At 46.2% G+C, this 72,089-nt stretch overlaps 1 long non-coding RNA gene, 2 other non-coding genes and 1 pseudogene across 3 annotated transcripts; all 4 read left to right on the forward strand.

The window, feature by feature from the left end:
* Window positions 1-22,271: 22,271 nt before the first annotated feature.
* Window positions 22,272-24,505, forward strand: LOC109756724 (uncharacterized). Its single transcript, XR_002231335.4, has 4 exons — window positions 22,272-22,896; window positions 23,001-23,057; window positions 23,635-23,711; window positions 24,159-24,505. It is a non-coding gene; the product is annotated as an uncharacterized lncRNA (long non-coding RNA).
* Window positions 24,506-24,777: 272 nt separating this feature from the next.
* Window positions 24,778-24,874, forward strand: LOC120962201 (small nucleolar RNA R64/Z200 family). The gene has a single exon (XR_005753044.1). It is a non-coding gene; the product is annotated as a small nucleolar RNA R64/Z200 family (small nucleolar RNA).
* Window positions 24,875-24,958: 84 nt separating this feature from the next.
* On the forward strand, window positions 24,959-25,043 carry LOC120962193 (small nucleolar RNA Z199). Its single transcript, XR_005753038.1, has one exon. It is a non-coding gene; the product is annotated as a small nucleolar RNA Z199 (small nucleolar RNA).
* A 174-nt stretch (window positions 25,044-25,217) lies between these two features.
* LOC120962196 (small nucleolar RNA Z199) lies at window positions 25,218-25,296 on the forward strand (annotated as a pseudogene).
* Window positions 25,297-72,089: the final 46,793 nt, after the last annotated feature.

Below are 72,089 nucleotides of genomic sequence, written 5' to 3' on the forward strand. Positions count from 1 at the left end.
CATCGCAATGAGGTTAGCTTAAAGGGGTTAATCAGGACAAAGGACACGAGGAGTTTATACTGGTTTGGCCCCTTGCGGTGAAGGTAAAGGCCTAATCCAGTTTGAGGGGGTATTGCTAGTGTTTCGATGACCAGGGAGCGAATACGCTTAACCTGGCTCTCGATCTATTGTTTCTTGTCCCTAAACCGCCGCCGGGTCGTCCCTTTATATACTCAGGTTGACGCCCGGCGGTTCACAGAATCCCGGTTGGCTCATAAACGTGCCCGGCTCGGTATCCACTCTTTCCTATCTTACAATACAAGTCATACACCTATGGCGGTTTATATCTATGGGCCCTAACCCGCCTTTGGGCTTTGGGCCTTGTTATTAAATCTCCTTCGTAAGTCGCCATCTTCTATGTCTTCATGGGCTTCAATACTGGTAAATCATCATGAGCCCAACCCAGCTCCTCCTGGGCGGTTTATACTCAATAGTTATATCCCCAACATTAGGCCCCAGGTTGATTTGAACTTGTTCATGTCAATCTTCAACACTTATAAAAATTCCTTCTTCATTACCTTCACGAAGACTTGTAACTCATCGTGACGTCATCTTCTGAGATCATGATAACTCGCCATGACGTCACCTGTCATTAATTTTATACAAATCCAAAATCATATATGTATCTTCATTTTTAATGAACCTCCAAAAATCGAGGCGTTGACCCTGTTATATATCCAATTTGGAGCTCCTCGATTACCGTACATGCCACGTATCCATTCGCCTTATAAATAGGGCCAGAGGTCCTTTTCACTTTCCCCCCTCAGCCTCTTCGTCTTCATCGTCTTCCTTGCAATGTGTTGCTCTCGAGCCCAGCCGCCGCCATCGATCCTCTCCTCCGCATCACCATTGGCTGCTGCATCAACCTGATTAGTCCAGATCTCACTCGCGCGCCTCCACCGCTCCAGCAGCCTCGGTAAGTTCTTCCTCCTTCCCCCTCCGTAGATCTCATTAGGGTTCGTACGAGCTCATGGAGGTTCAGCACTGTTCTTCACTTGTTCTTTGCTGTAGCATGAATTTTTGATTCAAACTTTATATTTTCCTGTGCGGTAATAGCCATAGTCCTTCTTTCCTCATCAGAGCATCTCTTTTTAGGTAGAAAATCCAATCTGGACCTTTATAAACTGTTCAAGTACCAATATTTAGGTCTGAATATATTTTCATTTTCTGACACGCGGTAGATCCAAAATCATGATATCAATCTGTGAAAACTAGTTTTCATCACTTATTCATTTTCCAACTTCAGATCTATACTTTCAATATCTATGTGGGCGGTTTAACTCACAAAATAATAACCCGCCAGGTACCATTAGTCCCCTCTTAAACCGCCAGTTGCTCATCTCTACAACTTGATAACGTCAATCTCCGGTTTAACACTTTTGCATGCTTCAACACTTTCTACCTTTTAACCTTTAGCGGACTAACCATGAATCTTAAACCGGCACAAACCTTCTTCCAGGTTATCGAATAAATGGCCAAGTCCTTTTATACCTGCAACTGGGCTCAATCCCGGGTTACAGAAGAAGAGCTGAACGGGTGTGTTGCTACCGGCGCTTTATCCAAAAAAGAAGACATCCACTGGAGAGCCCCTGGTCCTGAGAATCCTCCTGAACCCAAGGAAGGGGAAGTGATCGTTTTTGTTGACCATCTGAGTCGAGGATTCAGCCCTCCCAGATCAAAAAAATTCCGTGATGTGCTTCATTTCCTCCAACTTCACCCTCAAGATATTGGACCTAACTCCGTATGCAATATTTGCAATTTTCAAGTGTTCTGTGAAGCTTACCTGCAGGAGGAGCCCACGGTTGAACTGTTCAGAGATTTCTACTATTTAAACCGCCGTACAGAATTTGTGGATGGGCCCAATACTGAACTTGGCGGGGTTTCAATCCAAAAGAGAAAAGATGTCAGCTTCCCTCACGCTAACCATCATAGCCACCCCAAAGACTAGAATCAAACTTGGTTCTATTGCCAAGATACATCTCCAGCTGGTGAAAATCCTCTGCCGGGTTACCGTGCTCACCGGCTTACCAGCACACATCCACTCCCCAAAGACTCAATGCAAAGGAACGGGCCAAGTATGCACCACAGCTTTCAAAGCTCAGAGCCTTTGGGGCAAATGGTTTAATAGGCGTTGATTTTGTCCGTTGTTGGATGTCTTGGAGTATTTTGCCCTTAAGCCGCCGCCCCGGTTTAATGTGTTAATACACAGGGGATGTGAAAGACCCTCAACGCCACACTGATATTCAGTTGTCTGACGCTAAAATTACTGAAGCCGTCAAGAAAATGTTGAATGAACTGGTTTCCGAGTGTAGCAAAACAGGGCTTAGTCCTTTCTGCGCTTCAAATAAAACGCCAGCTGTAAGAATTGCCCAACTCCTGCTTAATCCATATTCTTAATACTCCCTTATGATCTTTTCAATTTTTTACAGGGTGATGATCCATTCTGGAAGAGGAAACCAAAGGATAAACTGACCAAAACACCTCGTGTCAAGACCAAGGCTAACAAGAAACCCACCAAAAAGAAAACCACTGAGTCCACCGAGTTAAACATTGACGATGACGATGATAATCATGAGTCAGAGGTAGAACTTGATTCACTTCGCTCCTTTTTCATACATATCATTGACAATGACTTTTATCAAGATGACGCAGAGGCTATCCATGCTGGTAACGCAGAGGTAATTATTCTTTTCTCCGGCTCAGAACCTCTGCCAACTTTGAAAACCCGTCAAGCAAACCGGAAAGTAAGATTTTCTCACCCTCTAGCTCACTTGGATCCAAACTTTCTTTTGAAGAAACAACAACACGAAGCTCGCCGCACACCCGACATAGCGACCATGTGGTAACTTCTTTCGGTTTACCGAACACGCCGGTTCGTAAACGCCGCCTAGAGGTCTCTTATACTTCTGACACATGTTATCCAAGGCGGGTTATTTCCGACAACCTCCTAATCCGTCTGATTCAAATTACCAGGGAACTTCTCATTCTTCCTCTGGCAAGTCAACAGGAACGCAAATTCCAACCCTCAAAACGGTTCCTGGGTGAGCATATTTAACTGATCCTTCATATCTTATGCTTGATCATTATACTAACCTGTTATCTGTGTCTTACTTTCAGAGCCAAGGCCAGACCCAGCAAAAAGGCCAAACTGAATACTCCGTTTGACGATCCCAATCCATCTGAACCAGAAAAGACTCCGGAACAGTCTAATCCAAATATTGAAGCTATACTTGATGATCCACCACCGCAAGATCACGAAATCTTAGTTGAACATATGGAAGTTGATCTGATGATTCATGCTGATAAACCGCCAAGCCCAATTAAAGATGCTGATGAACAAACTGACGACGTTGTGGTTACTGGCATTGGTTACACAACCCCAGGCAACCCCACTGCTCTGTCAAAACACAGTGCCAAATAAGAAATCTCTGCTGTTGATAAAGGCAAGTGGAAGGTAGACTTGGAAAGCTACGCCCACCTCAGCGCCCAAGATATTCATTCTGGGTTTTTAAACCGTTTGTACACAAGCCGTGACAATGAAGTCGGTTTACTGAATATGATGAAGGAGCGATATGAGGTAAATGTTGTTAACTCTGCATAAATATTCTTCCCTTAGCCGCCAAGTTTATTGGACATAAAAGAATAGAATGTTCTGTAAACTTCCAAGAACCATATAGATCAACTCCAGTAGCCCCCAAGGGCCGGTTTATACTTTCAAGATGAACCGGGACTTTAGAATAACAACTCTTCAATTTTGCCTGTGTAGCCCCCAAGGGCCGGTTTATACTTTCAAGATGAACCGGGACTTTAGAATAACAACTCTTCAATTTTGCCTGTGTAGCCCCCAAGGGCTAACTTAACAAATATGTTAAGTTGGAACTAATTATGTTGTAAAGCTCAAAATTCTTGTTTAGGACCGTTGTAAACCGGTTGACCACCGAGCTGATAGTGGAAGAAAAATCCATATTTTTGACTGGACCAAATATGCATTAGCCCCCAAGTGCCAAGGATAATACTTGTACTGAGCTTGGGACTTGTAATTTTTTTGATAAGAAGCAGTAGACATTAGCCCCCAAGTGCCAAGTATATTACTTGTTATGTGCTTGGGACTTTGAATATGCATTGTCATCTCATAAATTGCTTGTCTCTTGCAGGCTGAGCTTATCAAGAAGGAATCCCAAATCGTTGACCTTCAAGAAAATATCAAATCGCAACAAACAGAGACTTCCAAGGCCAAGGATGAACTGGCCAGTGCCTTAGCATCAATGGAAAAACTGAAGGAAAGCTTCAAGAACGAGCGGGCAGGTTGGGATGCGGAAAAGTCAACTCTGCTGAAGAGGGCTGAAGATGCTGAAGCGGCCCTTAACCCGGTAGCGGAGGAGCTGACTGGCATGAAACAACAAATAAATGCCATGACTGCTGCCGTTTTTGGTAAATAGCTTCTTCATAAGCTTGAAACATGTATTATCTAATAAACTGCCGGTTTACAGACGTTTTGATGATGCAGGACCTCGCGTTGCTCATCTTGGCTCAGATATGCGGCAAAAACTGAAAGCCGCCTATACACTTATAGAGCAGTTATATACCGTCGTACAACAGGTTATCTGCACAACTTCCCATAACAAACCGCCCCCAACCTTGATCAAGGAGACATTGGAAAGGCCGGCAATGATGCCTGCACGGTTTGAAGAACTAAAGAAATCAGCTGCCAGGGCGGGTGCTCTGACTGGACTAACTCGGGCCAAAGCATGGATATCTGATCTTGATCCCGTCGATTTGGCAAACGGCTACCCGAGCATAAAGGAGGACGGGTCAGACTTTAATACTGATGACCTCGGAGCCCTGACGAGGGAAATGCGCCCATTGGCTAGCAAATTGGCTGAAGAGACCGATCTTTCACATTATCAGTCGATTTATGATGCCAACAACAAGAGAGTTAAAGCGCCAACTTATGATGCTCCAAATCTTATTCCTCCAATCCGTAAGCATACCTATGCCCCTGATGTTGATCCCTCCACACTTATAAGTGATGAAGCTGTATTCAAAGCCTTAACTGGGATCGATTGGACAACCATTGACTTCCAGCCACTGGGTAGAGAAGAGGAAGATGAACCGGCGCTAGATGATCCTCAACCTTCAAGTCAACAAGGCCAAGATTCATAAACCGGAGGCTGGCTGAACATCTGCTTTCTACAAGACTTGCTAAAACAATTATTCTTTTGGGCACCAAAAGCCTTGTAATAGGCTAGCTTAAACTCTTGATCTGCTATGCCATCGCGCATATTTACTTTGCGTGACACTGCTGAACCGCCATGTTAAGATATGCCACGTATGCTTATGATATTAGCAATTTGAATATGTTCCTGTATACAATAGATTAAAAAGTGTCCTGGCGGTTTACCTCTGGATGGGTTATAGTGCCCAATATAAAGCCATGGGAAACTAACATAGTTTATAACCAAGGTTGGACTTAATGATAACCATATATAATTTAAAATATATCATACCTGTGATATTTGATCACACTGTTGGTTTGCCAAGCAAGTGTAGTAAGGGTGATAACCGAAAATTTGAACACTGGTAATTATCATATATTGCCGGCTTATGAATAAAGCCAGGCCGGGTTAATAAACACTGGATATTATCTTATCTCATACTGGCGACTTATAGTCAAAAGCCAGGCCGGGTTAATAAACACCGGGTAGTTTCATGTATAAACCAGAAGGCATCACAACCCTCATCGGCTTTTTAACCATGTATTACTATGTCACGGGAGAAAAAACCTCAAAAAATGTTCAAATCAAACAACAAAAAATCAAGGCTTTCATAGGCGGCCAGGCCTAAAACTGAAGTGCTTTCACGGGCCACACAGCCACAGAGTTAAACCTTTATACAAACCTTATAAGCGGACCTCACACAACCAATCGTCGTTTAACTTTGACAAGTTCAGGGTCTGTATAAGATTGACTTGTCAAAAGTACGGCGGGTCGTTCCAGGATTACCTGGGCAGAGTGGCAGACTTAAAAAGGCAGGATAACCCGGGGTTTTACGTGAATACACCTGGCTTCGAAGCCTGGCTTTTAAGCCTATTACAAGGGTCATAAAAACTCTTGTTATTTAGAACAAAGAGCCCCCAAGCAATATTTTTGAGTTGTGCTCAAGGGGCACCTATGTTTGAGTTGTGCTTTTGCAACAGACTCTCTTTGGTCCCTTTAACCTGGGTAGGAAGCCCCCAAGTTTATATATATATATACATATATATATATATATATATATATATATATATATATATATATATGGCCTATAAGCCGGATCAAAGGGTAATCCTAACTTCGCTTTATAAAGCAGAAGCCCCCGAGTGACCAAAAAACTCGTTATTTAAAGAGAAAACGACAGAGGCGCTACTTTAACAGGGATGCCGGCATTATTATATTGATAATAGTATATACATTGTCAAAATATGTACATCAGAAGAGCCAGTGGCTCAAGTGTAGTAAGGCCGAAGATGAGCAATATTCCACGGCCGGTGGGTCTCCTCCTCCGACTTACGTGAGTCTTTGTGCTCTCGAACATCGATAAGGTAGTAGGACCCATTGTTGAGATTCTTACTGACCACAAAAGGTCCTTCCTAAGGTGGGGATAACTTGTGCATATCAGTTTGATCCTGGATAAGCCGGAGCACCAGATCACCTTCTTGAAAAGTTCTGGTTTTAACCCGGGGGCTGTGGTAACGGCGCAGATCTTGATGGTAAATAGCCGAACGAGCCGTCGTGATGTCACGCTCTTCATCCAACAGGTCATGTGCTTCCTGACGTGCTTTTTCATTGTCAACTTCAACGCAAGCTGCTACACGAGGTGAGTCATGACGGATATCACTAGGGAGAACCGCCTCTGCTCCGTAAACCATGAAGAAAGGCGTGTAACCCGTAGATCTGTTGGGGGTGGTATTAATGCTCCATAACACGGAAGGTAACTCCTTTACCAACAACCCGGCGTCCTCTGTAAGGGAACCATAAGCCGGGGCTTGATGCCTCTCAGGATCTCTTGATTGGCTCTCTCAGCTTGACCATTAGATTGGGGGTGGGCCACTGACGATACATCAAGCCGGATATGCTCACGTTGACAAAATTCTTTCATAGCACCCTTGGAGAGATTAGTGCCATTGTCTGTTATGATGCTGTGTGGAAAGCCAAAACGGAAGATCACCTTCTTCATGAATTGAACCGCCGTTGCTACATCAGACTTACTGACCATCTCTGCCTCTACCCACTTAGTGAACTTATCAACCGCCACCAAAAGGTGGGTCTTCTTATCCTTGGACCTCTTAAAAGGTCCAACCATATCAAGCCCCCAAACTGCAAACGGCCAAGTAATTGGAATCATCCTCAATTCTTGAGCCGGCACATGGGCTCGTCGTGAAAATTTCTAACATCCGTCGCATTTACTGACCAGATTCTCAGCATCAGCATGAGCCGTCAGCCAATAAAATCCATCACGAAAAGCCTTGGCCACGAGAGACTTTGAACCGGCATGATGACCACAGTCTCCTTCATGAATCTCCCGCAGGATCTCACGACCCTCTTCTTGAGAAACACAACATTGAAAAGCCCCTGTAACACTGCAGTGATGCAACTCTCCATTGACAATTGTCATTGACTTAGACCGCCGGGTTATCTTCCTGGCTAAGGTTTCATCCTCAGGTAACTCTCCCCGGGTCATATAAGCCAAATAAGGGACTGTCCAATCAGGAATAGCATGAATAGCCGCCACCAACTGAGCTTCTGGGTCAGGAATAGCCAAATCCTCCTCTGTAGGTAACTTGACCGACGGGTTATGCAAAACGTCAAGAAAGACATTAGGCGGCACCGGTTTACAATGAGAACCCAACCGGCTTAAGGCATCAGCCGCTTCATTTTTTCTCCGATCAACATGCTCAACTTGATAACCATTGAAGTGACCAGCAATAACGTCCACCTCTCGTCGATAAGCCGCCATGAGTGGATCCTTAGAATCCCAAGTACCAGAGACTTGTTGAGCCACCAAATTTGAGTCACCAAAGCACCTTACCCGGCTTAAGTTCATCTCCTTAGCCATCCGAAGACCGTGGAGCAAGGCCTCATATTCAGCTGCATCGTTAGTGCAAGGGAACATCAAACGGAGAACATAACAAAATTTATCACTTCGAGGGGAAGCGAGCACAACTCCAGCCCCTGAGCCCTCCAATTGCCTGGACCCATCAAAGTGAATAGTCCAATACGTGTTATCTGGCTTTTCCTCAGGCATCTGCAGCTCTGTCCGGTCATTGATGAAATCCACCAGTGCCTGAGACTTGATGGCCGTGCGAGGCATATATTTCAAACCATGAGGACCAAGCTCAATGGCCCACTTGGCTATCCGACCTGTGGCTTCTCTGTTCTGGATAATATCCCCTAAAGGAGCAGAACTAACCACAGTGATGGGATGACCCAAAAAATATTGCTTAAGCTTCCGACTGGCCATGAACACCCCATATACAAGCTTCTGCCAGTGCGGATATCTCTGCTTAGACTCAATAAGCACCTCGCTGATGTAGTAAACCGGCCTTTGAACCGGATATTCCTTGCCTACCTCCTTCCGTTCCACCACAATGGCCACGCTGACAGCCCGGGCATTGGCAGCCACATACAACAACAATGGCTCTTTATCAACAGGAGCAGCCAGAACAGGTGGCTCAGCTAGTTGCTTCTTCAAGTCCTCAAACGCTGCATTAGCGGCATCACTCCAAACAAAATTATCTGTCTTTTTCATCATCTGATACAGGGGGATAGCCTTCTCTCCCAACTGGCTTATGAACCGGCTTAACGCCGTAATACGACCCGCCAGTCGTTGAACATCGTTGACACACGCCGGTTTAGCCAGAGAAGTAATGGCTTTGATCTTCTCCGGATTAGCTTCGATGCCTCTGTTAGACACCAGAAAGCCCAAGAGCTTGCCTGCCGGCACACCAAAAACACACTTGGCCGGGTTAAGCATCATCTTATAAACCCAGAGATTATCAAAGGTTTCCTTCAAATCTTCTATCAACGTCTACCACAATATTATCCACATAAGCATGAACATTGCGCCCAATCTGATTATGAAGACAATTCTGCACACATTGCTGGTAAGTCGCCTGGGCACTCTTGAGTCCAAAGGGCATAGACACATAGCAGAAGGCTCCAAAGGGAGTTATGAAAGTTGTCTTCTCCTGGTCCTTAACTGCCATCTTGATCTGATGATAACCAGAATAAGCATCCAAAAAACTCAAATGCTCACAACCCGCCATAGCATCAATAATCTGATCAATACGAGGGAGAGCAAAAGGATCAGCCGGACAAGCCTTGTTTAAATTTGTGTAGTCCACACACATACGCCAAGTCCCGTTCTTCTTAAGTACCAGCACCGGGTTAGCTAACCACTTAGGATCAAAAAACTCAACAATAAACCCAGCCGCCAAAAGCCGGGCTACCTCCTCACCAATGGCCTTACGCCTTTCTTCATTGAAATGACAAAGAAACTTCTTGACCGGTTTAAACTTGGGATCAATATTGAGAGTGTGCTCAGCGAGTTCCCTCGGTACACCTGGCATGTCAGAAGGTTTCCATGCAAAGATGTCCCAGTTCTCACGGATGAACTAGATGAGCGCGCTTTCCTATTTCGGATCCAGATTAGCACTGATACTGAACTGTTTGGATGAATCGCCAGGAACACAATCAACCAGCTTGGTATCATCTGCCGATTTAAACTTCAGGACTGGATCATGCTCTATAGTTGGCTTTTTCAAAGATGTCATATCCACCGGATCAACATTGTCCTTATAAAAATTTAACTCCTCCGTTGCACAAACTGTCTCAGCATAAGCTGCATCACCTTCTTCGCATTCCAAAGCTATCTTTCAGCTCCCATGCACTGTGATGGTCCCCTTGTAGCCCGGCATCTTGAGCTGCAAATAAACATAACAAGGTCGTGCCATGAACTTGGCATAAGCCGGCCGTCCAAACAGAGCGTGATACGGGCTGTGAATCTTGACTACTTCAAAGGTCAATGTCTCTGACCTAGAGTCATGATCATTTCCAAAAGCAACTTCCAAAGCTATCTTACCAACTGGGTACGCCAACTTACCAGGCACCACGCCATGGAAAATAGTGTTCGACGGTTTACGATTTTTATCTGTCAACCCCATGCGACGGAAAGTTTCATAATAAAGGATATTGATGCTGCTCCCTCCGTCCATGAGTACTTTGGTGAACTTATACCCTCCGACCTATGGCGCGACCACCAACGCCAGGTGACCTAGATTATCAACCCGGGGGGTGATCTTCCCGACTCCACACAATGGGCTGCTCAGACTAGCGCAAGTAACGGGGAACTGCCGGTTCAATGGCGTTCACCACCCTTTTATGAAGCTTCTGATCACGTTTGCATAAACTTGTGGTGAAGACGTGGTACTGCCCACTATTGAACTGCTTTGGGTTACTCTGATACCCAGATTGCTGCTGCTGATTCCCCTGACCTGACTGTTGATGGTAGCCACCCTGATTGCCTTGATTGCCTTGATTACCTTGGAATCCAGAGCTAGAGGCGCCATCGCCATAACCCGGTCCATGAGAGCCGGATCCTGAGCCACCACCCGGCCCATGATCGTCTTGAAAAAGATTGGAATTTTTGTACTCCTTCATAATGAAGCAATCCTTCTAGAGGTGGACAGATGGTCTTTCCTGCGTCCCATGTCTTGGACAGGGCTGATTTAGCAGCTGCTCAAGATTGAAGCCTGACCCTCTAGTCCGTGGGGGCGGTTTACCCTTACGACGCTGACCATTATTCTTCCTATTGGTGTTAGCCACAAAGTCCAAACTATTATCAGCTTTGTGCTTATCGTTGTTTCCATGGCTCGCCGGGTTATGCTGCTGCCCCCTGGTGCTGCTGCTCTTCTTTCCCTTTCCCGGCTTTTCATCATCAGACTCGGGGTCCTTGGTACCATCAGAGTCAGCATACTTAACAAGAGCCGCCATGAGTGTCCCCATGTCATTGCAGTGACGTTTGAGCCGCCCTAATTTCTGCTTCAGGGGCGTGAAACGACAATTGTTCTCCAACATTAAGACTGCTGAATCGGCATTGATGCGATTGTAACATCCCAAATTTTCAATTTGGTGTGTTATACATAGATCATCTTGCATATCATGTTTTATTGCATTTTGACAAATCCTCGATAAATCCTAAGCAACTCAAGGACCCTCGGAGAGAGTTGGGGATTTTCTCGAATTTTCATATTTGATTTTCATCAAATAATAAGACGAGGATTTTGGTTTTAATTATTTTCTCTCCGGAAAAATATTTCATTTTAAAATAAATGAGAGGAGAAAATATGACTTCTCCAAAACAATTGAAATACTGGAGGAAAAATGTTAAAATCATTATTTGGAATTTATTTGGATTTTATTTGCAATTTTTATTGCATTAAAAATATTACATGTTTTCAAAATATTTATTTTGATTTAAAAAAATGTTCACCCTATTCTAGATTTTCTATCTAGACGGGGAAAATTTATTTCATATTTTTCTAATTTTTATATATTTTTCTACGAATTGTTTTCCGTGGAACTTTAAAAAAAATATGCGACGCCCGCTGGGCCGAAGCTCAGCCGAGCGCCGGCCCAACCCCCGCGCCCGTCTCCTTCCTGGAGACCGAGCGGACCACGCCGCCGCCGCCGAGTCCGGCCGCCGCACGCCTCCCCTCGCCGCCCCTCCCCCAAGCCACCTCTCCCCCCTCCTATATATATACCCCCCCTCTCTTTTCTCTCACCACCACCGCCGCCGGAGCCCTCACCGCCGAGCGCCGCCGCCGCCCGCAACGCGCCTCGCCGTCGCCGGGAGCAGCCGCCCTCGCCTCGGCCGCCCCTCGCCGAGTCCCGCACCCCGCCGCCAAGCCCCGCGCCCGCCGGAGCCTCGCCGGAGCTCGTCCCCGAGGTACTGCCGCCGCCCGTTGACTTTGCCGGTTTTCGTTTTAAAAAATAAACCCTTCGTTTAAAAAAAAACCCTAGATCGGTTTTACTATTTTGTGAGCGTTTACCGAACCATTCGTTTTAACGAACGCGTTCGTCGGTTTTTCTCTGTTAACGAACGTCCGTTATTTAACCGTTCATCCGTTTTTTCTTTTCGTCGGATTTTTCTCGTTATTTTCTCAGATTCGATTTCTGATCAAATCTCCGATTCTGTTTAACTTCTCGCTCGTTTATCGGAATCAGGCGATTCAAGCGCCTAGAGTTTCGTCTCGAAATTCTCTTTCCATTTAACCTACTCAAACAAGTTTTTGCAACAGTAAAATTTTGACCTAGATCCAGATTAGCAAACGAAGTTTCTTTCTTTCGCCGTTTGACTTTCGTTGCTTCTTTCGAGTTGATTCTTTTTGCAAACCGGAGTTCTTAAGCTGAACTTTCTGGTTGGATCTTTCATTCGAGTTTTACCTGTGCATTAGATGAGTACTGATTGTATGCCTGTTTGTTTGCGATAGAGTACCCGGAGTGTGCCGCTTGTTACTTCGACTCGCTAGGTTTTGCGGATCATCAGCAAGGCAAGTAACACTTTGATCATACCCCGTTCATACCCAGTTTTACTGCATTAGATCTGTTTTCCTCAAACACATTGCATGATTAGGATCTAATTAATTTGTGGGTATTGGGAAGTAGTTGAGGTAGTACCTATTACCTGTTTTTCTTATCAAACCCTTGGGAGTTACTTCTACGTTGCTTTTATTATTGCCATGCTATGCTCGTAGACGTGGATTGGGTTTGAGTGATATTCACGACAGATGTGAGATGTTTATTAATGGTTCAACTTAAGGTGGCAACTAAAACTCACATCTGGGTGGATTGAGGCACCTGGAGAACCCAGTGTTGTCTGTATGTATAAGGTCCGCCACCCAGGCTCAAAGGGATCATAAGATTATTCATGCTAGAAACTTCCGTGTGCAGCCACAAGCTATTATGGGCTCTAGCATAGTTGAGTAGGTTACAAGATCTCTTGAAGAGGTGGGCTAGCAGATGTAGGGGAAAGTAGGTGTACCGGTCCATCCAGAGTAAAGAGGGATTGTTTCTGAAAGGCTGTGTCTCGGTCATCCGTTTCTCAAACATCATGTAGTGCGAGAATCAAGCGGAGGCGATCGAGTCTTGTGGGGAAAAGTGCGCAAACCTCTGCAGAGTGTACAAACTAATCATGGTTAGCCGTGTCCCCGGTTATGGACAACTTGAGTATCTAGTACTTGGATTATCATTTGAATCTCATCACCATGTTACTTATAATTAATTTTGTTGGGTTAATGATGATACTTAATTGGGATTGAGTGGAGGTACCTTCTTAATGTTTCACAACCACCATGATAGTTAAATAAAATTTATTCCTTTGCAGTAGGATAAAATTGGATTTTCGCAAAACTGTAACCATAGAGCTTTCCACCAGCCATATATGCATGTAGTATAGCATTATTATTGTTCATTGCTCTCTATGTGTTACTTTGCCAGCATATTCTATGTGCTGACCCATTTTCGGGCTGCAACGTTTCATGTTGCAGACTTTTCAGACGACGAGTAAGGTGCCTTAGGTCGTGGTCTTATACTCAGTGATGCCGCTGGAGTGATGGACTCACTTATCTTCCAAGTCTTCCGTTGTTATCGTATTAGATGGCCTTAAGCCATGTTTATCATACTTAATCTCTTTGGAGATATTCGACGTAATTAGTGTGTGATTGCTACTCTGTTATAAATCCTCCATTTGTACTGTGCGTGTCAGCATTACTGATCCAGGGATGACACTGGTGCACAGCATCACAGACCATTTGAGGTCTGGTCGCTACAGCGATCCGACGAGTGCAGGATTGTTGAAACCCGGCGCACCCAATGGGTTGTCGACTCACCTTCTTCTTGGACACAGGAGGCCAAATCCACGATTGACATGGGCTGCTTGCACGTATCTTTAAAATTCTAGATAAACCGGGCTTTTAACTCGGCCCATGACCCAATGGAGTTGGCTGGCAACCCCTTCAACCAAGTACGAGTTGTCCCTTCCAACATCATGGTGAAGTACTTAGCACATGCAGCATCGTCAACATCCAACAGATCCATCGCCATCTCATAACTCTCAACCCATGTTTCAGGAGGTAAATCGGCAGTGTAGTTGGGCACCTTACGGGGACCCTTGAAATCCTTGGGCAAACACACGTTATGCAAAGCCGGCACCAAACATGGCACACCCAGAGTCCTGAAGGTCACACCTGTCTCCACCGAAGTTGTCGCATGAACCGGGGAATGCGGACGAGCCGTATACTGAGCCGCCAGCTCAGCCTCTCGACGCGCTCTTCCTTGATCCACGACGTTCTGGGCATTAACCCCACCACCTGCCGGATTATGTCCATGGGGCGGGTTACGGTTCCGTCCACTGCTTGACACGGCCGTTCCTCAATATGCCTTCTATTACTCCGGCTTGGGCGAGGGGTTGAATGAATCCTCTCACGACTGTAAGAATAAGCCTGCTGCTGAACCAATGTCGTCTGAAGAAGCTCTCTAGCCCTTCGCGTCTCAACTGCTGTTGGAGACTCGCCTTCAACTGGGAGAGCCGCCAATCGTGATGCGACAGCGATCATGTTATCCAAGGGGTTAGAATAATGACCCGGTGGCGTCAGCAAGTGCTGCGGTGGGATATTGTCTTGACGAGGCGGGTCCGTCGTGCTCGGCTGAACCGGCGCTCCCGTTCCAGGCGTTTCAACCCGGTTTACCACTGGCTGGTTACTGGTCCCTACTCCGGGTGTGTTAAAGAGATTTCTCGCTTGTAAACCGGAGGCAGGCGAGTCTGATGCCTTCTCCTCATGACTTCATTTGAAGCGTTCTGATCTAGCATGAGCCAGAAAGATTCTGATTTAATCCGCTACGCGTGAACATCCAAAGCGGCCCGCTCCGCGGCCATCCTAGTGTTTTCTGCGTTCAGCTCTTCCTTGGCCTATGCTATCTCATCCCGCAACTTTGCAACCACCACGTTATGCTGATCCTGATCTGCCAGATTAACCACCGTTGTTAACAACGTTGTCAGCTTATCCAACAAGTCGGTTAAGACCTAAGCCGGCGGGCGCACAGGGCCTCCTGCCCCGGCAGCTGTTGCCGCTGCTGATCCGGAAATCATCTCTGCAGCAGTTGACGAGTGCTGAACTGGCTGTGTTCCGGCCATGAAAATCGCGACCCTGTTCGGCGGCTTATAGGGGTCCAGAATACTGTCGCCATCGGAACAGCCCCCAAGCCGGCCGTCTTGCAGTTGATACAATGACTCGGTCTCACTGGTAGATGACTCGCCATCAGAATAGACAACCGTCTCGTCCCCAGATGCCGATCTATCCTCAGATTCCGCTCCATGGATGAATCCCACGAAGGCACGATTCATGGCGGGCTGAACTCGGGCGGGTCTTGCACGCTGAGCCGTCTCGACGATGTCGGTGCAGATTTTCGGCTCAGGGCCTGGCTCGCCGATCTTGCCGATGAAGACGTGAATTCCGCCAAAGGGGACCCGGTACCCGTACTCAATTGAGCCGGCCTCGGGGCCCTAGCTTGCATCGTCGATGTAGAGCTTGCCGCGACGACTTTTGGTCATCCGGCCCACGGCGTATCCCTTGATCCCTTCGAAGTTGCCCTCTAAGAACTGGAAACCATCATGCGATAGCCCCACGGTGGGTGCCAACTGTCTTGGGTTTGTCACGACAGATGTCTTAGTGTGAGGACTTAGTCGTGGAGCCATCGCAATGAGGTTAGCTTAAAGGGGTTAATCAGGACAAAGGACATGAGGAGTTTATACTGGTTCGGCCCCTTGCGGTGAAGGTAAAGGCCTAATCCAGTTTGAGGTGGTATTGCTAGGGTTTCAATGACTAGGGAGCGAATACGCTTAACCTGGCTCTCGATCTGTTGTTTCTTGTCCCTAAACCGCCGCCAGGTCGTCCCTTTGTATACTCAGGTTGATGCCCGGCGGTTCACAGAATCCCGGCCGGCTCATAAACGTGTCCGGTTCGGTATCCACTCTTTCCTATCTTACAATACAAGTCATACACCTATGGCGGTTTATATCTATGGGCCCTAACCCGCCTTTGGGCTTTGGGACTTCTTATTAAATCTCCTTCGTAAGTCTCCATCTTCTATGTCTTCATGGCCTTCAATACTGGTAAATCATCATGAGCATAACCCGGCCCCTCCTGGGTGGTTTATACTCAATAGTTATATCCCCAACAACTCACGTGATGATCGGACATGGTTTAGCTGATATGGATCACGTGATCATTTAGATGACTAGAGGGTTGTCTATCTAAGTGGGAGTTCTTAAGTAATATGATTAATGGAACTTAAATTTATCATGAACTTAGTCCTGATAGTATTTGCATATCTATGTTGTAGATCAATTGCTCGCGTATAGCTTCCCTGTTTTATTTATGACATGTTCCTAGAGAAAACTAAGTTGAAAGTTGATAGTAGCAATGATGCGGACTAGGTCCGTGATCTGAGGATTATCCTCATTGCTACACAGAATAATTATGTCCTTGATGCACCACTAAGTGACCGAACTATTGCAGGAGCAAATGCAGACATTATGAATGTTTGATAAGCTCGGTATGATGACTACTTGATAGTTTAGTGCACCATGCTTTACGGATTAGAACCGGGACTTCAAAAACGTTTTGAAACGACACGGAGCATATAAGATGTTCCAAGAGCTGAAATTGGTATTTCGGACTCATGCCCGAGTCACGAGGTATGAGTCCTCTGACAAGTACTTTGCCTACAAGATGGAGGAGAATAGCTCAACCAGTAAGCATGTGCTCGGATTGTGTGAGTACTACAATCACTTGAATCAAGTGGGAGTTAATCTTCCAGATAAGATAGTGATTGACAAAGTTCTCTAGTCACTAACACCAAGTTACTGGAACTTCGCGTCGGTGTACAAAAGTAGGGGCTCTCCTTTTCACCCCTTTACTTGTGCACGGGTAGTCAGAGCCGCGTGCCATGGCCACACTCAGCAGGGCAGAGGAGGGAAGCCGGAGAGAAGCCGAAGCACAAGACGACCAAGGCAACGGCAAGACCAGAGACATGAGAAGCAAGAGCGCGAGGTGGACTCCCCCGGCAAGACCCTTGCCGGGGCGACCTCCCCGGCCCCGGCAAGAGCCTTGCCGGAGCAGCTTGCCTGACGCCAATGGAGTGAGCCACCCTTGAGCCCAAGGGTTCCAACACCTCCAACAACTACATTGGAACCAGGGCTCGGGAGGCACCTCCGTGGTGGCATGCAGATCTTCGTCAAGATCATGAATACCCGAGATCAGATGACAACCAGAAGACGGCGACCCTCGGCGGGATCCTAGCCGAGGGAATCGACAAGACCCCCGGCAAGCGCCTTGCCGGGGACGACTGCGCGCCACGGCAAGATCCTTGCCGGCCCCCCCGGCAAGGCCCTTGCCGAGGGCGCTAGCAGGGCCACTACCAGGGCACAAGCCAAGGCTCCACCGCCGCTCGCATGCAGCTGCCAGCCCAACCAGCTAGGCAGGCGCCTGCGTGGCAACATGCAGCTTCCAGGCCACTTGGCAAGCACCTGCATGGTGGCATGCAGATCCTCGTGAAGACCCTACCACCGCGCCACCTCAGCTGCCTACCTGCCTACATGGCACCGCATGCATCGCTGGCCTGGGCGTGTGTCGAAGCAAGACGGAGCGGCGATGGACGGGACGGGCCTTGCTCCCGTCCCCGATAAAGCTAAGGGACACCTAAGCGACGCATTAAATGTGTCTTATCCTATAATCACTACAAGAAATATGTCAACTTGTGACCTTCTCTTAGTGAACGTGGGTGAATTGGTCGTAAATCTACGACCATTTAGAATCAATTGGTCAAAAGCTATTTTGGAGGGTCCAAACCCTAAACCATAACGACCATTTTGGTCAAAAAGGTCGTGATTGCCTTATACGAGATGGTCATAAATTTGTGAACATGATTTACAATGTTATTTCTGGTTGATTATGACCTATTTAGATAGTCGTAAATGTCTACGATGATTTGATTTGACATGACTTGGCAGACACCTCAGCAATCTCACCTACATGGCATGTTTAGGTGTCATCCCTCTTACATGTCACTATTAACCACTTAATTTTGTTTCCTGTTGACAGGTGGAACCCGTCGATCTTAGACGTGGGACCAACACCACCCACATGCTCCCATTGACATGTGGGGCCCGCCCCACCGAGTGGGACCCGCACCACCCACGGGTTTTCAATGACATGTAGGACCCACCCTACCGATCTAACGCGTGGGGCCTGCAGCACCTACGGACCGACCAAACTGACGCGTGGGACCAACATCACTCAAAGGCTACCAATGACATGTTGGGCCCGCCATAAACCCCTGGCAAGTGGGACCAATAACACCACAGCCTTCATGTGACATGTGGGACCCGCCATATACTTACATATGGGACCAAGGGGTCTACGTGTTGGCAACCAATCATAAGCAGGCGGCAGAAATAAAAAGAGGCGGCGCGAGGGTACGAGCCCGCGACCTCAAGGGGCGCTAAGCAGGGGCAAACCAACAGGCTAGCACTTAGGTTGTGTGTATTCTCACACGCAATTAATTTATAGTCATTCGTCTGTTGGGCCCGGACCTAGGTGGGAGACTGGGCCATCCTCACGACGCCCCGGGGCTTCTTTCTGCTCGCGGACATGGGCCGGCCCAGCACGCGACCATGAGCAGAAAAAGTTAATCAAGCTTTTGAAAAAAGAAAAGTTGAAAACAAATATGGGCAAAAGGGGATTCGATCCCGCGCCGCACCACAGAAAGTAATAGAGCCATACCACCACGCCACCATCTAGGTTTTGATATTCTACTACAATCAGATGTTTTATAGATAAGAAAGTTTCCTGGGCATGAAAATATAAAATGTACACGGAGTAAAAGAAGTTCATCGATTCAAAAATATTCATCATTTCCAAGTTTATAAAAAAATTTGTAACTACGTGACAAATGTGACACAATGCTAAGGTTTTAAATTTTCATGATTTTTACAACTTCTCATGTATATGAAAAATATGAAAACAATTGTACAAAAATATATAATGTTTACGAAATGGTTTATCATGTATTTTAAAAATGTTAATCCAAGCATTAGAAAAATATGTTAAATTTTTTTTAAATAAATGTTGAACAAGTTTTTGAAAAATGTTAAACTTGCACTAATGCTAAATATGTATAGAAAATAGTGTTCTTCCACTTTGAAAATATTTTCTAGGTTATTAAGAAAACAAATATTTTCTACGTTCTTCAAAAAACAAATATTAAACTTGTATTAGAGAAATGTTCTTGACGCATACGAAAAATATAGAATGAAAACCAAAAGAAACAAAGAAAAAAAATGAAAACCAAAAGAAACTAGTGCAAAAATAATGGACACAAAGAATAATAAAATACTGTTGAAAACAAAGAAAGAAACAAAAATAACCAAAGTAAAAAAATGAAAATGAAAACTTCCTTCTTCAATATTGTTTGAAATTCGAAGATATGCTTCAAAACGGCGGGCATGGCCGTTCCTAGCTAATGGTTGAATCTTGGAAAACTTTTGGTGTTTCCCTGATTAAATAGATACTTTTGTACCTAGAAATGATTTTTTGAAAAAATAAAGAGCAAACTATGAGGCAGCCGCAGCTCAAATTTGACCCGCTTCCAACTGAAACGGCGGAAATTTGTCTTTTTCACCAGAGGTGGGTCAAAACTTTTTACACCCAACCATTTGGTCAATTGAGCATTAAATATGGCCTAGTATTTTATAAAAATGATTTGGTCCAATTTTGCAACAATTCTTTGGTAGGTTCTTCACAAAAAACCTCATTTGGGGCACTCGAAAAATGGAAAATGATTTTTCCGTCCAAAGAAAATGAAAATTTCCTTAGGCAACATTGTTTTTCATTCCAATATTCACCCATGTGCACAATATGAGATCATTTCAACAAACTATGCCATGAATGTGGCCATAAGATTGATCATTTGTCTTGAAAGACATTGATCTCCACACATGATACCTCATTTCTGATAACACTTTTTTAAAATAATTGCCGTATTACAAGTTTATTATTTTTCCTGGTAACTTGGTCACATATAATGACACGATGCGAAGGTTTTCCAATTTTTTGATTTTTTTTTAAATTTTTTATGCCTGTTTCAAAATGCGGTCAAAACGGCGGGAATGACCATTCCTAGCTAATGGTTGAATCTTAGATTTTTTTTTGGTGTTTCTCTGATTAAATAGATACTTTTGTACCTAGAAATGATTTTTGGAAAAAATAAAGAGCAAACTATGAGGCAGCCACAGTTCAAATTTGACCCGCTTCCACCTAAAACGGCGGAAATTTGTCTTTTTCACCAGAGGTGGATCAAAACTTTTTACACCCAACCATTTGGTCAGTGTGCATTAAATATGGCCTAGTATTTTACAAAAATGATTTGGTCCAATTTTGCAACAATTCTTTGGTAGGTTCTTCACAAAAAACCTCATTTGGGGCACTCAAAAAATGGAAAATGATTTCTTCGTCCAAAGAAAATGAAAATTTCCTTAGGCAACATTGTTTGCCATTCCAATATGCACCCATGTGCACAATATGAGATCATTTCAACAAACTATGCCATGAATGTGGCCATAAGATTGATCATTTGGCTTGGAAGCCACTGATCTCCACACATGATAGCTCGTTTCTGAGAACACTTTTTTAAAATAATTGTCGTATTACAAGTTTATTATTTTTCCTAGTAACTTGGTCACATATAATGACACAATGCGAAGGTTTTCCAATTTTTTGATTTTTTTTTGAATTTTTTATGCCCGTTTCAAAATGTTGTCAAAATGGCGGGAATGACCGTTCCTATCTAGTGGTTGAATCTTGGAATTTTTTGGTGTTTCTCTGATTAAATAGATACTTTTGTACCTAGAAATGATTTTTGGAAAAAATAAAGAGAAAATTATGAGGCAGCCGCAGTTCAAATTTGACCCGCTTCCAACTAAAACAGCAGAAATTTGTCTTTTTCACCAGAGGTGGATCAAAACTTTTGACACCTAACCATTTGGTCAATTGTATATTAAATATGGCCTAGTATTTTATAAAAATGATTTGGTCCAATTTTGCAACAATTATTTGGTAGGTTCTTCACGAAAAACCTCATTTGGGGCACTCGAAAAATGGAAAATGATTTTTTCGTCCAAAGAAAATGAAAATTTCCTTAGGAAACATTGTTTGCCATTCCAATATGCACCCATGTGCACAATATGAGATCATTTCAACAAACTATGCCATGAATGTGGCCATAAGATTGATCATTTGGCTTGAAAGCCATTGATCTCCACACATGATAGCTCGTTTCTGAGAACACTTTTTTAAAATAATTGCCGTATTACAAGTTTATTATTTTTCCTAGTGACTTGGTCACATATAATGACACAATGCGAAGGTTTTCCAATTTTTTGATTTTTTTTGAATTTTTTGTGCCCGTTTCGAATCTTGGAACTTTTTTGGTGTTTCTCTGATTAAATAGATACTTTTGTACCTAGAAATGATTTTTGGAAAAAATAAAGAGCAAACTATGAGGCAGTCGCAGTTCAAATTTGACCCGCTTCCAACTGAAACGGCGGAAATTTGTCTTTTTCACCAGAGGTGGATCAAAACTTTTGACACCCAACCATTTGGTCAATTGTATATTAAATCTGGACTAGTATTTTAGAAAATTGATGGATTCCAATTTTGCAACAAATATTTCGTAGGTTCTTCACAAAAAGAACAATTTTTGCCACTCAGAAAATGATTAAAAATAGCTAGAAAGATCAGAAATGCATACAAATTGGTCCTTATCCATAAAATGTGGTCTAACTCTAGTGAAAATTTGTGTGATGCCCTTTTGCAATATTTTTTTGATAGCTACTTCACAAAATCAATGAATTTTTAGTACTTGGAAACTACTTAAATCACTGGTTTTTCCAAACCAATCAAAACTCTTCCCACGGATCGATGACATGGCGCTTGTCCATCCATCCATCCATCTCTCCATCACAAATCCATCCATCCATCCATCCATCTATCTACAGAAAAAAAATAAAAAAACTAAAAAGGAGATACCCCACCTGCAGCCCAAACCCTAGCTCAGATCCCCCATCTCCTCGCCGCCGCCGCCCCCTCTTGATCCAGTCCTCCGCCTCATCCCCCACCTCTCCCCGATCCCATCCCTCCCCTCATCTCCCACATCGCCGCCGCCACCCATCCAAACCTCGCCGGTCGGTGGCCTCTCCCTCTCCTCCCACCTTAGGCAGAGCCACCACCCATCCATCCCTCTCTCCTCCCACCTCAGACAACCCCTCTTTCGCTCGTCTCTCCCTCTCCCATGCACCACTCCTCTCTGCCACAACCACCTACGGATCCCGCTTGATTCTGGCATCCTCCAGCGTCGCCAAGCCTACCCACAGCTTCCTCTCGCTGCACTCTTTCTTCACCATCGCGTCGATTTGCTTTACCCCGCCACATGTGGTCGCCCGCATCACTTCCTCCTGCTAGGGTTTTGGTGGTGGGGTGGACCTTTTCATTGCGCACGGCTGAGATGAACATCCTCGGCGGTGGTGGCGGCGCGCGTGAGATCCTCCTACAAGGCCGCCGCCGGATCAGCTCCTCTCCGCCGGTGGATCCTCGCCTCTCCGACAAGGCCGCCACTGGATCCCCTCCTCTCCGACAGCAACGCCTTTGGATCCGCTCGTCCTCGACAACGATGGCACCGAGGAGCACTAGGAGCTTCGGATCAGGTAACTTATTATCTCCCTCTCTCCCTCCCGCAAGGCATGGAAGCAGTACCTACTTCGGATCAGGTTACTGATTGCTTTCTCTTGCTGGGTTTTCCTTCACCTAGGTTTCGCTGGTGAACAGATGATCACGGCGTCAGTGGCTCAACATCTCCCTAGCAAAGGTGATGATTGATTTCCAAAGACAACATGTTGCTTTGTAGTGTATCTTGTCTTGCCATTCTCAAGGTAGGATCGTGAATTGGAAGCCTGCAATTCCAAGCTCGAACTCCTCTGGCAACTGGGTCACTACCAATAGATTACTACTAATTCTGTACGTGCTGTGTGGCTTGCCCCTTTTTGGAGCGGTTAATTTTTAGTCAGTCTAGTCTGCCTGTATTGGATTTGGTTGCCTGGTTGTGTAAAAAAAGTTAGTGTGGGTCATTGAAGGAGTGAGTGATCTTAGTTCTGGTTGTGTCAAAATTTTATTATGTATCATGCTTATTGTTTACTGCATTGAGGCATGTGGGCACCAGAATCTGGGCATGTATGTATAATTTTTAGTCTCTTGAATGAATAATAATTCTTTAGGTGTAATGTGTCTAGTGTTACTACATACATTGTTGTACTAGTTGTAGCAGGATAATGAATAATATTTCTTCATTATTTATGCCAACCTGCATCTTGTTATCAAGTGCTTGATAGATAGCTGTCTCATATGCATTTTCCATTCCTAATGGTGCTTTTTCATTTCCTTGCCAGGCCAAATAAAAGATGTTGTTCTCGGTGGAGTTGCGCTTGAGGATGAGCAGAGAGAGAAATTTAATCAAATCCAATAGGTAGGTTCTTTGTTCTTATCAGATGTTGGCGGATTATATTTGTTGTGCATATGCCAAGTGTGTCTACCTGATTGTAAACATAACTGCAATACTGTATATATGTTGACAGTCTGGTAAAAACAAACTTGTTGTGCCTGGGTTTGTGGATCTTAAAAAAACACCTATGCTTTCCTTGCTCATACAAAACGCCCAACAGTTGTTCTTGTAAATACAAGTGTGCATACCATCGGCACCTTCACCAAAAAGAAAAGGCTCTAGCCACTTCTTATGACAACAAAAATAGAAGTTCCCCTAAATTTAAACATATTCCTCTTTACTGAAAACTCATTGTTCTTTTCTAAACTATTGCAAAAATCGAGAAGTGGTACTGATTATATAAATTTTATATTGTCATGGTAGCTTCACTCGTGTCTGCCACTGATTGGTTTCTGATTAACCCATGTGCAGAGGGCGTGTACAAGAATCTGAAGAAGAACGACAGTGGGGGGCAGGAGCCGGAGGAGACCGGCGTGACGCCGGCTATGTACGGCGGCGACCACAAGCTCTCCGATGAGTCGGCTCCATCTTCTAGCCCTAGCACCCTATTTTCTGCTCCTATATCATGCTCTGTTGGTTTAGAACACTAGCAGCAGTAGCCTACCATGTATACGTACTAAACAGCAGGATTTCAATCACCTTGTGTACACTAGCAACTTGCTTACACAGTTGTCACTTTTGCTTGTGGTAGCCATTATGTGGCTGAATCATGTCTGTGTCTACTAATCATCAGTTAATAGCATTTGGCTTCTTTGTGATGGTCTGGGACTATTTTATGGTGATGTGGATATACTTTCTGATTTAAAGTTACTAATCTGTGGTCTGGAGTCATATTATGGTCTAATATTCTTTGTTTTGACTCTTTCTCTGGTGCGAGGAAAGCTGTGAGTAGACATCAACAATGCCTACTTGCTTGGCTGCTACATTGATGCATGCGCCGGTCAAGCAAGCACACATGCATATACATACATGTTGGGATAGTAGCAGATATTCCCTCTGTTCCTGCTATATGCCTACTTGCTTGGTTTGCAAAATGCTGTGATGAATCATGAAATCTACAACGTATGTCAGACTTCAGAGATGCCATTTGGCTTTGATGAGAAGATATTTCATATTCTGAGCAATAATGTTTGCATTTCATACCGATAGTTGCCAAACTATAAATTGTTATAGCCTTTTTTCTTGTTGTCCATGCATGCTTATATGTTTGAGGGTCAAGTGATGAGGAATAAACCATCAACAATATGATGGAGCTATGCTGCTCTGATTCTTAGTATTTAAGTCTCTGATGATACCTCAACACCCTGATATGTTTGTGGCTTTCTATGATGTCCACATACTGAAGGAAGTCCTGCTATCTTCACAACAAATATAATTTTTCTTGAACGAGTTTATAAATTGAACTATCTCCACAACAAAGATACTTACCATTTGTAGTTCCAATCTAAAGTGTTGCCTAATTTCATTTGTGGTTCAAGTGATGATGAGAAACTGCAACAACATGACAGGAGTTACCTTCCTGTGATTCATAGTTTAAAATCTGATGATTTCTTATCTTCAAATAACCGTTGTCTTGTGAAATGCAATTCTGCTCATATTCTTGTTTTCTTATGAATTGCTTGATGCAATTTCTAAGTCTGGTGTTCTTGAATAAATTGCAGCAATATGACAGGACCATGTTTTGTACTAGTTTTCTGTTTGATTTCTCTATCCAAAATTTTCCTTTGCCTTCTGTTTTGCAATCTTGTTTCACTTGTCTTCTCTGATTTCTACCATGATCATTTCCGAATGTGTTTTCTTAACTACCAATGATCATTTCTTTTGATCATGATCATGGCTGTTACCTGACCATGACATTTACTAGCTATTACCATCAAGGAAACTCGAAGTATTTAATAACCAGAAAGCTTATGGTTTGGTTGGATTAAGGATGTAAAGAAAACGAATTTTGTCGCTCGTAGAGAATTGTATTTGTTGTTGACAATGCTGCGTACACAGAATACCTAATTGTCTTATGTAACTTAATTTCCTTGCATTTTCAACTCTGATTTTGAACGACTAAGGTTACTCCCATGAACAATTTTGCTAAACATTTATCACATCTAGATCTGCTCTATTGCTTACATTAGTGTTGCCATTCAAGTGTTTGGTTCTTGTCTCACCAGCAGTACAATCTAATGTTGCTTTATGTTCACTCTCTTATAGGAGTTCCATGCCTATTCTTTCTGGAGTGTGAAGCCGTGAAGCCAAGCAAGCAGTGAAGCCCTATTTAGCAAAGAGTTTTTGATCTATCTGACTGTAAATTGTAATATTGTAACAGAATGGAAAAGACTAATGTAGTGTTATTTGATGAATTATATTTGTCCCGTCCTATTTGAAATAGTGATTGTGTATGTTAAAAATATGTGAAATGGAAACATAACCAGCGGGACCAATTTATGTCCCACTTACGAATAGAATCTGAGAAGTTCTGAAATTGTTGACATGTGGGACCACCATCTGACTAGTGGGACCAGCTCTAAAATAAATGATTGAGAAATAGAAAATCAATTGATGGTAAGAAGGTCACGGCCCAACAATAAAAAAGGCTACAATATTGGGCTTGGCCCATGAACCCAACCAAAAATTGACAGAAAAAATATAAAATGGTGTGAATTGTTGGGCTCGGCCCATGTAGAACACCGAACTGGACCGGGCTGATTCTAGTCAACAAACTTTTCAATTGGTCGCAACTTTGCCACGTCAGATTGCCACGTCGGATCCGACGTGGCCTGGGCAGACAACTAGCGACCAAAACAGAAGGTCATGGAATCAGTGACCTTTTGTTTTGGTCGAGGAATTCCACGACCTTCTCACAGAGAAGGTTGTTAATTTCAGTTTACGATCGCCAACTTTTGACCTTCTGTTTTTGGTCACAAAAAGGTAGCAAATGAAAAACTATGACCTTTCAGTGACCAATAGTGATGGTCGCAAGTTGACATATTTCTTGTAGTGAATACGTGCGATAAGCTCGCAACACTGTAGGCCTTTCCACCTCCTGTGTGCCACTGTGGCAGCCCCTTTCGACTATAAAAGGAGGCCCACAACGTACTAGAGAGGGATTCGGCTCTTTTGGACTACGCAGCCCCCATAGCTAGTTCGAGAGCTCAAGAACTCTCTCAAATACACACCAAAGCAGGACTAAGGTATTACGCAACTTTGCAGCCCGAACCTGGGTAAACGATCCTTGTGTTGACTGTTAATCCTGCTCTTCTCACAACCCCACGCCGTGCAACCGTAGTAGGGATTCCTGTGATCCCATAGGTGTCGTTTCCCACCGACATGTTTGGCGCGCCAGGTAGGGGGCGCAGTCGTGAGAATCTGATCTAGCGGTCAGCCTAGCAGTTCTTCATCGCCATGGCTCCCAAGAACAAGACGATCACGGCGATTGGCTCGTCGGGAGCCAAACGGCTCGTGCCAGTGCAGGCGAGCAGCGGGCCGTTCGCGGACAGGACCCTGGCCGTAGTCCGCGAGCACCAGCATCGCTCTGGAAGTCAGAGCCTGGCGGGCAGCATCGTTCGTGTGCCAGGAGACGGGCCGCACACCACCAAATCCAAGGACGGGGTTGGGCCCCCCGCAGGCGGTGCGGGGCCCTCCAAGAGTGTTGCTGTGCCACCCACAGGTGGCGCAACGACCTCCAAGACGCCCATCCCGGCGCCCACAACGCGCTCTTCCCATGGTGTACGCGACGAGCAGCGTCACCACGGCGGTGACCCTGGACGCTGTCGTGGGAAGAGCCCTGTGCATCATTCGCGGGACAAAGGGGGCCAGCATGCCCGCCAAAGCGCTGGCGAAAGTGGCACGCAGCTTCTGGGCCGTGATAGAGCTCCTTCTAACGTGGTTAGAAGTCGAAGCGTGCCACGGTCCACGCAGCTTTCGCCACCACCCACGCCAGCCGAAGCTTTGGCGCGCGCAGCTGCTCCTCGACTTCCCTCCTGCTACGGAGAAGCTCGATGAGTGGAGAGCCACCATCCGGAGCCTCGTCGCCATCACCAACAAAGATGATCCGCGACCGGCAAGGCCCTCGGGCCGGCGCTTCGTCGAGCCACCACATGCCGGCGGTGGAAGGACCGGGGGTACTGCGGTCATGGTGCACTCTCCTCCTCCACGCCAACCACAGTGGGTGTCAGCCCATCGTGACGACGCTTGTGATAACATCTCCATAGCGTCGTCCGACCCGCGGACCCACCGCGACCAGCACCAAGTTCTTTGGGAGCGAGCCCATGAAGACGCTCGAACCACCATCGAGCGTCGGCGCGATACACGCCACCAGTCGGACAAGCGGGCAGGGCCCGCTGCGGACCACCCGGCGCTTGGAGGCTCCGACGGCCTACCTTACGACGTGGGTTGCCCGGCCTTTACCCGTGAGCTGCGGCAGTTCCAGTGGCCGTCCCACCGCATGGTCAAGCCCGACGTCGGCGAGAAGTACAATGGCAAGACCTATCCGTCGGAGTTCCTCAGCATCTACACCATCGTGATGCAAGCTGCTGGAGCTCGCGACGACAAGGTGCTCGCCAATTACTTCCCGTTGGCGCTGAAGCCCAATGTCATGTCTTGGTTGATGCACTTGCCGGTGGATTCCATTTCTTCTTGGTCGGGCCTGTGTCATGAGTTCGTTGGTGCCTTCACTGGAGGCCGCCAAGCTCACGGCCAGGCGAGTGATTTGCATATCATTCCCCAAAAGGATGGAGAAACCCTGCGCAAGTACATCCAGAGGTTCAGCCGGGTGTAGTACAACATCCCCGATGTTCATCCCGCCGCCGTGATTAGCGTGTTCCATCAGAACGTGCGCAATCGCAAGATGCGCGAAGAGCTAGCGATGAACAAGGTTAAGGTTGTGGTGGAACTTTACGTTCTGGCCAATAGATGCGCCCGGGCTGAGGAGGGAAGGAAGTACCCCGGCGAGGACGCCGGCATGGAAACCGACTCTACCGATGGAGACACCGCCACCCCGACGAAGAAGGGCCGGCGTCGCTACAAGAAACGCAAGGGGAAGGTTGTGCTTGCCGTCGAGGGATCCGACGACACCGGCGCCACCAAGAAGGCCAAGGCAAACGACCCCGGCAAGGAGATTGCCGGGTGCGCTGCCTGCCGGGCCTTGGCGGTTGCCGACAAGGCAGGGGCTCCGACAAGCAGTACTGCAAGATCCACCGCACAAAAGGCCACAACCTCCAGAACTGCCTACAAGTCGAGCTGCTTGCTGAGAAGCAAAAGGCCGAGTATGAGAGGCCGGACAAGGAGAAGGGTCAGGATCGTGCCGAAGGATCCGGCAAGAAGTGTGGCGGCCAAGGAGGCCGCCGCGGCAAGGACAACCAACAAGAGCGTCCCGCTCGGGGCCGCGACAAGAACCAAGAAGATGACGATCATGAAGAGGACGACGAGTCCGGCGAGCAAGATTTCCAGAAGGCTACAGAGGCCATGTGTGTCGATGGTGGCGCCTCACTGCATACTTCTCACCGCCAGCTCAAACAGTGGGCTCGTGAGATCACAGCAGCGGAGCTGTCATTCGACACTCAGAAGCCGCTGAAGTGGTCCAGCACGCCCCTCATCTTTGACGCCGAGGACCACCCTGACCGCACAACTGCGGTCGGGTGTTTGCCATTGTTGGTCTCACCAACGATACGCAACCTCAAGGCGAACAAGATGCTGGTTGACGGAGGGGCCAGTCTGAACTTGATCTTACCCGTTGTGATCAAAAGGCTGCAAATTCCTGATAGAGACATAGAGGAAACGGGCACGTTTCAAGGGGTCAACCCGGGAAGGAGCCAGCCGAAAGGGAAGGTCACATTGCCTGTGACGTTTGGAGGCGAGTTGAACTAAAGGACGGAGAGGATTGTCTTTGATGTAGCCGAGATCCCCTTGCCCTACAACGGGATCCTCGGCCGCCCGACACTAGCCAAGTTCATGGCGGTGGCGCACTACGCCTACAACACACTAAAGATGCCTTGGCCGATGAACATCATCACCGTCCCCTCCGACAGGGAGGACGTGCTGATCTGCGCCGACCTACTCTACCGGGAAGCAGTTGCAGCAGCTGCCGCCAAGGCACTTGCTCCTACCACTGAAGCCACGGGAGGGAAGAAGAAGACCGGCAGGACCTCTCGCACCCACTCCGGCAAGCGCACTTCTTCAGAGTGTCGTACTACCGTCGAGGACGTGCCAGAGAGCTCCACCGGCAAGAGCAAGAAATCAAGAGCTGCGCCACTAGAGACCAAAAAGGTGTCCGTCAAGGAGGATGGCATGGGAGGGGCTTTCACCATAAGCTCCACCCTTGATAGCAAATAGGAAAGCGCGCTCGTCACCTTCCTGCAGGCGAATGTCGATGTGTTTGCATGGCAAGCATCCGACATCCCCGGCGTTCCCAGGGAGGTGATTGAGCACCATCTTGTTGTGTGTCCTCATGCATGGCCTGTCAAGCAGAAGGTCAGGAAGCAAGCTTTGGAACGACAGGAGTTCATCACAGAGGAGATCAGGAAATTGGAAGCAGCAGGTTTGGTGGGAGGAGTGCTCCATCCGACGTGGTTGGCCAATCCGGTGGTGGTGCGCAAGGCAAATGGGAAGTGGAGACTTTGTATTGACTACACAGATATCAATAAGGCTTGTCCTAAGGACCCCTTCCCGTTGCCGCGCATCGACTAGATTGTTGACTCCACGGCCGGGTGTGATCTGTTGTCATTCCTCGACGCCTACTCGGGCTACCACCAGATCTTCATGACAAAAGAATACAAAGAGAAGACAACATTCATCACCCCATGTGGTACGTATTGCTTTTTACGGATGCCTTTCGGGTTGAAGAGTGCTGGTTCAACATTTGCAAGAGCAGTCCAAATTGGTTTTGAACCCCACCTACATATAAATATGGAAGCCTATATGGATGACATAGTGGTCAAAACCAAGGAGAGGGCAACTCTTGTACAAGACTTAGAAGAGATGTTTGCCAACCTGCGCAAGATCAACCTCAAGCTGAACCCTGAGAAGTGTGTCTTCGGCGTTCCGTCCGGCAAACTTCATGGGTTCTTTGTGTCGCAGCGTGGGATCGAGGCAAACCCAGACAAGATCAAGGCTATTGATAAAATTGAGGCGCCCAAGTGGATCAAGGATGTGCGTCGGCTCACTGGCTGTGTGGCCGCCATGAGCCGATTCATCTCCAAGTCTGCCGAGCGCACCCTCCCTTTTTTAAGATCTTGAAGAAGGCGGGCCCAATGGAGTGGACCCCAGAGGCCGAGGCGGTGTTGCAAGACCTAAAGAGATACCTTTCCTCTACACCGATACTAGTTGCGCCTAAACCACAAGAGCCGTTGCTGCTACATCTGGCGGCGACGAATCAAGTGGTGAGCGCCGCACTAGTGGCACAGAGGGAGGTCGACGAAGAGGCAGTGGCAACGGCAGGACCGACGGATGGCAAGTCAGAAGTTCCCTAGGCAGGGCCTAGTGCCGACAAGTCGAGGCCCCCGGCAGAGTCTGACGCCATCGGGACAGGGCCCGCGTAGCCAAGTGAAGTGGTGCAGAAGAAGAAGATGATGCAGCACCCGGTTTACTTTGTCAGCTCCCTCTTGCAGAGGGCTAGGTCAAGGTACTCCGGTGTGCAGAAATTGCTCTTCGGCCTCCTTATGGCCTCGAGGAAGCTGCGTCATTCCAAGCCCACGAGATCACTGTCGTCACCCGCCTCCCGTTGCAACGGATACTGCACAACCCGGACGCCACTGGAAAGATTGTGGAGTGGGCCTTAGAGTTGTCAAGCTTTGGGTTGAAGTTTGAAAGTACTTCGACGATCCAGAGCAGAATCTTGGCGGAGTTCATTGCAGAATGGACCTCAACGCCTGACGAGGAAATCCGGGAGACCACTCTCCCCGGCAAGGAAGCAAGTCGCAACTGGATCATGTACTTTGACGGGGCTTTCTCGCTGCAAGGCGCCGGTGCTGGTGTGCTGCTTGTCGCGCCCACCGGAGAGCACCTCAAGTATGTGATCCAGATGCACTTTCCTAGGGAGATGTCCACCAACAACACTGCTGAGTACGAGGGGTTGCTTGCCGGTCTCAGGATCGCGGCAGACCTCGGGGTTAAGAAGCTCATCGTCAGGGGTGATTCGCAACTTGTCGTCGGGCAAGTCAACAAAGACTATCAAAGCCCGTTGATGGAGGCCTATGTAGATGAGGTGAGGAAGCTGGAGGAGCGCTTTGACGGTATACAAGCGAATCATGTTCCCCGAGCGGAGAACGACATCGCCGATTACTTATCAAAGCGCGCTGCATTCAAGCTACCTGTGGAACCAGGTACCTTTTTGCTTCGGTTAACTCAACCATTTGCCGAACCATCAACGGAGCAGAACAAGTGGAGGAAATCAGGCCCCGGCAAGTACTTTCCTGCTGAGCCCCTAGGGGCCGACGACAAAGGTGTTGCCGTGGGTTCTGAGCCTGCCGAAGAGCGACTGACTCCGGCCGGCTGTCAAGCCCTGGCCGTAGAGACGGCCGCTCCCATGGCAGAAGAGATGCCTTTGGTCCTTGCCGTCGAGCCCAAGCTCCAGCATGGGCATAGCATATCGTTCGATTCCTCCAAAAAGGGGAGCTTTCTGAGGAGCAGGAAGAAGCAGAGAAAGTAGCCCGTCGATCTGCTACGTATCAGTTCGTCAACGACGTCCTGTACAAGAAGTGACCGAACGGTGTGAAATTGAAGTGGATTCCCCGGGAGGAAGGATTGGAGCTGTTGGCGGAGATACACGGAGGCATATGTGGCTCCCACATAGGGTTGAGGGCCCTTGCCGGCAAGGCGTTCCGGCAGGGTTTCTTTTGGCCCACCGCCCTCCAGGATGCAACGGCACTAGTAACCAAGTGTGAAGCGTGTCAGTTCCATTCAAAGAAGCTTCATCAACCAGCTCAAGCCCTTCAAACAATTCCTCTCTCCTGGCCATTTTTGGTCTGGAGGCTCGACATACTGGGCCCCTTCCCCCGTGTTGTCGGGGGCTTTGAGTACTTGTACGTTGCGATTGACAAGTTCACAAAGTGGCCGGAGATGGAAGCAGTGAGGAAGGTGATAGCATAGTCAGTCGTCAAGTTCTTGAAGGCACTAGTCTGCCATTTTGGTGTGCCAAACAGAGTCATCACCGACAACGGCACGTAGTTCAGAAGCCGCACCTTCATGCAATACATCCAAGACCTCGGCGGCAAGGTCTGTTTCGCCTCCGTGGCACACCCATGGAGCAACGGCCAGGCCGAGAGGGCAAATGCTGAAGTGTTGCGAGGCCTGAGGACGAAGAATTTTGACAAGCTGCACAAGAGCGGAAGGCGCTGGATTGATGAGTTCTGGCGGTTCTTTGGTCGATCAGAACGACGCCAAATCGAGCCACCGGCCACACACCCTTTGCCCTGGTATACGGGGCAGAAGCAGTTCTCCCCACAGAATTCATATACGGGTCACCTCGAGTGCTCGCTTACGACGAGCTTGAGCAAGAACAATTGCGGCAAGATGACGCAACGCTCCTTGAGGAAGATCGTCTTCGGGCGCTTGTGAGAGCAGCACGCTACCAGCAAGCCTTGCGCCGCTACCATAGCCGCAAGTTTCGTGCCCAAAGCTTTGAGGAAGGTGACCTTGTTCTTCGGCGCGTTCAGTCAGCCAAGAATTCCAACAAGTTGACGCCGAAGTGGGAAGGCCCTTATCGGGTAATACAAGTCACCAGGCCCGGCGCAGTCCGCCTGGAGACCGAAGATGTTGTCCCAGTGAGCAACTCCTGGAACATCGAACATCTTCGCAAGTTTTACCCATAAGGCGTGGTTGCCGGGCCTCCCGGCAAGCCACCTTTTGTACAAGCTTTGCTGGCAAGGCATGTAACCCTTTGTACAAAGCCAGGCGCAGACCCTGAGCATAAATAAATGAAGCGCTGGCGCCCTAAGTCATAGCATGCATGCTAGGTTGAGTCTCTCCCTCGGTTAGGGTTGATAATGCTTAGCGGTGACTAACCCTTAGCCTAGAGGTCGAGTGTGCGTCTTTCTGTCCTCTTTGGTTCGCAGGGCACGTGGACACTTCTGCCGAGCCGCTTGGGAGAAAGAGAACGGACTGGCGCTCCAGCCCCGGCAAGCCAAGACTGCCGGAGGCTAAAGACACAAGGATCCAACCACGGCAAGCCAAGGTTGCCGGGGGCTGCGGATTCAGATAAGTATTTCATCCCCTGTTAATGCATTTCCGTATGGAACTGGGACAAATGAGACCTCGTTTCGCTCCGAAACCACCATGCTCCCCCTTATTCTCGTACCCAAGCCACTGGGACAGAACCGGGTCGTAGACGCGGTGGCCAGGAAATACACGAGGGGCCTAACTCTACTTTGCCCCTGCCTCCGCCAAGAGCACGAGAATGGTCGACTGAAGTAGGGAGACGGCAAGGCCTGTTGCCGGGCGACAATGTTTATCTTGGAAATAACAAGGACTCGTTCCTTGGCATGGGCCTCGCTCACGCACACAGAACCCGACAAGTACCCTTTTTCATTTAAAACGTCCCATACAGGTACAGTTCGTACGGAATAAAAAACATGAGCAAGGGGATTACAAGTTTGAAATCTAATAAATGCCAATAGGCTTACAAACTAAAAAGAGATAAAATGTCCATAATCCCTTTCTTGTCCCTCTCCTCAGAAGGTGGAACAAGACAGCAGGAGGGCAAAAAGAGCGCCTAGGTGAGGTGCGAGGAGAAGAAGGCTGGAATATGAGGCAGCGGGCCGCCAATACGCGACGAAGGCGTCGGTACCTGCGTACTCTGATTTGACGGCCGCCACCTGCCTTCTTCGCCTTCTCCGGCCCTCCTACGCCAGCCGCCCAAGGAGATGACGGGGAGCGCCTCGATGGAGAGCTTGACGAGGAAGGCCCTCGGCAGGGTGCGTGGACAAGGGAGGAGCGACGCGGTCAGTCGAAGTCGGGGTCGACATCCTGCCGCTCGACTCCCTCATCGTCGTTGTCGCTGTCCTCCTCGTCACTCCCACTCGAGGAGGAATCTTCATCGTCGGAGGAGCTCTCCACGCAGCACTTCAGGCGAGTTCCAAGATCTCTGAAGACCTTGATGGAGAGCAGGCCGCCCTCCATTAACTTGAAGTAGAGGACGAGCCCCGCTGTCAGGCTGTGGATGCGAGCAAACGTCTTCCATCCGCGGCGGAGGTACATGACCTGAGGGGCGGGGAAGTCGACGTCGACCCGCATGCCGCCATTCCCGCAGCCCCTCATGTGCAATCTGAGGGGCTGGGGCGGCTCACGCTCCATCTCCCAAGAAAACGGGGTAGGAAGACGCAGACGACGACGCGGTGGCTGGCGCAGCCTGATGAAGAACTCACAGGGCTGGTCCCCAACGTGGCCCTCCGTCGGGAGAGGCATCGTTGGTGGAGGCAGGGTCGGTGCGCCGCCCCGTCCACCTCTTCCCCGAGCGCCGCGGCAACCTCGGACTCGCCCCCTCCCCCTTCCTCTCATGGCAGGCTCCGCCGCCACGAGATCTTGGGAAGGAGGGACGCGCTATCGAGCAGCAACCCTCGCGCCCACCGTCGAAGGGCCATCATTTCCTCTCACCATGGCAGACGGAAGGAGCGGGGGTAGAAGAAGATGGATGATGGAAGAATGAAGAATGTCGTCCCCCTCCCCTTCTTATAAAGGGGCGGAGTCGGGGCTCGGCTGCCCCACTCGACCAATCCGGTCATCGAGGGCGCAGGGAATCAGGACCGACCCGCTGCCCCAACCAGCGACGGCCTGGTTTTCTGCCTCCACTACCTGCCACCTGCATGGAGGACGCGTGGCGAGCAAGCAGATCGAGGGGACGGGTGAGGCGACCGTTCCACGCCCCGTGATCGTGGGGCATGGGCGCCTTGAAGGCCATGACCCGGGTCCGCCCGAGTAAATGAGCCGCGCCTCTGTGCCTCCCGCTTTCCTGGGAAAGGCGTGAGCCGCCCCCTTTACCACGATGTGACGCATGCGTGCAGAGTCTGCCCCACCCATGACCCCCACGTCACGCACGATCCTCCACGTCGCGCGTTCAATGCGGGTCGTGGGGAAGCGCGGCAGACGAAACAGTTACTGCGGTAAAATCCGCCCCACCTAACCGCGCACCGTTTTGGCCTAGCCCAACAACGCGTCGCGCTTAGGTGTGGCCCAGGCCCGGGGGCTCCTGTCGGTACACAAAAGTAGGGGCTCTCCTTTTGACACCTTTACTTGTGCACGGGCAGTCAGAACCACGTGCCACGGCCACACTCAGCAAGGCAGAGGAGGGAAGCCGGAGAGAAGCCGAAGCACAAGACGACCAACGCAACGCCAAGACCAGAGACACGAGAAGCAAGAGGGCGAGGTGGACTCCCCCGGCAAGACCCTTGCCGGGGCGACCGCCGCGGCCCTGGCAAGAGCCTTGCCGGGGCAGCTTGCCTGACGCCAACGGAGTGAGCCACCCTTGAGCCCAAGGGTTCCAACACCTCCAACAACTACATTGGAACCAGGGCTCGGGAGGCACCTCCGTGGTGGCATGCAGATCTTCGTCAAGATCATGAATACCCGAGATCAGATGAGAACCAGAAGACAGCGACCCTCCGTGAGATCCTAGCCGAGGGAATCCACAAGACCCCCGGCAAGCGCCTTGCCGGGGACAACTGCGCGCCACGGCAAGACCCTTGCCGGGCCCCCGGCAAGGCCCTTGTCGAGGGTGCTAGCGGGGACACTACCAGGCCCGCACCAGCCAAGGCTCCACCGCCGGTCGCATGCAGCTGCCAGCCCAACCAGCTAGGCAGGCGCCTGCATGGCAACATGTAGCTTCCAGGCCACTCGGCAAGCACCTGTGCGGTGGCATGCCGATCTTCGTGAAGTCCCTACCACCGCGCCACCTCAGCTGCCTGCCTGCCTACATGGCACCGCATGCATCGCTGGCCTGGGCGCGTGTCAAAGCAAGACGGAGCGGCGATGGACGGGACGGGCCTCGATCCCGTCCCCGATAAAGCTAAAGGACACCTAAGCGACGCATTAAATGTGTCTTGTCCTGCAATACGGGCGATAAGCTCGCAGCACTGTAGGCCTTTCCACCTCCTGTGTACCACTGTGGAAGCCCCTTTAGACTATAAAAGGAGGCCCTCGGCGTACTGGAGAGGGATGCGGCTCTTTTGGACTACGCAATCCCCATAGCTAGTTCGAGAGCTCAAGAACTCTCTCAAATACACACCAAAGCAGGACTAGGGTATTACGCACCTTTGCGGCCCGAACCTGGGTAAACGATCCTTGTGTTGACTGTTAATCCTGCTCTTCTCACAACCTCGTGCCCTGCAACCATAGTAGGGATTCCTGTGATCCCATAGGTGTCATTTCCCACCGACACTTCGTGGTGAACTATAATATGCAAGGGATGAAAAAAAACGATTCCGGAGCTTTTCGCGATGCTAAAATCGGCGAAGGTAGAAATCAAGAAAAGCATCAAGTGTTGATGGTTGAAAAGACCACTAGTTTCAAGTAAAAGGGCAAGGGAAAGAAAGGGAACTTCTAGAAGAATGGCAAGCAAGTTGCCACTCCCATGAAGAAGCCCAAAGCTAGACCCAAGCCTGAAACTAAGTGCTTCTACTGCAAAGGAAATGGCCACTAGAAGCGGAACTGCTCCAAATACTTGGCGGATAAGACAGATGGCAAAGTGAACAAAAGTATATATGATATACATGTTATTGATGTGTACTTTAATAGTGTTCATAGTAGCCCCTGGGTATTTGATACTGGTTCAATTGCTAAGAGTAGTAACTCGAAATGGGAGTTGCAAAATAAACAGAGACTAGTTGAGGGCGAGGTGATGATGTGTGTTGCAAGTGATTCCAAGGTTGATAAGATCACCATCGCACACTCCCTTTACCTTCGGGATTAGTGTTGAACCTAAAATAAATGTTATTTGGTGTTTCCGTTGAGCATAATATGATTGGATCATGTTTATTGCAATAGGTTTATTCATCTAAGTCAAAGAATAATTGTTATTCTGTTTACATGAATAAAACCTTCTGTGGTCATACACCCAAGGTGAATGGTTTATTCAATCTCGATCGTAGTGATACACATATTAATGATATTGATGCCAAAAGATGCAAAGTTGATAATGATAGTGCAACATACTAGTGGCACTGCCATTTAGGTCGTATTGGTGTAAAGCGCATGAAGAAACTCCATGCGGATGGACTTTTGGAATCACTTGATTATGAATCATTTGATGCTTGCGAACCATGCCTCATCGGCAAGATGACTAAGACTCCGTTCTCCGGAACGATGGAGCGAGCCACTGACTTATTGGAAATAATACATACCGATGTATGTGGTCCGATGAGTATTGAGGCTCGCGCCAGGTGTCGTTATTTTCTGACCTTCACGGATGATTTGAGCAGATACGGGTACATCTACTTGATGAAACATAAGTCTAAAACATTTGAAAAGTTCAAGGAATTTTAGAGTGAAGTGGAAAATCATCGTAAAATAAAGTTTCTACTATCTGATCGCGGAGACAAATATTTGAGTTACGAGTTTGGTCTTCATTTGAAAAAATGTGGAATAGTTTCGCAACTCACGCCACTTGGAACACCACAGCGTAATGGTGTGTCCGAACATCGTAGCCATACTTTATTAGATATGGTGCGATCTATGATGTCTCTTACCGATTTACCACTATCGTTTTGGGGTTATGCATGAGAGACAGCTGTATTCATGTTAAATAGGGCACCGTCTAAAAATCTGTTGAGACGACACCGTATGAACTGAGGTTTAGCAAGAAACCTAAGCTGTCATTTCTTAAAGTTTGGTGTTGCGATGCTTATGTGAAAAAGTTTCTGCCTGATAAGCTCAAACCCAAATCGGAGAAGTGCGTTTTCATAGGATACCCAAAAGAAACTATTGGGTACACCTTCTATCACAGATCCGAAGGCAAGATCTTTGTTGCTAAGAGTGGATTCTTTCTAGAGGAGGAGTTTCTCTCGAAAGAAGTGAGTGGAAGGAAAGTAGAACTTGATAAGGTAATTGTACCTTCTCTCGAATTGGAAAGTAGCTCACTGAAATCAGTTCCAGTGATGCCTACACCAATTAGTGAGGAAGTTACTGAGGATGATCATGAAACTTCAGATCAAGTTACTACCGAACCTCGTAGGTCAACCAGAGTACGATCCGCACCAGAGTGGTACGGTAATCCTGTTCTGGAAGTCATGTTGCTAGACCATGACGAACCTACAAACTATGAGGAAGCGATGATGAGCCCAGATTCCGACAGATGGCGTGAGGCCATGAAATCTGAGATAGAATCCATGTATGAGAACAAAGTGTGGACTTTGGTGGACTTGCCTGATGGTCGGCAAGCCATTGAGAATAAATGTATCTTCAAGAGGAAGACAGACGATGATAGTAGTGTTACTATCTACAAAGCTCGACTTGTCGAAAAGGGTTTTTGACAAATTCAAGATGTTGACTACGGTGAGATTTTTTCACTCGTATCGATGCTTAAAATCTGCCCGAATCATGTTAGCAATTGCCACATTTTATGAAATCTGACAAATGGATATCAAAAATGCATTCCTTAATGGATTTATTAAAGAAGAGTTGTATATGATACAACTAGAAGGTTTTGTCAATCCTAAAGGTGCTAACAAAATGTGCAAGCTCCAGCGACCCATCTATGGACGGGTGCAAGCATCTCGGAGTTGGAATATATGCTTTGATAAGTTGATCAAAGCATATAATTTTATACAGACTTGCGGTGAAGCCTGTATTTACAAACAAAGTGAGTGGGAGCACTACGGCCTTTCTGATAAGTATATGTGAATGACATATTGTTGATCGGAAATGATGTAGAATTTACTGGAAAGGAGTGTTTCAAAGGAGTTTTTCAAAGAAAGACCTCAGTGAAGCTGCTTACATATTGGGCATCAAGATCTATAGAGATAGATCAAGACGCTTGATAAGATTTTTCAATGAGTACATACCTTGACAAGATTTTTGAAGTAGTTCAAAATGGAACAGTCAAAGAAGGAGTTCTTGCCTGTATTGCAAGGTGAAAAGTTGAGTAAGGCTCAAAACATGACCACAGCAGAAAATAGAAAGAGAATGAAAGTCATTCCCTATACCTCAGCCATAGGTTCTATAAAGTATGCTATGCTATGTACAAAACCTATTGTGTACCTTGCCATGAGTTTGGCAAGGGGTTACGATATTGATCCAGGAGTGGATCACTTGACAGCGGTCAAAATTATCCTTAGAAGACTAAGGAGATATTTCACAGTTATGGACATGATAAAGAGTTCGTCGTAAAGTGTTACGCTGATGCAAGCTTTTACACCGATCTGATGACTCTGAGTCTCAATCTGGATGCATATTGAAAGTGGGAGCAATTAGCTAGAGTAGCTCCATGCAGAGCATTGTAGACATAGAAAATTTGCAAAATACATACGGCTCTGAATGTGACAGACCCATTGACTAAGCTTCTCTCACAAGCAAAACATGATCACACCTTAGTACTCTTTGGGTGTTAATCACATAGCAATGTGAACTAGATTATTGACTCTAGTAAAACCCTTTGGGTATTAGTCACATGGCAGTGTGAACTAATCACATGGTGATGTGAACTATTAGTGTTAAATCACATGGCGATGTGAACTAGATTATCGACTCTAGTGCAAGTGGGAGACTGAAGGAAATATGCCCTAGAGGCAATCATAAAGTTGTTATTTATATTTCCTTATATCATGATAAATGTTTATTATTCATGCTAGAATTGTATTAACCGGAAACTTAGTACATGTGTGAATACATAGACAAAACAGAGTGTCCCTAGTATGCCTCTACTTGACTAGCTCGTTAATCAAAGATGGTTATGTTTCCTGACCATAGACATGTGTTGTCATTTGATGAATGGGATCACATCATTAGAGAATGATGTGATGGACAAGACCCATCCGTTAGCTTAGCATAATGATCGTTAAGTTTTATTGCTATTGCTTTCTTCATGACATACATATTCCTCGGACTATGAGATTATGCAACTCCCGAATACCGGAGGAACACCTTGTGTGCTATCAAACGTCACAACGTAACTGGGTGATTATAAAGATGCTCTACAGGTGTCTCCGAAGGTGTTTGTTGAGTTGGCATAGATCAAGATTAGGATTTGTCACTCCGTGTATCGGAGATGTATCTCTGGGCCCTCTAGCTAATGCACATCACTATAAGCCTTGCAAGCAATGTGACTAATATGTTAGTTACGGGATGATGCATTACGAAACGAGTAAAGAGACTGGCCGGTAACGAGATTGAACTAGGTATGATGATACCGACGATTGAATCTTGGGCAAGTAACATACCGATGACAAAGGGCATAACGTATGTTGTTATGCGGTTTGACCGATAAAGATCTTCATAGAATATGTAGGAGCCAATATGAGAATCCAGGTTCCGCTATTGGTTATTGACCAGAGATGTGTCTCGGTCATGTCTACATAGTTCTCGAACCCGTAGGTTCCGCACGCTTAACGTTCGATGACGATTTGTATTATGAGTTATGTGATTTGATGACCGAAGTTTGTTCAAAGTCCCGGATGAGATCACGGACACGATGAGAAGTCTCGAAATGGTCGAGAGGTAAAGATTGATATATTGGAAGGTAGTATTCGGACACCGGAAGGGTTCTGGAGTGTATCGGGTACATACCGGAGTACGGGAGGGGTTACCGGAACCCCCCGGGGAAAGGTATGGACCTTATGGGCCATAGGAGGGAGGCTAACCAGCCCACAAGGGGCTGGTGCGGCCCCCACAAGGGAGGAGGTCGAATTGGACTTGGGAAGGGGCGCCACGCCCCTTTCCTTCTCCTACTCCCTCTCCTTCCCATTTTCCCCCTCCGGTAGAAGGAAAAAAATGGTGGGGCCGAATCCTACTAGGACTGGAGTCCTAGTAGGACTCCCCTCTCCATGGCATTCCCCTTGTTGGCCGGCCTCCTCCTCCCCTCCTTTATATACGGGGGCAGGGGGCACCCCAAAGGCACAACAGACAAGTTTATCGATTAGCCGTGTGCGGTGCCCCCCTCCACAATTACACACCTCGGTCATATCGTCGTAGTGCTTAGGCGAAGCCCTGCGCCGGTAACTTCATCATCACCGTTGCCCCGCCGTTATGCTGACAAAACTCTCCCTTGTCCTCAACTGGATGAAGAGCTCGAGGGACGTCACCGAGCTGAACGTGTGCTGATCGCGAAGGTGTCGTACGTTCGGTACTTGGATCGGTTAGATCGTGAAGACGTTCGACTACATCTACCGCGTTACTAAACGCTTCCGCTTTCGATCTACGAGGGTACGTAGACACACTCTCCCCGCTCGTTGCTATGCTTCTCCTAGATAGATCTTGTGTGATCGTAGGTAAATTTTTTGAAATACTACGTTCCCCAACACAGACCTCCAAATCCTAAAATCCTATCCCTATAGTGTTGGGAACGTAGTAATTTCAAAAAAAAATCCTACGCACACGCAAGATCATGGTGATGCATAGCAACAAGAGGGGAGAGTGTTGTCTACGTACCCTCGTAGACCATAAGCGGAAGCGTTATGACAACGCGGTTGATGTAGTCATACGTCTTCACGATCCGACCGATCTTAGTACCGAAATCACGGCACCTCCGCGATCTGCACACGTTCGGCTCGGTGACGTCCCACGAACTCTTGATCCAGCTGAGTGTCGAGGGAGAGCTTCATCAGCACGACGGTGTGATGACGGTGTTGATGAGGCTACCGGCGCAAGGCTTCGCCTAAGCACTGCAACGATATGACCGAGGTGGATTATGGTGGAGGGGGCACCGCACACAGCTAAGAAATCAATGGTCAACTTGTGTGTCTATGGGGTGGCCCCTCCCCCGTATATAAAGGAGTGGAGGAGGGGGAGGGCCGGCCCTCTATGGCGCGCCCTAGAGGAGTCCTACTCCCACCGGGAGTAGGATTCCCCCCTTCCCTAGTTGGACTAGGAGAGAAGGAAGGGGGAGAGAGGGAGGAAGGAAAGGGGGGCACCGCCCCCCCTTCCTAGTCCAATTCGGACCAGAGGGGGAGGGGGCGTGCGGCCTGCCCTGGCTGCCCCTCTCTCTCTCTCTCCACTAAAGCCCATTAGGGCCCATATACTCCTCGGGGGGTTCCGCTAACCCCGCGGTACTCCGGTATATGCCCGAACTCCCTCGAAACCTTTCCAATGTCCAAACATAGTTATCCAATATATCGATCTTTATGTCTCGACCATTTCGAGATTCCTCGTCATGTACGTGATCATATTCGGGACTCCGAACTACCTTCGGTACATCAAAATACATAAATTCATAATATCGATCGTCACCGAACGTTAAGCGTGCGGACCCTACGGGTTCGAGAACTATGTAGACATGACCGAGACTCATCTCCGGTCAATAACCAATAGCGGAACCTGGATGCTCACATTGGCTCCCACATATTCTACGAAGATCTTTATCGGTCAAACCGCATAACAACATACGTTGTTCCCTTTTTCATCGGTATGTTAGTTGCCCGAGATTCGATCGTCGGTATCATCATACCTAGTTCCATCTCGTTACCGGCAAGTCTCTTTACTCGTTCCGTAATGCATCATCCCGCAACTAACTCATTATTCACATTGCTTGCAAGGCTTATAGTGATGTGCATTACCGAGAGGGCCCAAAGATACCTCTCCGATACTCCGAGTGACAAATCCTAATCTCGATCTATGCCAACTCAACAAACACCATCGGAGACACCTGTAGAGCATCTTTATAATTACCCAGTTACGTTGTGATGTTTGATAGCACACAAGGTGTTCCTCCGGTATTTGGGAGTTGCATAATCTCATAGTCTGAGGAACATGTATAAGTCATGAAGAAAGCAGTAGCAATGAAACTGTAACGATTATAATGCTAAGCTAATGAATGGGTCTTGTACATCACATCATTCTCCTAATGATGTGATCTCGTTCATCAAATGAAAACACATGTCTATGGTTAGGAAACATAACCATCTTTGATAAACGAGCTAGTCAAGTAGAGGCATACTAGGGACACTTTGTTTTGTCTATGTATTCACACATGTACTAAGTTTCCGGTTAATACAATTCTAGCATGAAGAATAAACATTTATCATGAAATAAGGAAATAAATAATAACTTTATTATTGCCTCTAGGGCATATTTCCTTCAGTCTCCCACTTGCACTGGAGTCAATAATCTAGTTCACATTGCCATGTGATTTAACACCAATAGTTCACATCACCATGTGATTAACACCCATAGTTCACATCGCCATGTGACCAACACTCAAAGGGTTTACTAGAGTCAGTAATCTTAGTTCACATCGCCATGTGATTAACACCCAAAGAGTACTAAGGTGTGATCATGTTTTGGTTGTGAGAGAAGTTTAGTCAACGGGTCTGCCATATTCAGATCCGTATGTATTTTGCAAATTTCTATGTCAACAATGCTCTGCACAGAGCTACTCTAGCTAATTGCTCCCACTTTCAATATGTATCCAGATCGAGACTTAGAGTCATCTGGATCAGTGTCAAAACTTGCATCGACGTAAACCTGTACGACGAACCTTTTGTCACCTCCATAATCAAGAAACATATCCTTATTCCACGAAGGATAATTTGGACCGTTGTCCAGTGAACTACTCCTAGATCACTATTGTACTCCCTTGCCAAACTTAGTGTATGGTATACAATAGATCTGGTACATAGCATGGCATACTTTATAGAACCTATGGCTGAGGCATAGGGAATGACTTTCATTCTCTTTCTATCTTCTACCGTGGTCGGGCTTTTAGTCTTACTCAATTTCACACCTTGCAATACAGGCAAGAACTCCTTCTTTGCTTGATCTGTTTTGAACTTCTTCAAAATTTTATCAAGGTATGTGCTTTGTGAAAGTCCAATTAAGCGTGTTGATCTATCTCTATAGACCTTGATGCCCAATATATAAGCAGCTTCACCGAGGTCTTTCATTTAAAAACTCTTGTTCAAGTATCCTTTTATGCTATCCAGAAATTCTATATCATTTCCAATCAAGAATATGTCATCCACATATAATATTAGAAATGCTACAGAGCTCCCACTCACTTTCTTGTAAATACAGGCTTCTCCGAAAGTCGGTATAAAACCATATGCTTTGATCGCACTATCAAAACTTTTATTCCAACTCCGAGATGCATGCACCAGTAAATGGATCGCTGGAATTTGCACACTTTGTTAGCATCCTTTGGATTGATAAAACCTTCAGGTTGCATCATATACAACTCTTCTTCCAGAAATCCATTCAGGAATGCAGTCTTTACATCCATTTGCCAAATTTCATAATCATAAAATGCAGCAATTGCTAACATGATTCGGACGGACTTAAGCTTCGCTACGGGTGAGAAAGTCTCATCGTAGTCAACTCCTTGAACTTTTCGAAAAAAATCGCAACAAGTCAAGCTTTGTAGACAGTAACATTACCGTCAGCGTCAGGAGGTGAGCTTTGTAGACAGTAACATCAAGTCTTCTTCTTGAAGGTCCATTTATTCTCGACGGCTTGCCGATCATCGGGCAAGTCAACCAAAGTCCACACTTTGTTCTCATACATGGATCCCATCTCAGATTTCATGGCCTCAAGCCATTTTGTGGAATCTGGGCTCATCATCGCTTCCTCATAGTTCGTAGGTTCTTCATGGTCTAGTAACATGACTTCCAGAATCGGATTACCGTACCACTCTGGTGCGGAACGTACTCTGGTTGACCTACGAGATTCGGTAGTAAATTGATTTGAAGTTTCATGATCATCATTAACTTCCTCACTAATTGGTGTAGGCATCACTGGAACTGATTTCTATGATGAACTACTTTCCAATTCAGGAGAAGGTACAATTACCTCATCAGGTTCTACTTTCCTACCACTCACTTCTTCCGAGAGAAACTTCTTCTCTAGAAAGAATCCATTCTTAGCAACAAAGATCTTGCCTTCGGATCTGTGATAGAAGGTGTACCCAACATTTTCTTTTGGGTATCCTATGAAGACGCACGTCTCCAATTTGGGTTCGAGCTTATCAGGTTGAAACTTTTTCACATAAGTATTGCAACCCCAAACTTTAAGAAACGACAGCTTAGGTTTCCAGCCAAACCATAGTTCATACGGTGTCGTCTCAACGGATTAGACGGTGCCCTATTTAACGTGAATGTAGCTGTCTCTAATGCAGAACCCCAAAACGATAGTGGTAAATCGGTAAGAGACATCACAGATTGCACTATATCCAATAAAGTACGGTTATGACGTTCGGACACACCATTATGCCGTGGTGTTCCAGGTGGTATGAGTTTGTGAAACTATTCCACATTATTTTAATAGAAGACCAAACTTGTAACTCAAATATTCGTCTCCGCGATCAGATCGTAGAAACTTTATTTTCTTGTTACGATGATTTTCCACTTCACTATGAAATTCTTTGAACTTTTCAAATGTTTCAGACTTATGTTTCATCAAGTAGATATACCCATATCTGCTCAAATCATCTGTGAAGGTCAGAAAATAACGATACCCGCGGCGAGCCTCAACACTCATCGGACCGCATACATCAGTACGTATTATTTCCAATAAGTCAGTTGCTCGCTCCATTGTTCCGGAGAATGGAGTCTTAGTCATCTTGCCCATGAGGCATGGTTCGCAAGCATCAAGTGATTCATAATCAAGTGATTCAAAAAGCCCATCAGCATGGAGTTTCTTCATGCGCTTTACACCAATATGACTTAAATGGCAGTGCCACAAATAAGTTGCACTATCATTATTAACTTTGCATCTTTTGGCTTCAATATTATGAATATGTGTATCACTACGATCGAGATTCAATAAACCATTTATATTGAGTGTATGACCATAGAAGGTTTTATTCATGTAAATAGAACAATAATTATTCTTTGACTTAAATGAATAACCGTATTGCAATAAACATGATCCAATCATATTCATGCTCAATGCAAACACCAAATAACATTTATTTTAGGTTCAACACTAATCCCAAAGGTAAAGGGAGTGTGCGATGGTGATCTTATCAACCTTGGAATCACTTGCAACACACATCATCACCTCGCCCTTAACAAGTCTCTGTTTATTTTGCAACTCCCGTTTCGAGTTACTACTCTTAGCAACTGAACCAGTATCAAATACCGAGGGGTTTCTATAAACACTAGTAAAGTACACATCAATAACATGTATATCCAATATACCTTTGTTCACTATGCCATCCTTCTTATCCGCCAAGTATCTAGGGCAGTTCCACTTCCAGTGACCATTTCCTTTGAAGGAGAAGCACTCAGTTTCAGTCTTGAGTCTAGCTTTGGGTTTCTTCACGGGAGTGACAACTTGTTTGTCATTCTTCTTGAAGTTCCCTTTCTATTCTTTTGCCCTTGTTCTTGAAACTAGTGGTCTTGTAAACCATCAACACTTGATGCTCTTTCTTGATTTCTACCTTTGCCAATTTCGACATCGCGAAGAGCTCGGGAATTACTTTCATCATCCCTTGCATATTATAGTTCATCACGAAGTTCTAGTAACTTGGTGATAGTGACTAGAGAACTTTGTTAATTACTATCTTATCTGGAAGATTAACTCCCACTTGATTCAAGCAATTGTACTACCCAGACAATCTGAGCACATGCTCACTGCTTGAGCCATTCTCCTCCATTTTGTAGGCAAAGTACTGTCAGAGTTCTCATACCTCTTGACACGCGCATGAGTATGAGATACCAATTTCAACTCTTGGAACATCTTATATGCTCCCTGGCGTTCAAAACATTTTTCAAGTCCCGATTCTAAGCCGTAAAGCATGGTGCACTAAACTATCAAGTAGTCATGATACGAGCTTGTCAAACGTTCATAACATCTGCATTTGCTCCTGCAATAGTTCTGTCACCTAGCGGTGCATCAAGGACATAATTCTTCTGTGCAGCAATGAGGATAATCCTCAGATCACGGACCAAGTCCGCATCATTGCTACTATCATCTTTCAACATATTTTTCTCTAGGAACATATCAGAAATAAACGAGGAGCTACATCGCGAGCTATTGATCTACAACATAGTTATGCAAATACTATCAGGTACTCAGTTCATGATAAATTAAAGTTCAATTAATCATATTACTTAAGAACTCCCACTTAGATAGACATCCCTCTAATCATCTAAGTGATCACGTGATCCAAATCAACTAAACCATGTCCAATCATCAAGTGAGATGGAGTAGTTTTCAATGGTGAACATCACTATGTTGATCATATCTACTATATGATTCACGCTCGACCTTTTGGTCTCAGTGTTCCGAGGCCATATTTGCATATGCTAGGCTCATCAAGTTTAACCCGAGTATTCTGCGTGTGCAAAACTGGCTTGCACCCGTTGTATGTGAACGTAGAGCTTATCACACCTGATCATCACGTGGTGTCTCGGCACGACGAACTTTCGCAACGGTGCATACTTAGGGAGAACACATGTACCTTGAAATTTAGTGAGAGATCATCTTATAATGCTACCGCCGAACTAAGCAAAATAAGATGCATAAAGTATAAACATCACATGCAATTAATATAAGTGATATGATATGGCCACCATCATCTTGTGCCATTGATCTCCATCTCCAAAGCACCATCATGATCACCATCGTCACCGGCGCGACACCTTGATCTCCATCGTAGCATCGTTGTCGTCTCGCCAACTATTTCTTCTACGACTATCGCTACCGCTTAGTCATAAAGTAAAGCAATTACATGGCGATTGCATTTCATACAATAAAGCGACAACTATATGGCTCCTGCCAGTTGCCGATAACTTTGTTACAAAACATGGTCATCTCATACAATAAAATTTAGCATCATGTCTTGACCATATCACATCACAACATGCCATGTAAAAACAAGTTAGACGTGCTCTACTTTGTTGTTGCAAGTTTTACGTGGTTGCTACGGGCTGAGCAAGAACCGTTCTTACCTACGCATCAAAACCACAACGATTTTTGGTCAAGTGTGTTGTTTTAACCTTCAACAAGGACCGGGCCTAGCCACACTCGATTCAACTAAAGTTGGAGAAACTGACACCCACTAGCCACCTGTGTGCGAAGCACGTCGGTAGAACCAGTCTCGCGTAAGCGTACACGTAATGTCGCTCTGAGCCGCTTCATCCAGCAATACCGCCGAATCAAAGTATGACATGCTGGTAAGCAATATGACTATTATCGCCCACAACTCTTTGTGTTCTACTCGTGCATATAACATCTACGCATAGACCTGGCTCTGATGCCACTACTGGGGAACGTAGTAATTTCAAAAAAAATCCTACGCACACGCAAGATCATGGTGATGCATAGCAACGAGAGGGGAGAGTGTTGTCTACGTACCCTCGTAGACCGTAAGCGGAAGCGTTATGACAACGCAATTGATGTAGTCGTACGTCTTCATGATCCGACCGATCTTTGTATCGAAAGCACGGCACCTCCACGATCTGCACACGTTCGGCTCGGTGACGTCCCACGAACTCTTGATCCAGCTGAGTGTCGAGAGAGATCTTCGTCAGCACGACGGTGTGATGACGGTGTTGATGAAGCTACCGGCGCAGGGCTTCGCCTAAGCACTGCAATGATATGACCGAGGTGGATTATGGTGGAGGGGGGCACCGCACACGGCTAAGAGATCAATGATCAACTTGTGTGTCTATGGGGTGCCCCCCTCCCCTGTATATAAAGGAGTGGAGGAGGGGGAGGACCGGCCCTCTATGGCGCGCCCTGGAGGAGTCCTACTCCCACCGGGAGTAAGATTCCCCCCCTTCCCTAGTTGGACTAGGAGAGAAGGAAGGGGGAGAGAGGGAGGAAGGAAAGGGGTCGCCGCCCCCTCTTCCTAGTCCAATTCGAACCAGAAGGGGAGGGGGGCACGCGGCCTGCCCTGGCTGCCCCTCTCTCTCTCCACTAAAGCCCATTAGGGCCCATATACTCCCCGGGGGGTACCAGTAACCCCCCGGTACTCCGGTATATGCCAGAACTCTCTCGAAACCTTTCTAATGTCCAAACATAGTCGTCCAATATATTGATCTTTATGTCTCAACCATTTCGAGACTCCTCGTAATGTTCGTGATCATATCCGGGACTCCGAACTACCTTGGGTACATCAAAACAAATAAACTCATAATACCAATCGTCACCGAACATTAAGCGTGCGGACCCTACGGGTTTGAGAACTATGTAGACATGACCGAGACTCATCTCCGGTTAATAACCAATAGCGGAACCTAGATGCTCGTATTGGCTCCCACATATTCTACGAAGATCTTTATCGGTCAAACCGCATAACAACATACGTTGTTCCCTTTGTCATCGGTATGTTACTTGCCCGAGATTCGATCGTCGGTATCATCATACCTAGTTCAATCTCGTTACCGGAAAGTCTCTTTACTTGTTCCATAATGCATCATCCCGCAACTAACTCATTAGTCACATTGCTTGCAAGGCTTATAGTGATGTGCATTATCGAGAGGGCCCAAATATACCTCTCTGATACTCGGAGTGACAAATCCTAATCTTGATCTATGCCAACTCAACAAACACCATCGGAGACACCTGTAGAGCGTCTTTATAATCACCCAGTTACATTGTGACGTTTGATAGCACACAAGGTGTTCCTCCGGTATTCTGGAGTTGCATAATCTCATAGTCTGAGGAACAGGTATAAGTCATGAAGAAAGCAGTAGCAATGAAACTGTAACGATCATAATGCTAAGCTAATGAATGGGTCTTGTCCATCACATCATTCTCCTAATGATGTGATCTCGTTCATCAAATGACAACACATGTCTATGGTTAGGAAACATAACCATCTTTGATAAACGAGCTAGTCAAGTAGAGGCATACTAGGGACACTTTGTTTTGTCTATGTATTCACACATGTACTAAGTTTTCGGTTAATACAATTCTAGCATGAGTAATAAACATTTACCTTGAAATAAGGAAATAAATAATAACTTTATTATTTCCTCTAGGGCATATTTCCTTCATATAGAGCAATATTTCCTTCTGCATCTTAACCATTGCCCTCTTTTCTTTCTCATTCCTTTTAATTCCAGCTTCATATTCTGTAATCTTAGTCTCCAGTTTCTTGTTCTTCATGGCAAGATACTTAATGACTGACTTTGCTTTGCTATCCCACTCCCCGTCAACCCATTCAACATAATCAGAAGTGATATCATCCTAAATAAATCATGAGAAATTCAAGTCAATTTATAACTGAACTTGTCACTGCAAGCGGTAAACACTGAACTTTTTTGCAGCTTGACCACAATAGCAGTACTACTTTGAAGATCATGCTCAGTAGACTAACCTCAAACCCACATCCCAAGAATGCGCTGCCAAAATTGTCTGCATCTATGCAGACACGGCCACCAGGAGTTTCCTGATGACCACATAGATGGAGCTTGTCAGGGCCACAGGTCATGAATTGTGGGCGATAATGCTGGGATGTAAAGAACAACGGTAAAGAACTTACCTTTTTGCCACCAAAGTGTAGCACTGAAGAAACCCTAGCCGTCGGTTCTCCCGGCCCGCCTCCGCCCAGGAAACCCCCGTCCCCTCCTCCACTCGATCCGCCGCCGCTACCTCTTGTGCCACTGAATCCGCCCCACCTGCTTCCAGGACCCAGGGTTCGACCTAACTTGCGGTCGCCACCACTCTTCTCGCTGCAGCCGCCGCCGCCGCCCAGCTCGCTGTCATGCTTTCGCCGTCAAGATTTGGAGGGGCAAATTTAGAGAGAGGGCTAGGGATTGGAAAGGGAAACGAGAAAAGGGGAAAGATCAATGTGAACCTGGCAAAGTGGGCTGGTGTAGCCCTACCGGCACGATAGGCCGCTTGTCGGGCCCCTCACGTAGTTAGATGGGCCATGCCTGGCATCATGGTGAGTACAGGAAAAAGTTATTTATACATACAATAAAAAAGACAGGTTTGTCAAAGAAACTAGAAAAACATTAAGCCAGATAACACGCGATAGAGCCAACGAGTTGACATGACTAATTTTCATCTATGTAATATTATGTTTTGGCTCGATATATTTACTTAGCTAACATGACTACTTTTCATAATCATGTGATGAGGGGGAATTACCAGGAGATTATGCGAGATGATGACATGCAGATAGCTCAGGCTCAAGGCTAAGCTTGATAGAGTTTTTAAAAAAGTAAAGAATGTGAAAATTTTAATATGAAACTTAGGAGAGCACTTTGAAGAGAAAAATAGAATGCGAATACTATTAATGTGAAAAATACAATTATAAAAAATTGAAGAACGAGAAAAATATTAAGCAAGAACAATTGATAAGTGATGCAAATAATTTATTGGTACGACAGAATTGTCTTGAATGACCGAATTGTACGACCGAATTGTCTTGTACGAGCGAATTGTCTAACAGACACATACACATGTATGTGTCACAATATTCGAGATGCCCTGTTTATTACATAAAAATGATAGAAACCCTAAGATAATCATGCCGTCAAAACCTTCGTCCGGACTAAATCCAAACCACTAAAACTTGAATCTTGCATGCCGCATGAATTCTTCCGGCGCGCCTTTTCTTTGCAATTCCGTGAATTTTGTTCTTCACACACTCCATCGTGTTCGAAGGTGACATAACCAACTCGGCGACGAAACGTCTTCTCGTAGCGTCAACGGTGGCCTGCAAAAATTGACATAAAGGTTACATGAACCGAAGTTGCTACACGACCATACTAGCTAGTCTACAAATGTAAATAACAGCATACCTGTGAAAAATCGTGGGTCATTCGGTCCCCGTCCCAGTGTTCTAGACATTCTGTGACAAAAAGGCCACAATAGTTCCTGGTATATATGCAAACATTAGCGGTGGGCAATACGAACATGTGTGTTGTTGTTTGAATATGCATGATGTACTATTAACTCACCCATCCTCTTGCTGGGGCATGTCATACTCATTGATAGGCCACTTACTTACGTCCGGATATTTCCCTGGTGTAATAATATTTGCCTGATGCATATCCTGTTCTATAGCGCTATAGAGGATAGTGTTAAAGAAGAATCATAAACAATATGTAAGACCAATGGTACAAATGTTGGTTACATTACCAGTGCTTTCACAGTCTTCTCAGTCAGCTCCAGAGGATAAAGCGAATCGAGAACTTGGAATTCTTGCTTGAAAATGTGCATTACCACAGTCATCCAGTGGGCATTGTTGATATTCAACGTGATATATGTCTACAGTGCAAAAAACCATTATGGATCAAACGAAATACTTGATGAAATGTCCTGTAGTGAAGAATGAGAAACATAACGTACCTTATCACGCACAGTATACTCTTTCATGGCTCTATTAACTGCTCCAGCTTTGGACAAAGCACTATCCATGTTGCAGCTCGACAGTAATGGATCGTCTAGTGCGATAGCACGATCTACAAGGAATTTGGACCTCCACGCTGGACAGAGGTAACGATCATGACCAACGCGCAGCTCCAAATGTCCCATATAAGCATCAATAACCTTCATAAAATATCAGGGCATTACATGTTGAAAGTTGAGACATAGATTATTGAGCATTTTAATAACAGGACATGCAAGTAGTACTTACATCGTCCGACAGCCATCTATGAGCTAGTACTGGTCGAATCCTTTCGGAAGTCAGAGATATGCCACGCCCTTCACTGTAGTAAACTTTTTTTCCCTTATTCTTCTCAGTGCTAGCAGCTAACTCGACAAATGAAACAGCTGCATCAATTATATCCGGCGTCAACTCATCTGCCACAACCTTCGGCACATGATTGTCAGAAAACAGAGCTGCATGAAATAATATGAACGTCAACAATGGTGATCATATGCATTCATAGTAAACAAAAAATTAAGAAAGTTAGTTACGATACCTCTACTAGCAGTAGTAGTACCGGAGGGTCTCTGACCACGGTTGGTACGCCTGCTGGGCTTGTCAAGTACGTAGGGGGATTTAAATTTCTTGGGAATGGTCCGCTTTCGCTTACCGGACATAACTTCCTCATCCTTATCGATTGTTGCACCCTTTTTTCCATTCGCCTTAGCCATGAACTTGCTGACAGAAGATGGACAAATGTCTATGTCCAATAAAGGTGCTTGAGTAGAAGTACCAACGACCCAAGGGTTTTCGGGTGTAGCCCCACATTCATCATTGCGCTTAATAGGTGAAGCTTCCTTGTGTCCATTCATCTTCGGTGGGGTTTTCTGTTTAGCAAACAAAATCATGTGAACATTTTAGCATGTAAAAAATTAAATGAGAAAATTATAGACAGAAATATAAATACATAGCACCTCAGGTACAGTTTTATGGTTGGGAACTGTTGGATCACGGGTTCCGACAAAACCCTTAAGGTTCGAACTCTGGGGTGCGCGCAAAGTTCTTTCCCCCTACCGATCCACGCCCTAGCGCGCTGAGATCTAGCGAACGAACTCGGCGAACTCACAACACAAAAGAAACAAGATTTATACTGGTTCGGGCCACCGTTGTGGTGTAATACCCTACTCGAGTGTGGTGGTGGTGGATTGCCTCTTGGGCTGATGATGAACAGTACAAGGGGAAGAACAGCCTCCTGAGGTTGAGGTGTTCTTGTGCTTGTGCGTGGCTAAGGGTTGTCTCAAGATCAAATGAGATGCCCCTATGGTGGTGGCTAGTTCTACTTATATAGGCCCTGGTCCTCTTCCCAAATATTGAGCGGGAAGGGAGCCAACAAGGCCAATTTGAAAGGGGACAGCTAGTACAGGTTATCCTGACAAAAGCGGTCTTCGCCTGCAAAAGGCTCTGGTGGTGACGCCGTCTTGGGCTCCATGGTGACCTCCGTCTTGCCGTCCTGCTGGTCTTGGTCTCGCTGCACCGATATGGAAAACTTTGCCTGACGCCTCAGTACTCCGCGCCTGCGCTTGCTTCCTTAGCACCAAAGGGGAAACAAGGACACTGCGCGCGCTGGCGCCCGCCTGATCTCGATCGTCATGGCTCACGTCACGAGAGCCTCATGAGGTTTGTCCTGCCTTGATCTCTCCGCTCCTCGTGAGCCAACCTGGTGACGCTGCCCCTGAGGAGGTCTTGTGTCGTCCGCCTCGCGAGGCTTGGCCCCTCGCGAGGGTCTTGAACGCCTTGTTGATGAAGATGGGCCATACGGGCCCTTGCGCAGAGCCACGTCGTGGGCCGCAGGCAGGCAAGTCTGGGGACCCCCGTTCCCAGAACGCCGACAGTAGCCCCCGGACCCAAGTTGCGCTCGGGCTTGGCTTCGAGGCGAAGCCAAGGGTCAAGTGCGGAGCGCCGCGGGCCCCGAAAGCCTGCGGCCTTGGCCGACGTGTGGTGGTTCGATTGGACGTGGGCGTCTCCGCTTCCCCACGCTGCCTCGGCAACTGCTCGACTTGACAAGTCCCTGCGACATGCAAGGGAAAACCATCATTACCTATGATTGTGGGAGGCGCCGGTTGGCCTTCTCCTGCTATAAATGGGAAGGGGGTAGAGCCCCCGTCGCCCATCTCTTCCCAGTCCGCTTGCTTCTTCCTCCTTGCTCCACCGCTAGTTGCAATTCCCATGGCGCCGATCCGAAGGTTCTCCACCGAGGAGAAAGGAAAAGCTCCCCGCGACGAGCCAGGGCCGCTTCCGCCGAAGAAGAGGCCGGTCCACCTACGCGACATAGTCGTGAGGGCGGAAATGACGACGCCCTGGTGCGAACGGCCGCCACCAGGGTATCCGCTGCCCTCGTATGCCCAAGCCGGGGGCTCGGGAGGAAGGAGCGTCGAGCGGTGCCGCCCGCGCCGCGCGATGGCTCCACGCGCCGTTGCTCCTGGAGTCCACGCCGTGTACTCCTCTCGCAAACTCGTGCTATGGGCGGCGATGCCCCCAAGCTCCTGGATCTGCTTCCGGCGGTTCTTCTCCGACGTGATGCCGCCGAGGGGACCCCTTGAGCTCTAGTTGCAGCATGCCGACTGCGACGCCCCGGCGACCGGAGCAGAGGTCGAAGTGGTCTCCTCCAGCAAGATCTTCATGACCCGCGGATGGGGTGAGGTTGCGCGGGTTTGCCGTGCGGAGGGCGCCCTCGCGATCCACTTCGATTACAATGGCGCCTCCACACTGCTCTTCAAGGTCTTTGATGCAGAAGGTCATCGCCTGGAGTGCTTCCCTAAAGGGGGGCGCAAGGACGATGCATGCCCGGCCTGCGACTCCTCCAGCAGCAGCGATTCCTGGGGTCCAGCGGTTCTCCTATGCTCTACGAGACTCCGGAGACGAGCGACGACAGCTACGTGCCCCCGATCAAGCTCTCGCCGCACCCGGATCAGGGCTGCGGCATCCGGCAGCCGCCGTCGCTGATCTGGATGAGGTTGGCGCCGGCCTCCCGAGGCCCGCTGTTGATGATGGCGCCGGCCACAGGAGGGTGTAGATAGGATTCTCCTAGGTTCTCGTCCTTGGTTCCCTGCAAGGAATCAAGTAGTACCCCGTGGGGGTGTGTAAAGGGCCTGTAATGTCTTTTGTTGATTCTACCCTTGTTATGAAAATTTGCGAATGCCTGCTCTGTTTAGGCTCGGTCCCCCCTTTCCAACCTCACGACGGCTCGTTGCTCTACGCTGACAGGTCCCAGTCCCCAGGCAGGCTGCAGCCGTCGCTGATATGCCAGGTCGCATGCCGTGGTCAAGGCCAAGAGGTGAGCGGCCCGAGGTCCAGTAAGAGCCCCTGAGTCGCGATGCTCAGGAGGTCCCCTTTAGCGCTCAAGCAGCCATGGTAAGGTAAGAAAGGGGGGCGATGTTGCCACAACAGGGCTGCGGCGAGCATGATTCCTAGGCCTTAGCGATTAGCCGATCCATGCGCGAGATTTTTCTTGATGGTCCTGAGCTGATTCCTCACGACGCGCCCAACTCGTGTGTAAGCATCAAGAGCGCAGCTAGGTCAGGCCCATACGAGCCTCCCTCTCTGCCCATGCTCCCCTTCGTGCTCTACGTCCTCAGCCCTCTAGGGTTTCCTTTCGACCAGAGCCCTCTAGGGTTTCTTTTTGCCGCCATGCGCGGCTGCGAGAGATGCAGACTGTACAAGAAGCACCTCGCGGAGGTGCATGGTTACACAAAGACCGTGATCTCGGCAGCCACCTCGGTGAAACTCCGCCGCCACCAGATCCGCAAGAAAAGAGCCCACCGGTGCTGCCAAAACGCTCCGGCCGAGTCGGTCGCCCTCAACGACGCCGTCAACCATCAGGTCTAATTCCATTCTGCTCCTCGTATAGTAGAAACTAGAAAGCTCAAAACTTTTGTTTTTGTCGATCGATGGATGTCGTCATCGGTTCGAGTGCTTGTATACAGGACATGATGTATGTACCTTAGTATTGTTCAACTTACAGCCAGATTGCTAATCTACTCCAAAATTATCGAGCACGAATAGAGGGAGGGCTCTCAAATTTGGATCGGCGACTGGTTTGCTTGCTTGTTAAGTTTCTCCTTGTATCGCCCGCAAAAAAAATTAGAAGAAGAAGACCCTCCTTGTATGATTAGGCGCTTCTTGACTTAATTCAATGGCCTGCGTTTTCTCCGTCAGTCAAACAAACGATAGAATACTTGAATCCCCATTCAGCATGCCACCTGAATCCTCAATCGTGTAATCTATACAATGTTAATAGTAGGCATTTTTTAGCCTTCCAAAACTTGTCAACAAGTGTGTACTTTAACATACACATTTTTTAACAGAAACATACAAGTTGTTGTGAGACTAGCCTAGATAGCAAGAGCATGCTGACACTCGACCCATGATGATCTCCAAGACGTGGCATCGATAGTTACTTTTTATACCAATGCAGTAGTACAAAGAGCATATACATTACAGAATTATGAAATGTGCTTCGCACGATATCTCATCATTTTAGTTTGATTAGCTAAACTTAATAATTTTTCTCAATATTCACTAAAGGTTCAAATGCAAAGATTATATTTTTTAGCCCTCGAGCGAGCTCAGCCGCCGCTGGTATGCCAGGTCGCGTGCCGTGGACAAGGCCAGGGGTGAGGGCTAGAGAGCCAGTAAGAGCTCCTGAGTCGCGATGCTCAGGAGCCCCCCTTTTAACGCGCAAGCGGATTGCATGGGAGAAGAGGGAGCCCGCGGTGCCGTTTACTGCCATTCTCGTGAGATTCATGCAAGCCAGCACAAGAAGAAACACAGCCCGCCATTGTGGTTGCTGATCGGCCACCGGTTGCTCCGTGAGGGGATGAGGGCACTGAGGGCCTGGTGAGGTGACGTGCGTGGGGACTGCCGTGAGCCAGAGCTCGACCGCTCAGATTTGTCGACATTGTAGGGACGGACCCATGCACAAGCGCCGTGCCAGCGTGAGTAGCCCCCGTGGGGGGTGAGAGTTGAGCGGATGTTAGCCACAGATAGGTTAAGCAGGGAAAGCATACTAGCTTAGGTAAATGCAGGAAGATACATGCCACTGGGTCAGGCCCGAGCGGCTTGGGAATGATGCAGCCCAAGGGGCGCTCCCAGCAGGGTAAGCTAAAGACATGAAAAAGGGATACATGCCACATGGACGGACCCACGCGGCCTGGGAATGATGCAGCCCGAGGGGCGCTCCCAGCTAAATAAACTTGGAAAATGTCACCTGGTTCTGTTGATGAAGGGATGTTGGTGCAGCTGAAGGTGCGCGGCGAAGGGGTCGCTCCTCACGAGCCACCGGGGCCCGGAGCCTCGGGAGCCTCTGGGGGCCCAGGCGGTTCCTTGAGGACCTTCTCCATATCTGCCAGGACGGCGTAATGCCTGGCCTCCTGAGCCGCCAGGACGCGCTACAAGTTGCGTTGATAGGCGGACGACACGCTCGGCGGGCCAAAAGGCATGCGAACGTAGCTGTGCGGTGGACCCTCGCAGCGGCCCACGCGCGAAGTTCAGAAGTGCTCCTGAGATGCGGCCCTGTTGAGCCCTGGGACATCGATGCAGACTGATAACCCACAAGTATAGAGGATCAATTTTAGCCTCTTTCGATAAGTAAGAGTGTCGAACCCAACGAGGAGCTAAAGGTAGAACAAATATTCCCTCAAGTTCTGTCGACCACCAATACAACTCTATGCACGCTTAACGTTCGCTTTACCTAGAACAAGTATAAAACTAGAAGTACTTTGTAGGAGTTTTTGGATAGCTTTGCAAGGTAATAAAGAGCGTGTAAATAAAAAGTAGGGGCTGTTTAGATAAAGACAACTAAATTAGTTTTAGTAGAGACCTTTTTGTCACGAGAAAAGTTATTTGTCCCTAGGCAATCAATAACTAGACCGGTAATCACTATTGCAATTTTATTTGAGGGAGAGGCATAAGCTAACATACTTTCTCTACTTGGATCATATGCACTTATGATTGGAACTCTAGCAAGCATCCACAACTACTAAAGATCATTAAGGTAAAACCCAACCATAGCATTAAAGTATCAAGTCCTCTTTATTCCCATACGCAAACAACCTATTTACTCGGGTATATGCTTCTGTCACTCACACCACCCACCATAAGCAAATCATGAACATATTGCAAACCCTACAGCGGGAATCCCTCACGCTTGCGTGACATGGAGAGCACCATAGGACAACACCAATAATAAAACATGCAACTCAAACCAATCACGATCATCAATTAACCCATAGGACAAAACGGATCTACTCAAACATCATAGGATAGCCATACATCATTGGGAAATAATATATAACGTTGAGCACCATGTTTAAGTAGAGATTACAGCAGGTAAAAGAGGGGTTACACCGCTGCATAGAGGGGGGAAGAGCTGGTGATGATGGCGGTGAAATTGTTGGTGAAGATTGCGGTGATAATGATGGCCCCCGGTGGCACTCCGGCGCCACCGGAAGCGAGGGGGAGAGAGCCCCCCTCCTTCTTCTTCTTCCTTGACCTCCTCCCTAGATGGGAGAAGGGTTTTCCCTCTGGTCCTTGGTCTCCATGGCATGGGAGGGGCGAGAGCCCCTCCGAGATTGGATGTGTCTCTTTGTCTCTCTCTGTTTTTGCGTTCGGGATTCTGCCCTTTCACCGATTCTTTTATAACCGGAGATCCGTAACTCTGACTGGGCTGAATTTTGAACACGATCTCTATCCAGAAATTAGCTTTCTTGCGGCGAAAGAAGGGCTCCAACCGCCCAAAGGGGTGGCCACGAGGGTCCCAGGCGCGCCTGCCCCCCTGGGGCGCGCCCCCCTGCCTCGTGGCCCCCTCGGGCATCGTATCGCGTTGATTCTTCTTCCCAAAAATCACAAATATTCCAAAAAAAATCTTCATCAGTTTTTATCCTGTTTGGACTCCGTTTGATATGTGTTTTCTGCGAAACAAAAAACATGCAACAGACAGGAACTGGCACTGGGCACTGGATCAATATGTTAGTCCCAAAAATAGTATAAAAAGTTGCCAAAAGTATATGAAAGTTGTAGAATATTGGCATGGAACAATCAAAAATTATAGATACGACGGAGACGTATCAGCATCCCCAAGCTTAATTCCTGCTCGTCCTCGAGTAGGTAAATGATAAAAAAGATAATTTTTGATGTGGAATGCTACCTAGCATAATCTTGATCACATAATCTAATCATGGCATGGATATTAAGACACGAGTGATTCAAAGCAATAGTCTATCATTTGACATTAAGACAATAATACTTCAAGCATACTAACCAAGTAATTATGTCTTATCAAAATAACATAGCCAAAGAAAGCTCATCCCTACAAAATCATATAGTCTGGCTATGCTCCATCTTCACCACACAAAGCATTCAAATCATGCACAACCCCGATGACAAGCCGAGCAATTGGTTCATACTTTTTAACGCGCTTCGGCCTTTTCAGTCCTCACGCAATACATGAGCGCAAGCCATGGACATAGCACTATGGGTGGAATAGATATGATGATGGGGGTTTGTGTGAGAAGACAAAAAAGGAGAAAGTCTCACATCAACGCGGCTAATCAACGGGCTATGGAGATGCCCATCAATTGATGTCAATGTGAGGCGTAGGGATTGCCATGCAACGGATGCACTAGAGAAGTGTATGAAAGCTCAAACTAAAACTAAGTGGGTGTGCATCCAACTTGCTTGCTCATGAAGACCTAGGGCATTAAGCCCATCGTTGGAATAGACAAGCCAAGTTCTATAATGAAAATTCCCACTAGTATATAAAAGTAATAACTCAAGAGACTCTCTATATGAAGAGCATGGTGCTACTCTGAAGCACAAGTGTGGAAAAAGGATAGTAACATTGCCCCTTCTCTCTTTTTCTCTCATTTTTTCATTTTTTCTTTTTTTGGGCCTTCTCTTTTTTTTGCCTTTTTCTTTCTTTCTTTTTTTTATTTTTTTTATTTTTTCGTCCAGAGTCTCATCCCGGCTTGTGGGGGAATCATAGTCTCCATCATCCTTTCCTCACTGGGGCAATGCTCTAATAATAATGATGATCATCACACTTTTATTTACTTACAACTCAATATTACAACTCGATACTAGAACAAAGATATGACTCTATATGAATGCTTCCGGCGGTGTACCGGGATGTGCAATGATCTAGCGTAGCAATGACATCAAAAAATGGACAAGCCATGAAAACATCATGCTAGCTATCTTACGATCATGCAAAGCAATATGACAATAAATGCTCAAGTCATGTATATGATGATGATGGAAGTTGCATGGCAATATATCTCGGAATGGCTATGGAAATGCCATGATAGGTAGGTATGGTGGCTGTTTTGAGGAAGATATAATGAGGCTTATGTGTGACAGAGCGTATCATATCACGGGGTTTGGATGCACCGGCAAAGTTTGCACCAACTCTCGAGGTGAGAAAGGGCAATGCACGGTACCGAAGAGGCTAGCAATGATGGAAGGGTGAGAGTGCGTATAATCCATGGACTCACATTAGTCATAAAGAACTCATATACTTATTGCAAAATTTTATTAGCCCTCGAAGCAAAGTACTACTACGCATGCCCCTAGGGGGATAGATTGGTAGGAAAAGACCATCGCTCGTCACCGACCGCCACTCATAAGGAAGACAATCAATAAATACCTCATGCTCCAACTTTGTTACATAACGGTTCACCATACGTGCATGCTACGGGACTTGCAAACCTCAACACAAGTATTTCTCAATTTCACAATTACTCATCTAGCACGACTCTAATATCACCACCTTTATATCACAAAACTAATGCAAGGAATCAAACATATCATATTCAGTGATCTACAAGTTTTATGTAGGATTTTATGACTAACCATGTGAATGACCAATTCCTGTCATCTCTCTAAATAGATATAAGTGAAGCAAGAGAGTTTAATTCTTTATACAAAAGATATGCCCATGCTCTAACAAATATAAATGAAGCAAAAGAGCATTCTACAAATGGCGGTTTTCTATGTGAAGAGAAACAGGCAATCCAAACTTCAAATGATATAAGTGAAGCACATGAAGCATTCTATAAAGCCATACTCAAAAGATATAAGTGAAGTGCAAAGAGTATTCTATAAATCAACCAAGGACTATCTCATACCATCATGGTGCATAAAAGAAAAGATAAAACTAAATGCAAAAGATGCTCCAAGATTTACACATATTGCATGAACGAAACGAATCCGAAAACATACCGATATTTGTTGAAGAAAGAGGGGATGCCTTCCGGGGCATCCCCAAGCTTAGACGCTTGAGTCTCCTTGAATATTCACAAAGTTTCTTGCAATATAATTATCTGCGCGGCCTGATATAAACAGTTTCTTGCAATTTTTTCGTGTTGGAAACATAGAGAGGTGGAGATGTAGTTCCTCTCTCATAATAATTGCAAGTAGGAGCAGAAAGCACATGCATATTATACTCATCAAAATCATCATGTGTAGTAGTAAAAGGCAACCCATCAGTATAATCCTTAATAAGCACAAACTTCTCCGATATAGTGTAGTTTGGAGAATTCAAAAAGATAATAGGACTATCGTGCGTGGGTGCAATAGCAACAATTTCATGTTTAACATAAGGAACTATAGCAAGTTCATCTCCATAAGCATAATTTATATTGGCATCTTGGCCACAAGCATAGCAAGTATTATCAAAAAGAGATATTTCAAGAGAATCAACGGGATCATAACAATCATCATAGCATTCATCCTTCGGTAAGCACGAAGGGAAATTAAACAATGTATGAGTTGAAGAGTTACTCTCGTTAGAAGGTGGACATGGGTGATCAATCCACTCTTCCTCCTTTTGTTCTTCGCTCTCCTCCTCATTTTTTTTCATCCAATGAGCTCACAGTTTCATCAATTTCTTCTTCCATAGACTCCTGCAAAATATTAGTCTCTTCTTGGACAGCGGAGACTTTCTCAATAAATTCATTAATATTGGAATTGAATTCATAATTCTCATAGCAATATTTAAGGATAGCTAAATTTTCAGGTCTATAAACAACATCATAAAGATTTTCACACTCTTTGAACAAAGATTCAATTTCATAAGCACCCATAAAAGCAACAAATTCTTCTATTTGTTCCACATCATAGTAATCATATATACCATTAGCATAAGAAGCCAAGGTTTTATTATCATTAAATTTGCATAAAAAGGGAAGGTGTGGAGCCTTCATCCTAGAGCAACACGTATAATCATAACTCAAGCATACTTGCCTAGCATACCACTTCAACATATAAATTTGATCCCATAATAGTTTCCCTTTTTGAGTCAAGCGATAATCCCTAAAGTATTCACGTTGATCCAACGTGTCTCCCATTACCAGATTGAATAGGGTTTTCTTAGGATTATCAAAGTAGTACATAATATCTGTCACATAACGAGCATCGAGGGTTTTAGGAGGTTCCCATCTCCATGAGTAGCAAGTACACCTAATTTTTTTGGTATTTCGTGTTCCATATCCATAACTAAAGATAAACAACAACTAAGAACAGCAAATAAAAATTACTTAGTGATAAAGCAAACAAGCGCACACGAGAATATTCACCCCACGCTATGGCTCCCCGGCAACGGCGCCAGAAAAAGGTCTTGATAACCCACAAGTATAGGGGATCAATTGTAGCCTCTTTCGATAAGTAAGAGTGTCGAAACCAACGAGGAGCTAAAGGTAGAACAAATATTCCCTCAAGTTCTATCGACCACCGATACAACTCTACGCACGCTTAACGTTCGCTTTACCTAGAACAAGTATAAAACTAGAAGTACTTTGTAGGTGTTTTTGGATACGTTTGCAAGGTAATAAAGAGTGTGTAAGTAAAAAGTAGGGGCTGTTTAGATAAAGACACAACTAAATTAGTTTTAGTATAGAGCTTTTTGTCACGAGAAAGTTATTTGTCCCTAGGCAATCGATAACTAGACCGGTAATCACTATTGCAATTTTATTTGAGGGAGAGGCATAAGCTAACATACTTTCTCTACTTGGATCATATGCACTTATGATTGGAACTCTAGCAAGCATCCGCAACTACTAAAGATCATTAAGTTAAAACCCAACCATAGCATTAAAGTATCAAGTCCTCTTTATTCCCATACGCAAACAACCTACTTACTAGGGTATATGCTTCTGTCACTCACGCCACCCACCATAAGCAAATCATGAACATATTGCAAACCCTACAGCGGGAATCCCTCACGCTTGCACGACACGGAGAGCACCATAGGACAGCACCAACAATAAAACATGCAACTCAAACCAATCACGATCATCAATTAACCCATAGGACAAAACGGATCTACTCAAACATCATAGGATAGCCATACATCATTGGGAAATAATATATAACATTGAGCATCATGTTTAAGTAGAGATTACAGCGGGTAAAAGAGGGGTTACACCGCTGCATAGAGGGGGGGAGAGTTGGTGATGATGGCGGTGAAGTTGTTGGTGAAGATTGCGGTGATGATGATGGCCCCCGGTGGCACTCCGGCGCCGCCGAAAGCGAGGGGGACAGAGCCCCCCTCCTTCTTCTTATTCCTTGACCTCCTCCCTAGATGGGAGAAGGGTTTCCCCTCTGGTCCTTGGTCTCCATGGAATGGGAGGGGCGAGAGCCCCTCCGAGATTGGATCTGTCTCTCTGTCTCCCTCTGTTTCTGCGTTCTGGATTCTGCCCTTTCACCGTTTCTTTTATAACCGGAGATCCTTAACTCCGATTGGGCTGAATTTTGGACACGATCTCTATCCAGAAATTAGCTTTGTTGCGGCGAAAGAAGGGCTGCAACCGCCTTACTGGGTGGCCACGAGGGTCCAGGGCGTGCCTGCCCCCCTGGGGCGCGTCCCCTGCCTCGTGGCCCCCTCGGGCATCTTATCGCGTTGATTCTTCTTCCCAAAAATCACAAATATTCCAAAAAAAACTCCGTCAGTTTTTATCCCGTTTGGACTCCGTTTGATATGGGTTTTCTGCGAAACAAAAAACATGCAACAGACAGGAACTGACACTGGGCACTGGATCAATATGTTAGTCCCAAAAATAGTATAAAGAGTTGCCAAAAGTATATGAAATTTGTAGAATATTGGCATGGAACAATCAAAAATTATAGATACGACGGAGACGTATCACAGACGTGCAGCCCGGCATCCTCGCCTGGATGGGGAGCTGCACCTGGTGAGCGGCGGTTGTCGCGCATGGCCCTTGCGTCTTGCAGTTCCTGAGTGGTCCTGGTGATGAACTCTTGAGCGGTGGGCGCTCCTCGCCCTGTGTTCTCCTGAGGGAGCCATGCCGCGAAGCACGCCTCCTAGTGGTGCCCGAGCGTCTCCCTCGTGATGTGGGCAAGGTCTGAGGCCCTCGAGAAGAGAGCCCCCGAGCCCTGCCCGAGGAGGGAGCTGGGCGCGCCTTCCTATGCGATGGAGGGAGGCGCCCCTGGCGCAGGCGCTGATCCTGACGAGGTTCCACTTGAAACGCCACCCTCCTGAGGTCCTGCACAGAGCAGCTGCTTCTTCTTCTTGGGGATGGCCTTGGGAGGGCACTCGCTCTTGCTGTCGGGGTCGTAAATTGCGGCAGCTTGGAAGGCACGCTCAAGGGAGCACGCCGCATCTCTCTCTTTGCATGGGACCGTGATGATTCCGCCGCTTCCCGGCATCTTTAGGACATTGTAACCATGATGGGTCACCACCATGAACTTGGCCAAGGCTGGATACCCGAGGATGGCATTGTACGGCAGACAGATGTGTGTGACGTCGAGGTCGATGAGCTCGGTGCGGTAGTTCTGGCGTTCTCCGAAGGTGACGGGAAGGCGGACCTTCCCAATCGGGGTAGTGGAGCCGTCGGTCCCTCCTGAGAAAGGCTTGGTGGGCTGAAGCTGATCATACGGCACTTGGAGGTTGTCGAACATGTCGACAGACAGGACGTTGAGCCCTGCGCCACCATCAATGAGGGTCTTGGTGACTTGCACGTTGCTGATGACTGGGCAGCCGAGCATCGGGAGGGCGACAGCGGTGGCCGCACACTTGAGCTGATCTGCCGAGCTGAACGTGATGGCACACTTGGACCACCTAAGCGGGCGTGTAGCCTCAAGCTTGGGGAGGACTACATTCACTTCACGAGCAAACTGTTTGAAGATGCGCTGCGAGGCTGGAGCCTGAGCTCCACCCAAGATGCGGGCGATAGCACGTGGCTCCTGGGAGCCCCCAGCCCCTTCGTCTTGATGGTGGTCGTCATTCCTTCTTGGCGGTGGCGGTAGTGGAGGAAGACCAGTGTTGCCCTAAGGACGATCCTCGCGAGGTTGGTCCCTCCAGGCACCCTCGCGAGCCTGATCCTGCCAGCGGTCCTCACGAGGCCGGTCGCGCCACTCCTGGCGTGGGCCACGGTCGTCCCAGCGTCCGCCACCATGTCCTCCACCTCGTCCGTAGCCCCGGTCGCTGCGCTCGGGGCGTCGACCAAAGCGTCCTTCCCAAATGGCTCTGAGCTCCTGGCAGTCGCTGGTGTTGTGTGTATGCAGGTTGTGGAAGGCGCAGAACGGTCGGCTGCTGATACGTCTCCAACGTATCTATAATTTATGAAGTATTCATGCTATTATATTATCCATCTTGGATGTTTATTGGGCTTTACTATGCACTTTTATATTATTCTTGGGACTAACCTATTAACCCAGAGCCCAGTGCCAGTTTTTGTTTTTCCCTTGTTTCAATGTTTCACAGAAAAGGAATATCAAGCGGAGTCCAAATGGAATGAAACCTTCGGGAGCGTGATTTTTGGAACGAACGTGATCCATGAGACTTGGAGTTGAAGTCAAGGAAGCTTCGAGGTGGCCACGAGGCAGGGAGGCGCGCCTGCCCCCCTGGGCGCGCCGCCCACCCTCGTGGGCCCCTCGTGGCTCCCCTGACCGACTTCTTTTGCCCATATCTATCCATATACCCTAAAAACATCGGGGAACAGAATAGACCGGGAGTTCCACCGCCGCAAGCCTCTGTAGCCACCAAAAACCAATCGGGACCCTGTTCCGGCATCCTACCGGAGGGGGGATCCCTCACCGGTGGCCATCTTCATCATCCCGGTGATCTCCATGACGAGGAGGGAGTAGTTCACCCTCGGGGCTGAGGGTATGTACCAGTAGCTATGTGTTTGATCTCTCTCTCTCTCTCGTGTTCTTGAGGTGATACGATCTTGATGTATCGTGAGCTTTGCTATTATAGTTGGATCTTATGATGTTTCTCCCCCTCTACTCTCTTGTAATGGATTGAGTTTTCCCTTTGAAGTTATCTTATCGCATTGAGTCTTTAAGGATTTGAGAACACTTGATGTATGTCTTGCATGTGCTTATCTGTGGTGACAATGGGATATCACGTGATCCACTTGATGTATGTTTTGGTGATCAACTTGCGGGTTCAGTGACCTTGTGAACTTATGCATAGGGGTTGGCACACGTTTTCGTCTTGACTCTCCGATGGAAACTTTGGGGCACTCTTTGAAGTTCTTTGTGTTGGTTGAATAGATGAATGTGAGATTGTGTGATGCATATCGTATAATCATACCCACAGATACTTGAGGTGACATTGGAGTATCTAGGTGACATTAGGGTTTTGGTTGATTTGTTTCTTAAGGTGTTATTCTAGTACGAACTCTAGGATAGATCGAACGGAAAGAATAGCTTCGTGTTATTTTACTACGGACTCTTGAATAGATCGATTAGAAAGGATAACTTTGAGGTGGTTTCGTACCCTACAATAATCTCTTCGTTTGTTCTCCACTATTAATGACTTTGGAGTGACTCTTTCTTGCATGTTGAGGGATAGTTATATGATCAAATTATGTTATTATTGTTGAGAGAACTTGCACTAGTGAAAGTATGAACCCTAGGCCTTGTTTCCTAGCATTGCAATACCGTTTACGCTCACTTTTACCATTAGTTACCTTGCTGTTTTTATATTTTCAGATTACAAAAACCTATATCTATCATCCATATTGCACTTGTATCACCATCTCTTCGCCAAACTAGTGCACCTATACAATTTACCATTGTATTGGGTGTGTTGGGGACACAAGAGACTCTTTGTTATTTGGTTGCAGGGTTGTTTGAGAGAGACCATTTTCAACCTACGCCTCCCACGAATTGATAAACCTTAGGTCATCCACTTGAGGGAAATTTGCTACTGTCCTACAAACCTCTGCACTTGGAGGCCCAACAACGTTTACAAGAAGAAGGTTGTGTAGTAGACATCAAGCTCTTTTCTGGCGCCGTTGCCGGGGAGGTCAGTGCTTGAAGGTATATCTTTAGATCTTGCAATCGAATCTTTTAGTTTCTTGTTTTATCACTAGTTTAGTTTATAAAAGAAAATTACAAAAAATGGAATTGAGTTTGCCTCATATGCTTCATATTTTTAATATCTTTCATGAGAATGATGGAAAGAAAAATTGTGCTCACGTGCTAGAGGAAGAATGCATTAAAATGTTTGGAACTAAATCTTTGAATGATAAGCATGATTGCAATGTTGTTAGTATGAATTCCTTGAATATCCGTGATGCTAATGATATGCACAGCCACAAGCTTGGGGAAGCAATGTTTGATGAAGATGATATTTTTTATCCCCCAAGTTTTGATGAGAAAATTTATTATGATGAAAGCATGCCTCCAATTTATGATGATTATTGTGATGACACGTATTCTATAAAGATTAACGATAACCATGAAACTTTTCATCATGATTTTAATTTTCAATTGGATTATGCCTCATATGATAGTTATTTTGTTGAGTTTGCTCCCACTACTATTCATGAGAAATTTTTTGCTTATGTGGAGAGTAATAAAATTTCTATCCTTGTAGATCATGAAAAAATGCTTTATGTGATGGTTATATTGTTGAATTCATTCATGATGCTACTGAAAATTATTATGAGGGAGGAATATATGCTTGTAGTAATTGCAATAATATCAAGTTTCCTCTCTATGTGTTGAAAATCTTGAAGTTATGCTTGTTTTGCCTTCCTATGCTAGTTGATTATTGTTCCCATAAGTTGTTTGCTTACAAAATACCTATGCATAGGAAGTGGGTTAGACTTAAATGTGCTAGTCATATTCTTCATGATGCTCTCTTTATGTTTCAATTCTAATCTTTTATGTGAGCATCATTGAAATCATCATGCCTAGCTAGGGACGTTAAACGTTAGCGCTTGTTGGGATGCAACCCAATTTTTATTTTTGTTCTATACTTTTTGCTTATGATTAGTAATAAATAAATCATCTAGCCTCTGGTTAGATGTGGTTTTATGTTTTAGTTAGTGTTTGTGCCAAGTAAACCCTATAGGATCTTCTTGGATGATAATTATTTGATCTTGCTGAAAAAGACAGAAACTTTCTACTCATGAAAACAATTGTTAAAAATCACCAGAAAGTGATAAAATACTGATTACAATTGAAGTAGATCAATAATCAAATTATCTAGGTCTTCCTATTTTGGTAGATTTTTCTGAGTTCCAGAAGTTTACGTTTGATACAGATTACTACAGACTGTTCTGTTTTTGACAGATTCTGTTTTCATTGTGTTGTTTGCTTATTTTGATGAATCTATGAGTAGTATCGGAGGGTATGAACCATAGAGAAGTTGGAATACAGTAGATATTACACCAATATGAATTTAGAATGAGTTCACAACAGTACCTAAGTGGTGATTTATTTTCTTATACTAACGGAGCTTACGAGTTTTCTGTTGAGTTTTGTGTTGTGAAGTTTTCAAGTTTTGGGTAAAGATTCGATGGACTATGGAATAAGGATTGGATAGAGCCTAAGCTTGGGGATGCCTAAGGCACCCCAAGGTAATATTCAAGGACAACCAAGCGCCTAAGCTTGGGGATGCCCCGGATGGCATCCCCTCTTTCGTCTTCGTTCATCGATAACTTTACTTGGAGCTATATTTTTATTCACCACATGATATGTGTTTTGCTTGGAGCGTCATTTTATTTTGTTAGTATTTGCTTGCTGTTATTTAGAATAATATTTTGCATCTTTATTTTCAATAAAAATGTCAAGGATAGCCTTTACCATGCTTATTTTGCAAGTATACATGTTGCTGTTTCAAAACAGAAAGTTTATCGCTGTTGCAAAAAATCCCTAGAAAAGCCACAACATGATAAAATGTTGAAACTTTTTTCATAATAAGCTCTGATAAATTTTCTACAGTTTGAAAGAATTTTATAATGTTTGGAGTTAGGGAAGTATGATGAATCTTGCATTCTTTACAGACTGTACTGTTTTGGCAGATTGCTGTTATGTTTGCATTGTTTTCATACGTTTGCTTGTTTAATGATTCTATTTGAGGATAGGAGTAATAAATATGCATAGGCATTTAGTATGCAATGTTGAATAATAATTTTAGTGATTTTTTACAGTAGAGAATGCTAAGGTTTTTTCATTGGTTTATACTAACTTATCTCACGAGTTCTTGTTGAGTTTGGTGTGGATGAAGCTTTTGAGATTTAGGGAAACCGTTATATGAGAGGAATTAAGGAGACACAAAAGCTCAAGCTTGGGGATGCCCAAGGCACCCCAAGATACTATTTCAAGAAGTCTCAAGCATCTAAGCTTGGGGATGCCCCGGTAGGCATCCCACCTTTCTTCTTCAACAATTATCGGTTAGTATCGGTTGAGCCTAAGTTTTTGCTTCTTCACATGATGAGTGCTATCCTTGAAATGTCGTTTTCTTTTGTTTTGCTTGCTTTATGAATAAAATACCAAGATCTGAAATTCTTAAATGAGAGAGAGAGTCTTCACATAGCTACATAATTATTTAACTACTCATTGATCTTCACTTATATCTTTTTGGAGTAGTTTGTCATTTACTCGTGTGCTTCACTTATATCCTATGAGTAAATTGTTGAATGATTTGCATATCATAATCTGAAATTATATATGTTTCATATGCTTATCCCATGGGGAGTAATGACTTCACATATAAGAAGTAGAGGTGGTAAATTTATTGAAGGTTAGCAAACATTGTATTGGTCACTTGAACAGTTCATGAAAGAATATTGAAGGAAGAGAGATTTCACATATAAATATACTATCTTGGACATCTTCTATGATTGTGAGCCCCATTAATTATTTTCAAACCTGAGCAAATTAGTTGAAGTTGGACAAGGAAGACAACATAATGAGTTATGCTTGGGTATATTTGTATAGAAGTTATATTGTTATGGATCCTCTGACATGTGGTGCTTGCTATTTAGAATCCTTTGCTAGCCAAAATATCTGTACTAAGCGGGAATATTGCTTGTGCATCCAAATTCCTTGAACCAAGTTTATTCCATGAGTGTCCACCATATCTACCTATATGTGGTATTTACCTGTCGTTCCAAGTAAATTTGCATGTGTCAAACTCAAAACCTTCAAATAATAATCTGTTTTGTATGCCCGAATCGCTCATGTAGCGACTAGGGGCTGTCATATCTTCCATGCTAAGTGGGTTATTCTCACGATGAGTGGACTCCGCTCATCATTCACGAGAAAATGGCTGGTAACTGGGATGCCCAGTCCTATGATCAAAAGATCAAAAACAAATTGCAAATAATTTAAACAAAACTCCCCCAGGAATGTTGACAGTTGGACGGCGCCCGTTGTTTCGGACAAGCCGTGGAGTGTGAATGTTGGTGGAGGGGGAGTACAAACTTTACCTTTCTGCGTGGGAACCGCCTATAATGTATGTAGCATGGAAGATATTGGGAACTCTTGGTTGTTATGTTGACAATGAAAGCATACCTCTCAAAATTATTTTCATCTCTGTTTTAGCTTCGAGCTCTGGCACCTCTGCAAATCCCTACTTCCCTCTCCGAAGGGCCTATCTTTTACTTTTATGCAAGAGTCAGTAGTATTCCTTC

The sequence above is a fragment of the Aegilops tauschii genome, chromosome 3 (assembly GCF_002575655.3).
Source record: "Aegilops tauschii subsp. strangulata cultivar AL8/78 chromosome 3, Aet v6.0, whole genome shotgun sequence".
Lineage (NCBI taxonomy): Eukaryota > Viridiplantae > Streptophyta > Magnoliopsida > Poales > Poaceae > Aegilops > Aegilops tauschii.